The 72,089-nt window shown below is 44.2% G+C and overlaps 4 protein-coding genes and 2 pseudogenes across 4 annotated transcripts; 2 read left to right on the forward strand and 4 right to left on the reverse strand.

Moving 5' to 3' along the window:
- The first annotated feature begins 2,365 nt into the window (after positions 1-2,365).
- Positions 2,366-2,499, forward strand: LOC123126810 (uncharacterized; annotated as a pseudogene).
- Positions 2,500-22,406: 19,907 nt separating this feature from the next.
- LOC123125910 (chemocyanin-like) lies at positions 22,407-22,863 on the reverse strand. The gene is made up of 2 exons (XM_044546350.1): positions 22,675-22,863; positions 22,407-22,568 (listed from the first exon to the last, which is right to left on the reverse strand). Exons 1-2 carry the CDS (start codon positions 22,861-22,863, stop codon positions 22,407-22,409), a joined length of 351 nt encoding a protein of 116 aa, XP_044402285.1.
- An 8,926-nt stretch (positions 22,864-31,789) lies between these two features.
- On the forward strand, positions 31,790-31,923 carry LOC123126812 (uncharacterized; annotated as a pseudogene).
- Positions 31,924-32,537: 614 nt separating this feature from the next.
- On the reverse strand, positions 32,538-33,688 carry LOC123125911 (SNAP25 homologous protein SNAP33-like). Its single transcript, XM_044546351.1, has one exon. It carries the CDS (start codon positions 33,680-33,682, stop codon positions 33,008-33,010), a length of 675 nt encoding a protein of 224 aa, XP_044402286.1. The 5' UTR covers positions 33,683-33,688; the 3' UTR covers positions 32,538-33,007.
- A 3,184-nt stretch (positions 33,689-36,872) lies between these two features.
- LOC123125912 (SKP1-like protein 1) lies at positions 36,873-37,607 on the reverse strand. Its single transcript, XM_044546353.1, has one exon. It carries the CDS (start codon positions 37,500-37,502, stop codon positions 36,975-36,977), a length of 528 nt encoding a protein of 175 aa, XP_044402288.1. The 5' UTR covers positions 37,503-37,607; the 3' UTR covers positions 36,873-36,974.
- A 2,725-nt stretch (positions 37,608-40,332) lies between these two features.
- LOC123125913 (basic blue protein-like) lies at positions 40,333-41,069 on the reverse strand. Its single transcript, XM_044546354.1, has 2 exons — positions 40,904-41,069; positions 40,333-40,561 (listed from the first exon to the last, which is right to left on the reverse strand). Exons 1-2 carry the CDS (start codon positions 41,067-41,069, stop codon positions 40,362-40,364), a joined length of 366 nt encoding a protein of 121 aa, XP_044402289.1. The 3' UTR covers positions 40,333-40,361.
- Positions 41,070-72,089: the final 31,020 nt, after the last annotated feature.

Consider the following 72,089-nt stretch of genomic DNA (forward strand, 5'->3'; position numbering starts at 1 on the left):
GGCTAGGGTCCATACTTTTGCTAGTGCAGTCTCTCAACAATGCTAATATAATTTGATCATATAACCATCCCTCAATGTGTGATGAAGAATCACTCCAAAGTTCTTATCTAGCGAGGAACATAAGAAGAATTTGTTTGTAGGGTACGAAACCACCTCAAAGCTATTCTTTCCGGTCAATCTATCCTAGAGTTCGTACTAAAATAACACCAAGCTATTCTTTCCGATCGATCTAACCAAGAGTTCGTACTAAAATAACACCATATGATACACATCAACCAACTCTAATGTCACCTAGATACTCCAATGTCACCGCGAGTATCCATGAGTTGATTATACGATATCCATCAAACAATTTCAGATTCATAATACACAATCCAACACAAAGAACCTCAAAGAGTACCCCAAGATTTCTACCGGAGAAACAAAGACGAGAACGTGCATCAACGCCTATGCATAGATTACCCCAATGTCACCTCGGGAATCTGCAAGTTGAGTGCAAAAACACATATCAAGTGAATCAATATGATACCCCGTTGCCACCACGGATATTCACAGCAAGACATACATAAAGTGTTCTGAAATCCATAAAAGTATTAAATCCGATAAGAATGAGATCTCAAAGGGAGAACTCAATTCACAACAAGATAGAGAGGGGAAAACACCATATGATCCAACTATATTAACAAAGCCCGCGATACATCAAGATCATGACATCTCAAGAACACGAGAGAGAGATTAAAAACATAGCTACTGGTACAAACCCTCGGCCCCGAGGGTAGACTACTCCTTCCTCATCATGGAGACCATAGGGATGATGAAGATGGCCCCTGGTGATGATTTCCCCCTCCGGCAGGGTGCCGAAACGGACTCCCAATTGGTTTTTCGTGGCTACAGAAGCTTGTGGCGGCGGAACTTCTGATCTAGGATTATTTCTGATGGTTTCTCTATTTAATGGATTTTTCAGCGTTGGAATCACGCAAAGATAGGCCTCAAGGTGGGCACAATCCACCTTGGCACGCCCAGGTGTCTTGTGCTCAGCTCCTTCACCTTTGGTCCTCCTACGAAGCTTCTAGTGCCTCTTTTGTTCAAAAAAAATCGTCAAAAAGTTTCGTTGCATTTGGAGAACTTTTATTTCTGCACAAAAAACAACACCACGGTAGTTCTGCTGAAAAGAGCGTCAGTCCGGTTAGTTCCATGCAAACCATACCAAAACTATATAAAATTGTTGTAAACATGGCATGAATACTTCATAAATCATAGATATGTTGGAGACATATCGGGAGGGCTGCCACCCCATCGCGCCATGCCGGAAGAGCTGCTAGGATGAATACCGAGCACGCTCTTCACCGTCTATGTACCGCATGAAACTGGGGTCAAAGCCACTGGACCGCCGGAGAAACTCCACCTTGGACATGGGTAACTCCACGCTGTCCAGCCGTGGATGACCTGGGCCTCACTGGCCACCGCCCCGGCACCCGCCACCGTGTAGCGAGGCGACCACCGCGGCTCGGCCATGACCGAAGGCCACCACCGCATGCACCCAGCCTGATCTGCCACGTCCTCCACGGCGTCCTCTCCACGCCACCGCCACCGGTCTGCCACCAGATGACCACGCTGCCGCCCAAGGCCACCGCCCGGAGCAAGCCGCTGCGCCGCCAAGATCCAGATCACGTCCGCGCCTCCTCGAGCGAGGAGATCCCACCCCACCTCCCCCACCGCGAGTCAGGGAGGGGATCCCCCGCCACCACCGTCGGCCATTGGGTTTAGCCCTGTGGCATCCTCCGACAACGACGGAGGGAGAGGAGGACGGAGATAACGCCCGACGGCTAGGGTTTGGGGAGGCCCCAAGTCGCCATGTGTGGGAGCGACACGGGGTGAAAATGTCATATACATGTAACCTAAGATTCCACGAGTGGGCACGATCTGAACCCAGCGGCATCTGCACCCACTTTTCAAAAAATATGCATTTTAAGTACGTTTTAAAATCTAAAAAAATCAAAAGAAAATTCCATGCATACATGTTCACAAATGTGTGTGCGCGGTGCAAAGTTTTGTGAAAAAAATGTATTTTTGTTTTGTCTCTGCAAAAAAAGACAAATTTTAGTGCTTCTAAATAGTGTTTCACGACACAATATTTTGTCTTTTTTGCAGAGGCAAAAAAAAGTTATTTTTCCGTGAAACTTTATGCACACACATTGAACATGAATACGTACCCATACCGTCTTTTGCGGTTTTTTTCTAGCATTTAGAAATGTGTTTTTCAAAGTGGGTTCATATGTACCCAGGTTCATCCATGCACTTTTCAAGATTTCACTCTAAATTTACATCGTGAGATTTTTATCCATCAATGTTTCTTGCCAAAACGCAGCTGCGTGGCGAGCACAGAGCGAACTATTCTTTCGCCTTTTACTAAAGAATACCGTGTCTGTCTCAAAAAAAATGTTTCTTGCCAAACAAAAAACTTGACTCTTTTTGAATTTTGTTACTTTTTTTTTGAATTTTACTGTTTGTCCGGGATCACTGGAGCTCAGGATCACATACTGCACGTCCGAAGTGTGTGCAGTGTTCCCATATCCCTATGTAGGAGAATCATCGGTTTTTGCTGTACAATGTGCAAGATAGATTGCCGAATGTGAACAATAATTTTGGAATGTGGTGTTTTAGTTGTCCTCGGATCTTTGACGATATTTTGCGTCAATGTATATTTGAAGTAGTACTGTTTGTAGTGCTTATATACAAGTGCGCCTAGTGCCACCACCACCATCACACATCGTCCCAGTAAAAATGGAGGATTGCGTCCCAGCCTCTGTGTGTGAGCCTCTAGTTACATTCTTACAGATCGAAGAACTTAACTTCACAATCGAGGCGTACGTCTAAATCATCTAAAAAAATCTGAACAGATCAGAACTTTCCATACTGGCGCAGGTTATTTTGTAATGTAGAATCAATCACGAACAATCTCTAAAGATCAAATCTAAATTAATTAACCTTACCTTAAATCACTCAATCACATTAATTAGAAAATTAATAATTGATTTTCAAAAAAATCGCTCAATCACATTAACCTTACCTTAAATCACGGATGGTAATCAATCTCCAAACAAAGGAAACAATACATCGGGGGAGCAGTAAATAAACTCCCTTTCTTATGACATGTATATGATCTTCCCTTCCCTCTCCGTTGTCGAGCGTTCTTGATTCTCGAGGCCGATGCTTGGGCTGCGTCCCTGGGTCGCGATGGTGCCGGAGGACAAGGACGGCGAGGCCGGGTGCCGCGGCACCGCGTTGGCCGCAGCCGGTGAAGGGGGCGAAGAAGGGCGGCTTCCCTGGCCGTGGCCGTGGCCCTGGGAGTTGGTGTGGTGGAAGCGGCACTTGAAGGACCCGATGTGGGTGGCCGGCGCGCAGACGCACTTGGAAACGGGCCCATGACCCACGCCGGACGGTGCCGACACCGACCCGGGCCACCTCCTCCGCGTATTCTTGGAGCCGTGGCTGGCCGATTTACATGAAATTAATTCCCTCAGTTGTGGTGGCAAATATAATACACATAATCCATATTTTTATGCACTAGTGTGTGTGAAATAGATGGATTATGGTCCCGTACCCAATAAGATGGATATGTGTGTGTGTGTGTTAGAGAGAGAGAGGGAGAGGGGGAGAGAGAGTGAGGAAGAGGGAGGGAGAGTGTGTGTGTGTGAGGATTTGATGGTAAAAAAGGTCGCCAATGTCTCTTGATATGTATGAGAATATTAATATTGAACTCTTAAAGTTGTTTGCTCACAAAATCCCTATTCATAGGAAGTGGGTTAGACTTAAATGTGATTGCCATGTGATTCATGATGCTCTCTTTACGTTTCAATTCTTATCTTTCATGCGAGCATCATTGAAATCATCATGCCTAGCTAATAGGCATTAAAGAAAAGCGCTTGTTGGGAGACAGCCCAACACTTTTAGCTACTGTTTTTGTGTGTTCACATGATTATTATACTGTATTAATCATGTTTTATTGCTTTTGTTTCAATAAAGTGACAAGTAAAGCCTTTGGGATAGTGTGGATGATAGTTGACTTGATTCTATCCAAAAACAAAACCTTTTGAGCTCAGTCCAGGAATTTTGAAAATTCTCTGGAATGTGCTTTTGATCAGAAATTTTTACAGGTGATAGATATACAAATTCCCTACGTTTTCCTAATTTTTCAGAATTTTTGGAGTAGCACAAGTAAGGTTGGAGTACAGATTACTACAGACTGTTCTGTTTTTGATAGATTCTGTTTTCAATGCATAGTTTGCTTGTTTTATAGTTTCTATGGCTTATATTGCTCAATATAAATTTTAGAAATGAATGGGTACAGTAGGCATTATGTGATAAAAATTATGAATTTTGTCTTTTACAGTACCAAAGTGAATGGTTCGCTCTTTATCATACTAACCTATCTCATGAAGTTCCGTTAAGTTTTGTGTGATTGAAGTTTTCAAGTTTTGGGTGAGACATCGATATGAGGAGAATAAGGAGCGACAAAACCCTAAGCTTGGGGATGCCCAAGGCACCCCAAGTTAATATCCAAGGAAGATCCAAGCAACTAAGCTTGGGGATGCCCCAGAAGGCACCCCCTCTTTCGTCTCCAACATTACAGTAACTTCACTTGGAGCTATATTTTGATTCGTCACATGCTATAAGTTCTGCTTGGTGCATCATTTTATTTTAGTAGGATTTTCTTGCTGTTATTTAGAATAATGTTTTGCATCTTTTATTTCAATAAAAGTGGCAGTGATAGCCTTTACTATGCTTCTTTTGCAAGTCTACATGTTGCTGTTTGAAAACAGAAAGTTTATCGTTGTTGCAAAAATTCTCTTGAAAAGTCAGAATGTGATAAAATGTTGAATTTTTTTTGCATAATAAGATATGATAAATTTTCTACAGTATGGTAAATTTTCAGAATTTCTGGAGTTAAGTAAGTATTTATATTCTTGCATTCTTTATAGACTGTACTGTTTTGACAGGTTGCTGTTATGTTTGCATTATTTACGTATATTTTCTTGTTTAATGATTCTATTTGAGGAAAGGAGTATTAAATATGCAGAGGCATTTAGTATGCAATGTTGAATAATAATTTTAGTGATATAGAGAATGCTAAGGTTATGCATTGATTTATACTAACTTATCTCACGAGTTCTTTTTGAGTTTTGTGTGGATGAAGTTTTTAAGATTTAGGGAAACCGTGATATAAAAGGAATTAAGGAGACACAAAAGTCAAGCTTGGGGATGCCCATGGTATTCCGAGATAATATTTCAAGAAGTCTCAATCATCTAAGCTTGGGGATGCCCCGCTAGGCATTCCACCTTTCTTCATCAACAATTATCGGTTAGTCTCGGTTGAGCCTAAGTTTTTGCTTCTTCACATGATATGTGCTATTCTTGGAATGCCATTTTATTTTGTTTTGCTTGTTGTTTTAATAAAATACTTAAATCAGAAAGTTTTTAAATAAGAGAGAGTCCACAATTAGCTACCTATTTACATAACTACTCGCTTGATCTTCGCTTATATCTTTTCAGAGTAGCTTGTCATTTACTCTTGTGCTTCACTTATATCCTATGAGTAAATTGTTGAATGAATTAAATATCATGAAGTTGAAATTATATCATGCCTAGTAGTAACTTCACATTGGGTTTGGAAAGTGAAATCTCTAGTCCCATCATTATCAAGATTCATATTGCAAAACAAAGATTTAATAGGAGACACATCAATAATTTTTAGATCTTCATCTTTATTCTCATAAAAACTAGAAGAACACGCCTTCACAAAACAATCTTTTTTAGCACGCATCCTAGCGGTTCTTTCTTTGCACTCATCAATGGAAATTCTCATGGCTTTGAGAGACTCATTGATATCATGCTTAGGTGGAATAGATCTAAGCATCAAAGAATCAACATCAAGATAAATTCTATCCACGTTCCTAGCCAATTCATCAACTTTAAGCATTTTTTCTTCAAGCACGGTATTGAAATTCTTTTGTGAATTCATAAACTCTTTAACACTAGTCTCAAAATTAGAGGGCAACTTATTAAAATTCGCATAAGAATTGTTGTAGGAATTACCATAATTATTAGAGGAATTATTAGGGAACGGCCTAGGATTAAAGTTTCCTCTATACGCGTTGTTACCAAAATTGTTCCTACCAAAAAAATTCACATCCATAGATTCATTATTATTCTCAATCAAAGTAGACAAAGGCATATCATTAGGATCAGAAGCAACACTCTTATTAGCAAACAATTTCATAAGTTCATCCATCTTTTCACTCAAAACATTAATTTCTTCAATCACATGAACCTTTTTACTAGTAGATCTTTCAGTGTGCCATTGAGAATAATTAACCATAATATTATCTAGGAGTTTAGTAGCTTCTCCTAAAGTGATTTCCATAAAAGTGCCTCCCGCGGCCGAATCTAAAAGATTTCTAGAATGAAAATTCAATCCGGCGTAAATTTTTTGTATAATCATCCACAAATTCAAACCATGAGTAGGGCAATTACGTATCATTAATTTCATTCTCTCCCAAGCTTTTGCAACATGTTCATGATCAAGTTGCTTAAAGTTCATAATATCGTTTCTAAGAGAGATGATCTTAGTGGGAGGACAATACTTAGAGATAAAAGCATCTTTGCACTTATTCCAAGAATCAATACTATTTTTAGGCAAAGACGAAAACCAAGTTTTAGCACGATCTCTAAGAGAAAAGGGAAATAGCTTCAATTTGACAATATCATTGTCCACATCTTTCTTCTTTTGCATATCGCACAAATCAACAAAGCTATTTAGATGGGCAGCGGCAGCTTCACTAGGAAGGCCGGCGAATTGATCTTTCATGACAAGATTCAACAAAGCAACATTAATTTCACAAGATTCAGCTTCGGTAAGATGAGCAAGTGGAGTGCTAGGAAAATCATTGTCGTTGGTATTGGTAAAGTCACACAATTTAGTATTGTCTTGAGCCATCGTGACAAGCAAGCAATCCAACACACGAGCAAACAAGAAGCAAGCAAAAAAGAGGCGAACGGAAAGAGAGGGCAAATAAAACGGCAAGGGTGAAGTGGGGGAGAGGAAAACGAGAGGAAAATGGCAAATAATGTAATGCGAGGGATAAGAGTTTGTGATGGGTACTTGGTATGTCTTGACTTGTGCATAGACTCCCCGGCAACGGTGCCAGAAATCCTTCTTGCCACCTCTTGAGCACTGCGTTGGTTTTCCCTTGAAGAGGAAAGGGTGATGCAGCAAAGTAGCGTAAGTATTTCCCTCAGTTTTTGAGAACCAAGGTATCAATCCAGTAGGAGACCACGCTCAAGTCCCTCGCACCTACACAAACAAATAAGAACCTTGCAACCAACGCGATAAAGGGGTTGTCAATCCCTTCACGGCCACTTGCAAAAGTGAGATCTGATAGAGATAATAAGATAATATTTTTGGTATTTTTATGATAAAGACAAAGAGTAAAGATTGCAAAATAAACGGTAATGAAAATAGCTTGTTGACGAAAGATTAATATGATGGAAAATAGACCCGGGGGCCATAGGTTTCACTAGTGGCTTCTCTCAAGATAGCGTAAGTATTACGGTGGGTGAACAAATTACTGTCGAGCAATTGATAGAATTGAGCATAGTTATGAGAATATCTAGGTATGATCATGTATATAGGCATCACGTCCGTGACAAGTAGACCGACTCCTGCCTGCATCTACTACTATTACTCCACACATCGACCGCTATCCAGCATGCATCTAGAGTATTAAGTTCATAAGAACAGAGTAACGCTTTAAGCAAGATGACAAGATGTAGAGGGATAAACTCATGCAATATGATATAAACCCCATCTTTTTATCCTCGATGGCAACAATACAATACGTGTCGTTTCCCCTACTGTCACTGGGATCGAGCACCGCAAGATTGAACCCAAAGCTAAGCACTTCTCCCATTGCAAGAAAGATCAATCTAGTAGGCCAAACCAAACTGATAATTCGAAGAGACTTGCAATTATAACCAATCATACATAAAAGAATTCAGAGAAGATTCAAATATTGTTCATAGATAATCTTGATCATAAACCCACAATTCATCGGATCTCAACAAACACACCACAAAAAGAGTTACATCGAACAGATCTCCAAGAAGATCGAGGAGAACTTTGTATTGAGATTTAAAGAGAGAGAATAAGCCATCTAGCTAATAATTATGGACCCGAAGGTCTGAGGTAAACTACTCACACATCATCGGAGAGGCTATGGTGTTGATGTAGAAGCCCTTCGTGATCAATGCCCCCTCCGGCGGAGCGCCGGAAAAGGCCCAATATGGGATCTCACGGGTACAGAAGGTTGCGGCGGTGGAAATAGGGTTTTGGCTCCTCTGCTGATGGTTTGGGGGTACGAAGGTATATATAGGAGGAAGAAGTAGGTCGGTGGAGCCACGAGGGGCCCACGAGGGTGGAGGGCGCGTCCAGGGGGTAGGCGCGCCCTCCTGCCTCGTGGCCTCTTCGTTGGTTGCTTGACATCCACTCCAAGTCCTCTGGATCACGTTTGTTCCGAAAATCACGTTCCCGAAGGTTTCATTTCGTTTGGACTCCTTTTGATATTCTTTTCCTTTGAAACACTGAAATAGGCAAAAAACAGCAATTTGGGCTGGGCCTCCGGTTAATAGGTTAGTCCCAAAAATAATATTAAAGTGTGTAATAAAGCCCATTAAATATCCAAAACAGAATATATACTAGCATGGAACAATCAAAAATTATAGATACGTTGGAGACCATCAAGCATCCCCAAGCTTAATTCCTGCTCGTCCTCGAGTAGGTAAATGATAAAAACAGATTTTTTGATGTGGAATGCTACCTAGCATATTTCTCAATGTAATTTTCTTTATTGTGGCATGAATGTTCAGATCCGAAAGATTCAAGATAAAAGTTTAATATTGACATAAAAATAATAATACTTCAAGCATACTAATCAAGCAATTATGTCTTCTCAAAATAACATAGCCAAAGAAAGCTCATCCCTACAAAAGCATATAGTTTGGCCATGCTTCATTTTCGTCACACAAGATGCTCTCATCTTGCACAACCCCGATGACAAGCCAAGCAATTGTTTCATACTTTAGTAATCTCAAACTTTTTCAACTTTCACGCAATAAATGAGTGTGAGCCATGGATATAGCACTATGGGTGGAATAGAATATAATGATGGGGGTTGTGTGGAGAAGACAAAAAAGGAGAAAGTCTCACATTGACGCGGCTAATCAACGGGCTAGGGAGATGCCCATCAATTGATGTCAATGCAAGGAGTAGGGATTGCCATGCAACGGATGCACTAGAGCTATAAATGTATGAAAGCTCAACAAAAGAAACTAAGTGGGTGTGCATCCAACTTGCTTGCTCACGAAGACCTAGGGCATTTGAGGAAGCCCATTGTTGGAATATACAAGCCAAGTTCTATAATGAAAAATTCCCACTAGTATATGAAAGTGACAAAACAAGAGACTCTCTATCATAAAGATCATGGTGCTACTTTGAAGCACAAGTGTGGAAAAAGGATAGTAACATTGTCCCTTTTTATTTCTTCTTTTTTCTTTTTTTCTTTTTTTGGGCCTTCCCTTTTTTTTGGCCTTTCTCTTTTTTTTGGGACAATGCTCTATTAATGATGATCATCACACTTCTATTTATTTACAACTCAATGATTACAACTCGATACTAGAACAAAATATGACTCTATATGAATGCCTCCGGCGGTGTACCGGGATGGGCAATGAATCAAGAGTGACATGTATGAAATAATATGCATGGTGGCTTTGCCACAAATACAATGTCAACTACATGATCATGCAAGGCAATATGACAATGATGAAGCATGTCATAATAAACGGGACGGTGGAAAGTTGCATGGCAATATATCTCGGAATGGCTATGGAAATGCCATAATAGGTAGTTATGGTGGCTGTTTTGAGGAATATATAAGGAGGTTTATGTGTGATAGAGCGTATCGTATCACGGGGTTCGGATGCACCGGCGAAGTTTTCACCAACTCTCAAGGTGAGAAAGGGCAATGCACGGTACCGAAGAGGCTAGCAATGATGGAAGGTTGAGAGTGCGTATAATCCATGGACTCAACATTAGTCATAAAGAACTCACATACTTATTGCAAAAATCTACAAGTCATCAAAAACGAAGCACTACGCGCATGCTCCTAGGGGGAAAGATTGGTAGGAAAAGACCATCGCTCGTCCCCGACCGCCACTCATAAGGATGACAATCAAAGAACACCTCATGTTTCAAATTTGTTACACAACGTTTACCATACGTGCATGCTATGGGACTTGCAAACTTCAACACAAGTATTTCTCAATTTCACAATTACTCAACTAGCACAACTTTAATATTACTATCTCCATATCTCAAAACAATCATCAAGTATCAAACTTCTCTTAGTATTCAACGCACTCAATATGGACGTTTTTATTATATCCATCTTGGATGCCTATCATATTAGGACTAATTTCATAATTAAAGCAAATTACCATGATGTTCTAAAGGACTCTCAAAATAATATAAGTGAAGCATGAGAGATTAATAATTTCTATAAAATAAAACCACCACAGTGCTCTAAAAGATATAAGTGAAGCACATAGAGTATTCTAATAAATTCTGAATCATGTGTGTCTCTCTCAAAAGGTGTGTACAGCAAGGATGATTGTGGTGAACTAAAAATCAAAGACTCAAATCATACAAGACGCTCCAAGCAACACACATATCATGTGGTGAATAAAAATATAGCTTCAAGTAAAGTTACCGACAGACGAAGACAAAAGACGGGATGCCTTCAGGGGCATCCCCAAGCTTAGGCTTTTGGTTGTCCTTGAATTTTACCTTGGGGTGCCTTGGGAATCCCCATGCTTAGGCTCTTGCCAACCCTTGTTCCATAATCCATCAAATCTTTACCCAAAACTTGAAAACTTCACAACACAAAACTTAACAGAAAAATCTCGTGAGCTCCGTTAGCGAAAGAAAGCAAAACACCACTTCAAGGTACTGTAATGAACTCATTCTTTATTTATATTGGTGTTAAACTACTGTATTCCAACTTCTCTATGGTTTATAAACTCTTTTACTAGCCATAGATTCATCAAAATAAGCAAACAACACACGAAAAACAGAATCTGTCAAAAACAGAACAGTCTGTAGTAATCTGTAACTAACGCAAACTTCTGGAACTCCAAAAATTCTACCAAAATAGGACGACCTAGATAATTTTTTTATTGATCTACTGCAATTGTAATCAGTATTTTATCACGTTCTGGTGATTTTTAACAATTGTTTTCATGAACAGAAAGTTTCTGGAATTTTCAGCAAGATCAAATAACTATCATGCAAGAAGATCCGATAGGTTTAACTTGGCACGAACACTAATTAAAACACAAAACCACATCTAACCAGAAGCTAGATGGATTAATTATTACTAAACAGAACGAAAAAGCAAGAAAATAAAATAAAATTGGGTTGCCTCCCAACAAGCGCTATCGTTTAACGCCCCTAGCTAGGCATAAAAGCGAGGATAGATCTAGGTATTGCCATCTTTGGCTGGCAATCCATAAGTGGCTCTCATAATAGATTCACAAGGTAATTTAATCTTCTTTCTAGGGAAGTGTTCCATGCCTTTCCTTAACGTAAATTGGAATCTAATATTCCCTTCCTTCATATCAATAATTGCACCAATCGTTCTAAGGAAAGGTCTACCAAGAATAATAGGACATGAAGGATTGCAATCTATATCAAGAAAAATAAAATCAATGGGCACATAATTCCTATTTGCAACAATAAGAACATCATTAATTCTTCCCATAGGTTTCTTAGTGGAATCCGCAAGATGCAAATTTAAAGAACAATCATCAATTTCACGGAAACCTAGCAAATCACACAAACTTTTTGTGATCGTGGAAACACTAGCACCCAAATCACACAAAGCATAGCATTCATGATCCTTAATTTTAATTTTAATAGTAGGTTCCCACTCATCATAAAGTTTTCTAGGGATAGAAACTTCCAATTCAAACTTTTCTTCATAAGATTGCATCAAAGCATCAACGATATGTTTAGTAAAGGCTTTATTTTGACTATAAGCATGACGAGAATTTAGCACGGATTGCAACAAGGAAATACAATCTATCAAAGATCAATTATCATAATTAAATTCCTTGAAATCCAAAATAGTGGGTTCATTGCTATCTAAAGTTTTAACCTCTTCAATCCCACTTTTAACAATTTTTGCATCAAGATCTAAAAACTTCGAATTTTTGGGACACCTTCTAACTAAAGTTGACTCATCTCCAGTCCCATCATTATCAAGATTCATATTGCAAAACAAAGATTTAATAGGAGACACATCAATAACTTTTAGATCTTCATATTTATTCTCATAAAAACTAGAAGAACACGCCTTCACAAAACAATCTTTTTTAGCACGCATCCTAGCGGTTCTTTCTTTGCACTCATCAATGGAAATTCTCATGGCTTTGAGAGAGTCATTGATATTATGCTTCGGTGGAATAGATATAAGCTTCAAAGAATCAACATCAAGAGAAATTCTATCCACGTTCCTAGCCAATTCATCAACTTTAAGCAATTTTTCTTCAAGCAAAGTATTTAAATTCTTTTGTGAATTCATAAAATCTTTAACACAAGTCTCAAAATCAGAGGGCAACTTATTAAAATTCCCATAAGAATTGTTGTAGGAATTACCATAATTATTAGAGGAATTATTAAGGAACGGCCTAGGATTAAAGTTTCCTCTATACGCGTTGTTACCAAAATTGTTCCTACCAACAAAATTCACATCCATAGATTCATTATTATTCTCAATCAAAGTAGACAAAGGCATATCATTAGGATCAGAAGCAACACTCTTATTAGCAAACAATTTCATAAGTTCATCCATCTTTCCACTCAAAACATTAATTTCTTCAATCACATGAACCTTTTTACTAGTAGATCTTTCAGTGTGCCATTGAGAATAATTAACCATAATATTATCTAGGAGTTTAGTAGCTTCTCCTAAAGTGATTTCCATAAAAGTGCCTCCCGCGGCCGAATCTAAAAGATTTCTAGAATGAAAATTCAATCCGGCATAATTTTTTTGTATAATCATCCACAAATTCAAACCATGAGTAGGGCAATTACGTATCATTAATTTCATTCTCTTCCAAGCTTGTGCAACATGTTCATGATCAAGTTGCTTAAAGTTCATAATATCGTTTCTAAGAGAGATGATCTTAGCGGGAGGACAATACTTAGAGATAAAAGCACCTTTGCACTTATTCCAAGAATCAATACTATTTTTAGGCAAAGACGAAAACCAAGTTTTAGCACGATCTCTAAGAGAAAAGGGAAATAGCTTCAATTTGACAATATCATTGTCCACATCTTGCTTATTTTGCATATCGCACAAATCAACAAAGCTATTTAGATGGGTAGCGGCATCTTCACTAGGAAGGCCAGCGAATTGATCTTTCATGACAAGATTCAACAAAGAAACATTAATTTCACAAGATTCAGCTTCGGTAAGAGGAGCAATCAGAGTGCTAAGAACATCATTGTTGTTAGTATTGGTAAAGTCACACAATTTAGTATTGTCTTGAGCCATCGTGACAAGCAAGCAATCCAACACACGAGCAAAAAAAAAACAAGCGAAAAAGAGGCGAACGGAAAGAGAGGGCGAATAAAATGGCAAATAATGTAATGCGAGGGATAAGAGTTTGTGATGGGTACTTGGTATGTCTTGACTTGTGCGTAGACTCCCCGGCAACGGTGCCAGAAATCCTTCTTGCTACCTCTTGAGCACTGCGTTGGTTTTCCCTTGAAGAGGAAATGGTGATGCAGCAAAGTAGCGTAAGTATTTCCCTCAGTTTTTCAGAACCAAGGTATCAATCCAGTAGGAGACCACGCTCAAGTCCCTCGCACCTACACAAACAAATAAGAACCTTGCAACCAACGCGATAAAGGGGTTGTCAATACCTTCACGGCCACTTGCAAAAGTGAGATCTGATAGAGATAATAAGATAATATTTTTGGTATTTTTATGATAAAGACAAAAAGTAAAGATTGCAAAATAAACGGTAATGAAAATAGCTTGTTGACGGAAGATTAATATGATGGAAAATAGACCCCGGGGCCATAGGTTTCACTAGTGGCTTCTCTCAAGATAGCATAAGTATTACGGTGGGTGAACAAATTACTGTCGAGCAATTGATAGAATTGAGCATAGTTATGAGAATATCTAGGTATGATCATGTATATAGGCACCACGTCCGTGACAAGTAGACCGACTCCTGCCTTCATCTACTACTATTACTCCACACATCGACCGCTATCCAGCATGCATCTAGAGTATTAAGTTCATAAGAATGGAGTAACGCTTTGAGCAAGATGACATGATGTAGAGGGATAAACTCATGCAATATGATATAAAACCCATATTTTTATCCTCGATGGCAACAATAAAATACATGTCGTTTCCCCTACTGTCACTGGGATCGAGCACCGCAAGATTGAACCCAAAGCTAAGCACTTCTCCCATTGCAAGAAAGATCAATCTAGTAGGCCAAACCAAACTGATAATTCGAAGAGAGTTGCAAAGATAACCAATCATACATAAAAGAATTTAGAGAAGATTCAAATATTGTTCATAGATAATCTTGATCATAAACCCACAATTCATCGCATCTCGACAAACACACCGCAAAAAGAGTTACATCAAATAGATCTCCAAGAAGATCGAGGAGAACTTTGTATTGAGATCCAAAGAGAGAGAAGAAGCCATCTAGGTAATAACTATGGACCCGAAGGTCTGAGGTAAACTACTCACACATCATCGGAGAGGCTATGGTGTTGATGTAGAAGCCGTCTGTGATCAATGCCCCCTCCGGCGGAGCGCCGGAAAAGGCCCCAAGATGGGATCTCACGGGTACAGAAGGTTGCGGCGGTGGAGGGCGCGCCCAGGGGGTAGGCGCCCCCTGCCTCGTGGCAACCTCGTTGGTTGCTTGACGTCCACTCCAAGTCCTCTGGATCACGTTTGTTCCAAAAATCGCGTTCCCGAAGGTTCCATTCCGTTTGGACTCCGTTTGATATTCTTTTCCTTCGAAACACTGATATAGGAAAAAAACAGCAATTTGGGCTGGGCCTCCGATTAATAGGTTGTCCCAAAATTAATATAAAAGTGTATAATAAAGCCCATTAAACATCCAAAACAGAATATATACTAGCATGGAACAATAAAAAATTATAGATACGTTGGAGACGTATCACATCCCGAGATAATATTTCAAGAAGTCTCAATCATCTAAGCTTGGGGATGCCCCGCTAGGCATCCCACCTTTCTTCATCTACAATTATCGGTTAGTCTCGGTTGAGCCTAAGTTTTTGCTTCTTCACATGATGTGTGCTATTCTTGGAATGCCATTTTATTTTGTTTTGCTTGCTGTTTTAATAAAATACTTAAATCAGAAAGTTTTTAAATAAGAGAGAGTCCACAATTAGCTACCTATTTACATAACTACTCTCTTGATCTTCACTTATATCTTTTCGGAGTAGCTTGTCATTTACTCTTGTGCTTCACTTATATCCTATGAGTAAATTGTTGAATGAATTGAATATCATGAAGTAGAAATTATATCATGCCTAGTAGTAGCTTCACATTGGGTTTGGAAAGTGAAATCTTTTGAAGCTTGGCAATCACAATATTGGTCATACAAGCAATTTATGAATGATTAGTATAAGGAAGAGAACTTTCACATGCAAATATATTATCTTGGTCATCTTCTATGATTGTGAATACCCATTAATTATTATAAAACTTGAGCAAATTAGCTGAAGTTGGACAAGGAAGACAACGTAATGAGTTATGTTTGTGTATATTTGCATAGAAGTTATATTTTCATAGATCCTCCAACATGTGGTGTTTGCCTAGGATCTTTTGCTAGCCAAAAATTCGTACTAAGTAGAGATACTACTTGTGCATCCGAAAACCCTTAAACCCAGTTTCTTGCCATGAGTGTCCACCATACCTACCTATGGATTGAATAAGATCCCTCAAGTAAGTTGTCATCGGTGCATAAGGCAATAAAAATTGCTCCTAAATATGTTTGATTTTTATTGTAAGGGAAAATTGAGCGTTGTACGAACTTGTGATGGCAAAGTAATAAAAGCGATGGACTGCATAATCAAGGTTGCTATCATAAGGGGCAATATAACGTGACGTTCCTTTGCATTAAGAGCTTGGGCATCCAAATAAAAAGCGCATGAAAACCTCCGCTTCCCTCTACGAAGGGCCTATCTTTTACTTTTCAGTATTTACTTTTATGCAAAGAGCCAATAGTATGCATTCTCATTTCAATCTCAATTACTCTCTAGTTGGCAAGCATCATGTGGTGGGGAAATATCTAGGCACATATGACCAATCAAATATATTTGATCATGATTTATTATTGTTGACAATTATCTCTATGATAAATGAGTTGGGAGGCAAAATATTAAGCCCCTATCTTTCTCTGTGTTCGATGGATGCCATTTGTTCTAAGAATATGCTTTGAGTAGTAGCAATAATGGAATACTATATGATGATTGACTATGTGGAACTCTTACTTAGACTCTGTTGAATAATTTGAATTGCAATTGTTTGGTGACTAAGAATAAAGGTTGTTCAGTTTCAAGAGAATTCATTGTTTGAACCTTAACATGTGAATTGGTTGCTACTTTGTCATGATGAGTTTTATGAGAAATAATTGCTGTTATGATGCTAGGAAAAGTGATTTAAATTATCATTGATCAAACTTATGCACTTTGCTAGCATTCACACTTCATAAATTATTTCTTTTATCATTTACCTACTCGAGGACGAGTAGGAATTAAGCTTGGGGATGTTGGTACGTCTCCAACGTATCTACAATTTATGAAGTATTCATGCTGCTATATTATCATTCTTGGATGTTTTACAATCATTTTATAGCAATTTTTTTCATTTTTGGCACTAAACTATTGACATAGTGCCCAGTGCCAGTTGCTGTTTGTTGCTTGTTTCTTACATCGCAGAAAATCAATACCAAACGGAGTCCAAACGCAGCGAAACTTTTTGGAAATTTTTTCTAGACCACAAGACACCCGGTGGGCCAAAGAAGTACTAGAGGGGAGCTCCGAGGAGAGCTCTACCCACCAGGGCGCGCCTGGGGGTCCTGGCGCGCCCAGGTGGGTTGTGCCCACCTCGGTGGCCTCCCGCACCGCCTCTTCGCTCTATAACTTCCCATATATTCCAAAAACCCTCGGGGTAACCCTAGATCAGAAGTTCCACTGCCGCAAGCCTCTGTAGCTATGAAAAACCAATCTAGACCCCGTTTCGGCACTCCGCCGGAGGGGGAGATCATCACCAGTGGCCATCTTCATCATCCCGGCGGCCACCATGATGAGGAGGGAGTAGTCCACCCTCGGGGCTGAGAGTTTGTACCAGTAGCTATGTGTTTAATCTATCTCTCGTGTTCTTGAGATGTCACGATCTTGATGTATCGCGGGCTTTGTTAACATAGTCGGATCATATGGTGTTTTTCCCTCTCTATCTTGTTATGAATTGAGTTTTCCCTTTGAGATTTCGTTTTATTGGATTGAATACTTTTATGGATTTGAGAGCACTTGATGGATGTCTTGCTATGAATACCCGTGGTGACAATGGGTATCATATTGATTTACTTGATATGTGTTTTGGCACTCAACTCGCGGATTCCCGAGGTGACCTTGGGGTAATCTATGCATATGGGTTGATGCATGTTCTCGTCTTTTGTTTCTCCGGTAGAAATCTTGGGGCACTCTTTGAGGTTCTTTGTGCTGGATTGAGTATTATGAATCTGAATTTGCTTTGGTGTTATTTTAGTACGAACTCTTGATAGATCAATCAAAAAGAATAACTTAGTGTTATTTTAGTACGAACTCTTGATAGATCGATCAGAAAAATAACTTGGTGTTATTTTAGTACGAACTCTTGGATAGATCGATAGGAAAGAATAGCCACAAATAATTTCTTCTTATGTTCTCCGCTAGATAGGAACTTTGGAGTGATACTTCATCCAACATTGAGGGATGGTTATATGATCCAATTATATTAGCATCGTTGAGAGATTGCACTAGCAAAAGTACGAACCCTAGGCCTTGTTTTCAAGCATTGCAATACCGTTTGTGCTCACTTTTGTTACTTGCTACCTTGCTGTTCTTTATTGTCACTATCACAAAAATCAATATCTACTATCATTACTACACTTGTATCACCATCTCTTCGCCGAACTAGTGCACCTATACAAATTTCTATTGTATTTGGTGTGTTGGGGACACAAGAGACTTTTTATTTGGTTGCAGGGTTGTTTGATAGAGACCATCTTCATCCTACACCTCCCATGAATTGATAAACCTTAGGTCATCCACTTGAGGGAAAATTGCTACTGACAAGAATAAAGTTGCATAGTAGACATCAGCGATGTATATTTGTGTTGGATGACACTCATCATATAACAGTCACAACCTAGAGTGATACACAATAGCTCTAATTCGTCAATGTAATATAGGCATGTATTCCGTATATAGTCATACATGCTTATAATAAGAAATTGCATGACATCTTTTGTCCTGCCCTCCCATGGCAGTGGGGTCCTTAAGGAAACTAAGAGATATTATGGCCTCCTTGCAATAGAGAACCGGAACAAAGCATTAACACATGGTGAATACATGAACTCCTTGAATTACAGTCATTCCAGAGAGTGTCCCAATTATTGTCACTTTGGGGTCTAAGGATCAGAACAATAACAAGTGCATATAACTAGCAGATAGGATCAGGAACTCAAATATATTCATGAAAACATAGAGCGTTCTGATCTGAAATCATGGTACTCGGGTCCTAGAGACAAGCATTGAGCATATCAAAGTCATAGCAACATCAATCTCGGAACATAGTGGAACTAGTGATCAATCCCTAACAAATTGACTCGATTACATGACAAATCTCATCCAACTCCATCACCGTCCAGCAATCCTACGAAGCTATTACTCACTCTAGTGGTGAGCATCATGGAATTGTTGATGATGACGACAACGATGAATCCCCCCCTTCGGAGCCCTGAACAAACTCCAGAAGAGGAGGTGTCAGCAACTCCGTCTCGCAAAACATGATGAAACTTTCTCTCTGATTTTTCTCTCCGTGAGACGATATTTATGGAGTTGGAATTAGGGCAAACGGAGGCTCGTGGGGCCCATGAGCTCACATGGCGCTCTCTGGGAGGGATTGGGTGGGCATGCCCCCTGAGCTCATGGTTCCTGAGTGGCCCCCTCCAGTAGGTCTCTTGGCCAATATTTTTCATATTTTTTAGAAATAATCTCCGTGAAATTTTAGCCCAATCTAAGAGCTTTTATTTCCGCACAAAAATAACACCATGACGATTCTCCAAAAAAACGTCAATCCAGGTTAGTTTCATTAAAATCATGCAAATTAGAGTCCAAAACAAGAGTAAAAGTGTTTGGAAAGTAAATATGTTTGGGATGTATCAACTCCCCAAGCTTTTCTCATTGCTTCTCCTCAAGGAATTTAGTTGACAAACTGAAAGTGATAAAGAAAAACTTCTACAAACTCTTTTGTTCTTGATGTTGTATATATGCTTAACTAGTGTTCAAGTTTTCAACAAAGATTATGAACTAACCACATGAATGATAACAGTTAGGTCTCATTTTTACTCATGACAATAGCACAACCAAATAATGAGCAATAATAAGATATCTCAGATGCCAACAATTTGTCAAAATAATTATGATATACTATATCACTAAGCACCCTAGGATTGGAGGCCTCACAATCAATTGAGGTTTCCAATTGGAATTTGGTCAACCAATTTTGACCGGGTCAACAATTTCTCAAAATTCTCTCCTTCAATTTTTTGTATAATACGCTATGCTTCCTAATTTTTAAAACTTCACAGTTAATTGAAACTTCAATTTAGAATTGGGTCACTCGATTTTGAACAGGTGAACAATTTCTCAAGGAGCTCTCCCATTTAATTATTTTAATTCTCTATTTTTCCCAATTCTAAAGCTCTTTCATTCAATTGAGGTATTCAATTTTGGATTTGTTTATGATTTTGATCGGGCTAATGATTTTTCAAATTAATCAGCAGCAACCGGCCTATAAAAACATATCAACCCCGCACAGACTCCCTTCACCAAGAAAAAAGCGCCACCGCGTGATACTATAGCACCAATATAGTACATGCAACCACCGGTGCAAAAATAAATCCCGCATAAATATGTGTTAATTAGCGGATATCGTAGAATCACACCACAAAAGGCCCACCAAATAACCACATTACAAATAAACATAAAACACACTAATAACCCACAAGCATAGGGGATCGTTTGTAGCCTTCTATGATAAATAAGAGTGTCGAACCCAATGAGGAGCTAAAGGTAGAACAAATATTCCCTCAAGTTCTATCGACCACCGATACAACTCTACGCACACTTGACGTTTGCTTTACCTAGAACAAGTATGAAACTATTTTGCAAGAATAAAACTACGAGTACTTTGAGAGAATAAAACTAAGAATAACTTGGCGTCTTGTGGGCTGTGTGGGCCTCCGTTTGCGGTGATTCTAACTCCCAAACATAACATATATTCCAAAATAATTCTCCATGAAATTTTATTGCATTTGGACTTCGTTTGATATGGATATTCTGCGATACAAAAACATGCAAAAAACAGGAACCGGCACTAGGCACTGGATCAATAGGTTAGTCCAATAAATCGTATAACAAGTTGCCAAAAGTGTATAAAAGTTGTATAATATTGGCATGAAACAATGAAAAATCATAGATACGACGGAGACGTATCAGACACTTCACCATCTCCCCCATCGACCAAACTAAATATTCCCTCGGTGTCAAAATATAAGGGGTATTATTATATGGAAAGTCAAATTTCTTTAACTTTGAACAAGTTTAGAGCCAAAAATATCGACATCCCCAATATTAAACAAAAATGTACGAAAATTCATTTCTTGATGAATCTAATAACACCTATTTGATATTATGAATTTTGATTTATTTCTCTACAAATTTGATCAAACTTAAAGAAGGTTGTCTTTTCAAAATAATAATACGCCATATATTTTGAAATTCAGTGAGTAAAGAAATATAAGAATCCCAACAACATCAACGGCGTAGCAAAGCGCGCCCAACCCTTTAGTATAAGGAGATAATCCCTCTGTTACTTAATATAAGGTGCATTTGTTTTTTGATTAAATTTAATAATGTAAGGAGCATTTCTGCTAATTCATCAATAATTCCGTTTTATCCCTCTAGAAAAAGGAAAGTATCTCTCCCGATTGAGTGTATCTCTTACTTTTCTAGCCCAAATGATTTAGTTACCACTAATCAATGATTTAGCCAAGGTTAATTTTTTCCCTAACTTGTGTATAATTATGTGTCTTGGTCACCATGCCAAAAATTATACACCTTACATAAAGGAATGGAGGGAGTAAATTATTAGAGGTTGACTAGAGATGCTCTTAGTATTTGTTAACAAGATGGCATATTGGGTAGTTTCAAAGGAACTCCAAGGGCAGAGGGGTATGGTGGGTGAAGTGGAGGAGGTGAAGCAACCATTTCTCTGCTCCAGTAAAATGAACTAGATGCTACTCCAGCTCCAATCCACTAAGGAATTGAAGTTGAGGTGTTTGAAATAACTCTACTCAAATCATGGAGTGAAGCAGTCCAAAACCTACCCTCAATCCGACAAGAACCAACTAGGAGCATATCCTATATGTGAAGGCCGACCGTATTACCGGATTGATGGATCTAGTTTGTTAAATTGACTCGACGACTAGGGCTCCAGGGCACTAGTCCTTAAGGGCGCGTGCACGAAGACTTCTCAGGTGTAATCGACGAGGTCAGGACGGCTCCGATAAGCGGCACGTGAGCGGCTCATTCTGGCGGTAGTGGTCGTTTGATGGTCCAAGAACCTCTATGTAATTTTTATTATGTTTGGGGTGCTTTGTACATTTGGTGAAATATTTTAAAAAAACACTACGAATGCATATGACTGTGCTAGACCTTCATAATCGTTTGCCCTTAATGTTCAAAGTATGGTCGGTAGAATGGTAGAAACTTATGTCTACTCGTATATTTCCAGTAGCTAGTCCAAATAGATGTTGGTTTATCAAGATTCCATGAAAACATGATGCAGACACTACACTAGGATTAATTTATTTCTTCTGTCACCAATTCATCATGAGCTAGCACACCATAAAGACTTGGTAAAAAGGTACAAATACAAAGACACGCATATGCGCGAGATCTATTAAGCAGTGACAGCGATCTTCATGCCTTGCTGGCAGTGACCCGGAAGGCTGCAGATGAAGAACGCTTTGCCTCCGCGGGAGAGCTGGATGTGGTCATTGCCAGAGGTGTAGGTCCTCGACGGGCCCGAGACCCTGCATGAGTTGTAGTCGCCTTCTCCCACCTGCACAACATTGTGCATACTCGGGTTGTACTTGAACATTGCGTGCATTAGTTAACACAAGAATACAGATAAGAACACAGTATAGACATCAAGAACAACTAATCACTTGATCTTTAGAGTTCTCACCAAGCATGTCGCCGGACTGGATGTGCTTGCCACTCTCCCATCCGGACACGCCGAAGCTCCATCCCTTGTTGTCACCAACGGTCCACTCCTTGCCATGGACGACGGTGGTTGCACAGCAAATGGCCAGAAGCAGCACCAAAAGGGTGGGTACCATGGTTGCCCGTGCCATTGAGGGTGTTGCTCTTGACTTCTTGTTGATACCGAAGATAACAAGAACAGAAAAGTGAAATAGTGGTCGATTCCTCAAGTGATGGCTTGCATTCGGTCTCCTTCTCGTATGATATATATAGGCGGTCAGCTAAAATCATTGTTTTAATGTGCTCAAATAATGAGAATCTTGCCTTAAATAAGACAAATCAACATTTGTGATATGCAACATTAGTTAGTATATGCAGCCAAATCCTCCAACTTACATAATCTGATCTTGGATTAATGGAAATGAACGAGGATGCATTTATTTCCTAATTTCATGATTTAGTAAGTATTTCTTTTTCCTGGATGCATTAGTTGTATATCAGATATTTATATATACTAGTATTAGATGATATAATTGTAATAATAAAATTTTAAAATACAAAATTATTTTTCATAAGGAGAAGTCCCTAATCTTGACTTTTCAACCATAGCTGCTAAAGTGATTGGAGGCCATGATTTGCGATTGTTTAGTCTCAAATAATTTGAAATTCATAGGAATATTTTCAATAAATGGAGTTCAAATGAATTTCAGAAGTTGGAAAATTGAATGCATTAGGTTCATATAAGAATTTTAGGCTAGGTTAATTTGGAACAATTGAAAAAGAAAAGAGCCGCGATTGGTTAACAAAGCAGTAAACCCGACGAGATTCAGAAGGATCTAATTGAGAGGAAAATTTGTGAGACTTACTAAGAACTTGTAGCCACTTGGGACGGAGACGATGACCTCAAGGGAGCCCTCTGTGAAAACTCCGCAACTACTCCTGATTGACGAAATTAGCCCTAAACTAACCATCCTGGCACAAACTGGAATGACCTACTGATAACCCTCAAGTATAGGGGATGGCAATAGTCTTCAAGGCTAGTATTTCACCCAAATTTATTGATTCGACACAAGGGGAGCCAAAGAATATTTATGAGCCTTAGCAATTGAGTTGTCAATTCAACCACACCTGGGAAATTATATTTCTGCAACAAAGTGTTTAGTAACATGGTAGTTTGATAGTTTTGATATTAGCAGTAACAGTAGCAATAGTTACAGGAACCGTAAAAATAGCAGTTTGTGATGATTGTAACAACAACAGCAATAGTAACTTAGCAAAGACCAATATGAGAAAAGTGTAGGAATTGGGTTAGCGATGTATATTTGTGTTGGATGAAAGTCATCATATAGCAGTCACAACCTAGAGTGATACACAATAGCTCCAATTCATCAATGTAATATAGGCATGTATTCCGTATATAGTCATACATGCTTATAATAAGAAATTGCATGACATCTTTTGTCCTGCCCTCCCGTGGCAGCGGGGTCCTTAAGGAAACTAAGAGATATTAAGGCCTCCTTGCAATAAAGAACCGGAACAAAGCATTAACACATGGTGAATACATGAACTCCTCGAATTACAGTCATTCCAGAGAGTGTCCCAATTATTGTCACTTTGGGGTCTAAGGATCAGAACAATAACAAGTGCATATAACTACCAGATAGGATCAGGAACTCAAATATATTCATGAAAACATAGATGGTTCACATCTGAAATCATGGTACTCGGGTCCTAGTGACAAGCATTAAGCATATCAAAGTCATAACAACATCAATCTCGGAACATAGTAGAACTAAGGATGAAGCCCTAACAAATGGACTGTATTAATGACAAATCTCATCCAACTTCATCACTGTCCAGCAAGCCTACGAAGCAATTACTCACTCCCAATGGTGAGCATCATGGACTTGTTGATGATGATGACAACAACGACAAACCCCCCCCCTCTTCGGAGCCTTGAACAAACTCCAGATCAGCCCTCCGGATGAAGAAAATGAGGTGTCGGCGGCTCCATCTCGCAAAACATGATGAAAATTTCTCTCTGATTTTTCTCTGTGCAAGACGATATTTATGGAGTTGGAATTGGGGCAAACGGAGGCTCGTGGGGCCCATGAGGTCACAGGGCGCTCCCTGGGGGGATTGGGTGGGTGCCCCCCCTAAGCTTATGGTTCCAAACTGGCCCCCTCCAGTAGGTCTCTTCACCAATATTTTTCATATTTTTCAGAAATATTCTCCGTAAAATTTCAGCCCAATCTGAGAGCTTTTATTTCCACACAAAAATAACACCATGACAATTCTTCTGAAAAAGCATCAATCCAGGTTAGTTTCGTTCAAATCATGCAAATTACAGTCCAAAACAAGAGTAAAAGTGTTTGGAAAAGTAGATACGTTTGGGATGTATCAACTCCCCAAGCTTATCTCATTGCTTGTCCTCAAGCAATTCAGTTGACAAACTGAAAGTGATAAAGAAAAACTTGTACAAACTCTTTTGTTCTCGGTGTTGTATATTTCACTACAGCAGGATGCTGCTAACGCGACACTATGATCAGAGACCCTTTCACGAAATTGTGTGCGATGCATTAATTGCAAACGGGGATGTAAAATAACGGTCAAAAAGGTGCAAAACGTTTGCGATGGCGGAGCCATCAAACACGGTTCAGATTTTAGTTGCGTGTGCGATGGAGGGTCACAGTTAATATCAATGTGTGTGCGATATATGGGCAGAACAACATAAACAGGCAGCCATATCAATGTGTGTGCGATATATGGCATACAGTTCGCTCCGATGAACGGTTTGCTATTCGGTAGTGCAACAGAAACGGGTAGCCAGATCAAAGTGTGTGTGATATATGGCATACGGTTCACTCGGACGAAATGTTTTCGGTTAGGGAACACAACAGAAACGGTTCAACTTAACAAGATGTGTGTGATACGTGGCAAACAGCCGACTCGGATGAACGGAGCACGCTGCGGCCGCCTCAATGGCGAGCAAAACCTCGAAAGGACGCGAGCAGAGCGCGCCACGGCCGCCTCAACGACGAGCAACCACGTGGTCATCCTTCTGCCATCAATAAATTTTGACCTTGTTTCTCGTCACATTGCAGATTACAATGCAATAAGTAATTGCAAATCTGTTCACACCTATCAAACTAATATGTGTTCACACTTAGCACCGGGCTATAAAAACTACCCACTTGAAAATTACTTCACAGTTCCTCTCCTCATCACCCACAAAACTGGTATTTCCTGTCAAGTCGTTCCGCCATGACCGGTAGGAGGAGTTTAGGGTGGACATATAACCAGGCAGCAAAGAACCGTTCTTACCTACGCATCAAAACCACAACAATTTTTCGTCAAGTGTGTTGTTTTAACCTTCAACAAGGACCAGCCGTAGTCAAACTCGATTGAACTAAAGTTGGAGAAACAGACACCCGCTAGCCACCTGTGTGCGAAGCATGTCGGTAGAACCAGTCTCATGAACACGGTCATGTAATGTCGGTCCAGGCCGCTTCATCCAACAATGTCGCTGAATCAAAGTAAGACATTGGTGGTAAGCAGTATGACTATTATCGCCCACAACTCATTGTGTTCTACTCATGCATATAACATCTACGCATAGACCTGGCTCTGATACCACTGTTGGGGAACGCAGTATTTCAAAAAAATTACCTACGATCACGCAAGATCTATCTAGGAGATGCATAGCAACGAGACGGGAGAGTGTGTCCATGTACCCTCGTAGACCGAAAGCAGAAGCATTTAGTAACGCGGTTGATGTAGTCGAACGTCTTCACGATCCAACCGATCCAAGTACCGAACGTACGACACCTCCGTGTTCAGCACACATTTAGCTCCATGACGTCCCTCGAGCTCTTGATCCAGTTGAGGACGAGGGAGAGTTTCATCAGCATGACGGTCATGATGAAGTTACCAGCGCAAGGCTTCGCCTAAGCACTACGGCGATATGACCGAGGTGTGTAACTGTGGAGGGGGGCACCGCACACGGCTAAGACAAATCTTGGAGTGCCTTTGGGGTGCCCCCTGCCCATGTATATAAAGGAGGGAGGGAGAGAGGCCAGCCCTCCTAGGGGTGCGCCAAGTGTAGGGAGTCCTAGTAGGATTCCCTTTCCTTTTCGGAGTGGGAAAGAAGGAAAGGAGGGAGAGGGAGAAGGAAAGGGGGGCCATTCCCCCACCCCTTGTCCAATTCGGTTTGGGCAGGGGGGAGGCGCCTGCCACCTCGTGACCCTTCTTCCCTCTCTCCACTAAAGCCCAATAAGGCCCATTAACTTCCCCGGTGAATTCCCGTAACTCTCCGGTACTTCGAAAAATACCCGAATCACTCGGAACCATTCCGATGTCCGAATATATCCTTCCAATATATGAATCTTTACCTCTCGACCATTTCGAGACTCCTCGTCATGTCCGTGATCTCATCCGGGACTCCGAACAAACTTCGGTCATCAAATCACATAACTCATAATACAAATCGTCATCGAACGTTAAGCGTGCGGACCCTACGGGTTTGAGAACTATGTAGACATGACCGAGACACATCTCCGGTCAATAACCAATAGCGGAACCTGGATGCTCATATTGGCTCCTACATATTCTCCGAAGATTTTTATCGATCAAACCGCATAACAACATACGTCATTCCATTTGTCACCGGTATGTTACTTGCCCGAGATTCGATTGTGGGTTCCTTATACCTAGTTCAATCTCATTACCGACAAGTCTCTTTATTCGTTCCGTAATGCATCATCCCGCAACTAACTCATTAGTCACATTGCTTGCAAGGCTTATCATGATGTGCATTACCGAGAGGGCCTAGAGATACCTCTCCGATTCTCAGAGTGACAAATCCTAATCTCGATCTAGGCCAACCCAACAAACACCTTCGGAGACACCTGTAGAGCATCTTTATAATCACCCAGTTACGTTGTGACATTTGATAGCACACAAGGTGTTCCTCCGGTATTCGGGAGTTGCATAATCTCATAGTCAGAGGAATATGTATAAGTCATGAAGAAAGCAATAGCAATAAAACTAAACGATCAACATGCTAAGCTAACGGATGGGTCTTGTCCATCACATCATTCTCCTAATGATGTGATCCCGTTCATCAAATGACAACACATGTCTATGGTCAGGAAACTTAACCATCTTTGATTAACGAGTTAGTCAAGTAGAGGCATACTAGGGACACTTTGTTTTGTCTATGTATTCACACATGTATCAATTTTCCGGTTAATACAATTCTAGCATGAGTAATAAAAATTTATCATGATATAAGGAAATATAAATAACATCTTTATTATTGCCTCTAGGGCATATTTTCTTCAGCAACATCATTTGGGAGGGATACCTTTTTACCTCTACTTTTCCTTCTTTTCTTCTTCTTCACCACATTATGTGTGGGTTCATTTAATTTTTCCGAGCTTCTTATTGATGAGATTAGTTGAATAGTGAGCTCCTTTTCATCACCTATTTCATCATGAGAGACAATAGGAGGGAAAGTAGAAATCTTTACCCTGTCATTAGTATTCCTTTTATATTCTATTGGTTTCCCCATCTTTCTATAGTTGACAATATAAACATTCTCATTGCAATTTACCATGCAAAATATATGTATTTCTTTCAAATTAGTTTCAGCATGGTCTGTGAATATGAATGCTTCAAACCAACCATTTTTATGTGACAATTCTTCACACCCCAAAAATAAACAAAGTCCATTATAAAGTTCAAGGGTGATCAGTTATTGCAATATTTGGACACGATTCGATCATGAAAAAGCATGCATTGGAAATTAAGGTGACCAACTTTATTGCAAAGCTCACAAGTAATAGGATAAAGACAACATGATTTTGTAGCAAATTTATCTATCACTTTGAGGAAAAATTTGGTTCTATCATGTTTGTGCTTCTTACAAAATCTATCATCCCTATAAGGCATGTCTTCACAAAGTCTTTCCACTCCACAAAAATTGACATGCTTGTAAGAAACATTTTTGTCATGACTAGTGCAATCATCATTAGCATTTTGGATATTCATAGAGTTCATACTAACAACTTTGCAATCATGCTCATCATTCAAGGATTTTATGCCAAACATTTCATTGAATTCTTCCTCTATCAATTGAGCACAATTTTCGGATCCATCATTTTCAAGAAAGACATTATAAAGATGAACAATATGAGACCACCTCAATTCCATTTTTTTGTAGTTTTCTTTTATAAACCAAACTAGTGATAAAACAAGAAACTAAAAGATTCAGTTGCAAGATCTAAAAATATACCTTCAAGCACTCACCTCCCCGGCAACGGCGCCAAAAAAGAGCTTTATGTCTACTCACAACTTGTTCTTGTAGACTCGTGTTGGGCCTCCAAACGCAGAGTTTTGTAGGACAGTAGCAAATTTCCCTGAAGTGGATGACCTAAGGTTTATGAATCCGTGGGAGGCGTATGATGAAGATGGTCTCTCAAACAACCCTGCAACCAAATAATAAAAAGTCTCTTGTGTCCCCAACACACCAAATACAATGGTAAATTTTATAGGTGCACTAGTTCGGCGAAGAGATGGTGATACAAGTGTAGTAATGATACTAGATATTGATTTTTGTAATAGGAACAATAAAAAACAGCAAGGTAGCAAGTAACAAAAGTGAGCACAAACGGTATTGCAATGCTTGGAAATGAGGCCTAGGGTCCGTACTTTTGCTAGTGCAGTCTCTCAACAATGCTAATATAATTGGATCATATAACCATCCCTCAACGTGTGATGAAGAATCACTCCAAAGTTCTTATCTAGCGAGGAACATAAGAAGAATTTGTTTGTAGGGTACGAAACCACCTCAAAGCTATTCTTTCCGATCAATCTATCCTAGAGTTCGTACTAAAATAACACCAAGCTATTCTTTACGATCGATCTAACCAAGAGTTCGTACTAAAATAACACCATATGATACACATCAACCAACTCTAATGTCACCTAGATACTCCAATGTCACCGCGAGTATCCATGAGTTGATTATACGATATCCATCAAAAAATTCAGATTCATAGTACTCAATCCAACACAAAGAACCTCAAAGAGTGCCCCAAGTTTTCTACCGGAGAAACAAAGACGAGAACGTGCATCAACACCTATGCATAGATTACCCCAATGTCACCTCGGGAATCTGCAAGTTGAGTGCAAAAACACATATCAAGTGAATCAATATGATACCCCGTTGTCACCACGGGTATTCACAGCAAGACATACATAAAGTGTTCTGAAATCCATAAAAGTATTAAATCCGATAAGAATGAAATCTCAAAGGGAGAACTCAATTCACAACAAGATAGAGAGGGGAAAACACCATATGATCCAACTATATTAACAAAGCCCGCGATACATCAAGATCGTGACATCTCAAGAACACGAGAGAGAGAGAGAGAGAGATATTAAACACATAGCTACTGGTACAAACCCTCGGCCCCGAGGGTAGACTACTCCTTCCTCATCATGAAGACCATAGGGATGATGAAGATGGCCTCCGGTGATGATTTCCCCCTCCGGCAGGGTGCCGAGACGGACTCCCGATTGGTTTTTCGTGGCTACAGAGGCTTGCGGCGGCGGAACTTCTGATCTAGGAATATTTCTGATGGTTTCTCTATTTAATGGCTTTTTCAGCGTTCGAATCACGCGAAGATAGGCCTCAAGGTGGGCACAACCCACCTGGGCGCGCCTGGGCCTCCTGGCGCGCCCAGGTGTCTTGTGCTCACCTCCTTCACCTTCTGGTCCTCCCACGAAGCTTCTAGTGCCTCTTTTGTTCCAAAAAAACGTCAAAAAGTTTCGTTGCATTTGGAGAACTTTTATTCTACACAAAAAACAACACCACAGTAGTTCTGCTGAAAAGAGCGTCAGTCCGGTTAGTTCCATGCAAACCATACCAAAACCATATAAAATTGTTGTAAACATGGCATGAATACTTCATAAATCATAGATATGTTGGAGACATATCGGGAGGGCTGCCACCCCATCGCGCCATGCCGGAAGAGCTGCTAGGATGAATACCGAGCACGCTCTTCATTGTCTATGTACCGCACGGAACTGGGGTCAAAGCCACTGGACCGCCGGAGAAACTCCGCCTTGGACATGGGTAACTCCACGCTGTGCAGCCGAGGACGACCTGGGCCTCACTGGCCACCGCCCCGGCACCCGCTACCGTGTAGCGAGGCAACCACCCCGGCTAGGCCATGACCGGAGGCCACCACCGCATGCACCTAGCCTGATCTGCCACGTCCTCCATGGCGTCCTCTCCACGCCACCGCCACCGGTCTGCCACCAGATGACCACGCCGTCGCCCAAGGCCACCGCCCGGAGCAAGCCGCTGCACCGCCAAGATCCAGATCACGTCCGCGCCTCCTCGAGCGAGGAGATCCCGCCCCACCTCCCCCACCACGAGTCAGGGAGCGGATCCCTCGCCACCGCTGTCGGCCATTGGGCTTAGCCCTGTGGCGTCCTCCGACAGCGACGGAGGGAGAGGAGGACGAAGATGACACCCGGCGGCTAGGGTTTGGGGAGGCCCCAAGTCACCCTGTGTGGGAGCGACACGGGGTGAAAATGTCATACACATGTAACCTAAGATTCCACGAGTGGGCACGATCTGAACCCAGCGCCATCAGCACCCACTTTTCAAAAAAAATGCATTTTAAGTACATCTTAAAATCAAAAGAGAATTCCATGCATACATGTTCACAAATGTGTGTGCGCGGTGCAAAGTTTTGTGAAAAAAAATGTATTTTTGTTTTGTCTCTGCAAAAAAGACAAATTTCAGTGCTTCTAAATAGCGTTTCACGACATAATATTTTGTCTTTTTTGCACAGGCCAAAAAAAGTTATTTTTCCGTGAAACTTTATGCACGCACATAGAACATGAATACGTACCCATGCCGTCTTTTTCGGTTTTTTCTAGCATTTAGAAATGTATTTTTCAAAGTAGGTTCATATGTACCCGGGTTCACCCATGCACTTTTCAAGATTTCACTCTAAAGTTACATCTTGAGATTTTTATCCATCAATGTTTCTTGCCAAAACGCAGCTGTGTGGCGAGCACAGAGCGAACTATTCTTTCGCCTTTTACTAAAGAATACCGTGCTGTCTCAAAAAAAATGTTTCTTGCCAAACAAAAAACTTGACTCTTTTTGAATTTTGTTACTTTTTTTTTTGAATTTTACTGTTCGTCCGGGATCACTGGAGCTCAGGATCACATACTGCACGTCCGAAGTGTGTGCAGTGTTCCCATATCCCTATGTAGGAGAATCATCGGTTTTTGCTGTACAATGTGCAAGATAGATTGCCGAATGTGAACAATAATTTTGGAATGTGGTGTTTTAGTTGTCCTCGGATCTTTGACGATATTTTGCATCAATGTATATTTGAAGTAGTACTGTTTGTAGTGCTTATATACAAGTGCGCCTAGTGCCACCACCACCATCACACATCGTCCCAGTAAAAATGGAGGATTGCGTCCCAGCCTCTGTGTGTGAGCCTCTAGTTACAGTCTTACAGATCGAAGAACTTAAACTTCACAATCGAGGCGTAAGTCTAAATCATCTCAAAAAAAAAAATTTCGAGGCGTCCAAGTCATCTCAAAAAAAACATCGAGGCGTCTGATAGACTGGTGCCAGATCCATTTTAATACCCTGCTTTCAAGGTTGCAATCAAAATCCACAGATGAAAACCACCACAGGCCTATAGCTCCGAACTGTGACACTGAACAACATGCAACATTCATCGAACACCAGTATCAGAATCACCCGAACTTAAAAAACAGCACCAACTTGTCATCATCCCTTGATCCATCCAGGATTCAACGCGCACACACACACGCACGCCACTAGCCATCGCATGGAGGCATGAACACACAAACAGAGCGTAACCATAACAGAGAACTACTACTAGTACTAAGTAATACCAACATAACTCAAGAAGTTGAACATAACCATTGCATGGATTCAGGCACAACCAAACAGAGCACGCACTCTGCACCCCGCATCCGTCAGGGTCAGGCCGACGCCGCCGGGGCCTGGAAGAGACGCACGTGGGGCGTCGTAGGAATGCGCGCCGTTCCAAACCTTGACGATCTGGACGGGGACGACGCTGGAGGAGTCGTCGAACATGTAGGCGATCCGGAGCTCGCGCGGAGTTAATTGCACAGAAGTACCACAATTCGGGCATCACATACAGATTGGTACCACGATTGCTAATTTTTGCGTGTCAGTACCAACATTGCTCTAGATTTTTGCAAATAGGTCTAAACTGCGTATAAACACGTATTGACGGTGTATCTGACTAGCGGGGCCCGCCCGTCAGGTGCCGACGTGGCATGTTTTAGCAGAAAACCCCCGCCCTCGCCCTCGCCCTCGCTCTCGGCCTCCTCGGCGCTCGCCGCCGCATCCCTCGTGCTGCTCGCACCCGCCGCCCTCGCCCTCGCCCTCGGCCTCCTCGGCGCTCGCCGCCGCATCCCTCGTGCTGCTCGCGCCCGCCGCGTGATCTGCTGGCCCTGCTGGTGCACCTGGAGCAGGGTCTTTGACGCGGTGTCCCGCATCTCCTCGGCGACCCGGAGGCAGCCGTCGACCCGGCGCGTGGTCTCCTCGGCCTTGTAGGCCGCGTAGCCCTCCAGCTCCTGCACCGACTGCGCCTCCACGCCCCCCGAGTCCCGGAAGTCGTTCCTGTACCGGCCCCTGACCGCCGCCGCGGACGACGAGGACGCGAACCCGGACGGCCCGGGGCCCGCGGCGGCGGCGGCGGCGTATAGGGCGCCCCGCTGGTCGGCCTCGACGGCGGGGGTCGGGACGGAGGAGGCCCGCGCGGGCGGCCTCTGCTGGAGCATGCCGCCGTCGTCGTCGGAGTCGGAGTCGAAGGGGTTCCGGGCGGCGGGCTTCTTCTTCCCGTTTGACCCGAAGAAGGACGAGCTCGTGGCGCTCATGGCGGAAGTTGCACGAGGGATGCGGCGGCGAGCGCCGAGGAGGCCGAGGGCGAGGGCGAGGGCGAGGGCGGGGGTTTTCTGCAAAAAACATGCCACGTCGGCACCTGACGGGCGGGCCCCGCTAGTCAGATATACCGTCAATACGTGTTTATACGCAGTTTAGACCTATTTGCAAAAATCTAGAGCAATGTTGGTACTGACACGCAAAAATTAACAATCGTGGTACCAATCTGCATGTGATGCCCGAATTGTGGTATTTCTGTGCAATTAACTCGCTCCCGCAGGATCTCTCGAGGGTGCCCGAGCTCAAGGACGACGCGGACCGTGGAGAGGTCGGGCGCCGTGAAGCAGGCCGGGTCGACCTCGCGCAGGAACCCGAAGCGCCGGCAGTTGTCCTCGATGTCCTCGGCGGTCCGCTGCTCCACCGGGTAGTCGTGCAGGGCGACGTGGGCCATGCAGTCGTCCATCTCGGGGACGGGGACGTTGGGGACGCTCTCGGTGTCCCGCAGGAGCTTCACCGTGACGCCGTCGACCTCGAACGGCTGCCTGCGCATCGCCGCCTCCCGCTCGGCGGGCGTGCCGAAGCGGAGCGTGGCGTCGCCGTACCCGCAGCTCGGGAAGACCTCAAAGGTCTGCGGCAGGTCGGGGGCCAGTGCGCGGAAGACGCGGCGGATGAAGGGCACCGGGTCCTCCCGGCACGGGGCCGGGGTGATGTACGCGTACGCGAAGCGCTTCGCGTAGAGCACCTCCCCCGGGCTGCGGCGCAGCGTAACGTACGCGAGGTCCGGACGGGACCGGGGCGTCTGCGACGGCGGGACGGCCAGGCGGACGGCGGTGGCGGCCGGCAAGACATCGTACCCCTTGAAGATGCCGTAGAAGGCCGGACGGTCGGTGGGAATCCGCAACGCCGTCGCCCCCTCCGGGAGCAAGGGGACGGTGGTGCGGGCAGGCATCTCGACTTCTCGAGGCAGTGGAGCGAATGGAACGGGAGGAGCGTTGCGAGGAAGAGTGTGGTGTCCGATTTTAAGGTGCTCGGGGCTTCCACCACAGACCACTAGAGGAGGGAGAGGTTGGTGCTGGTGCAGTAATGGCAGCGTGAACCGGCGAGTTGGAAGGAAGGTGGCGTGCCTTGCGGGTTTTGGCGCGTGGGAAGTCAGGGTTGGCGTGATGCCATGCACATCGCACGCACCTTGACGCTCGAGTTCATGGTCAGGTTAAATCCAAGGCAGGCAGAGGCAGGGTTGGCGTGACAGGACATGGCCTATATGCAGCATTCGAATAAATTAAGGGGCTTGTTAAACTTTTTTTAAACACAATACAGACCAAGCGCTCATATACACGCGCATACCCCTATGAACGCACATACGCACGCCATATTTCTATGAGCATCTTCGAAAGGATGAGCTGGCATATCATCTTAAAATTTGCGAAGTCACCGTAGGCACCTCGTCATCAACGGAAACGTCTACTCCCACTGAATGCGCATCGCCGGAAATTCTGAAATAAATCCAGAAATAAATGCGAGCACCTGGACTTGAACCCTAATGGCTGGTGTTACCACAGTCCCTCTAACCATCAGAAATTGGTTCGCTCGTTAAATCTCGGTTGACTAAGATTAGCAAAGTCTTGATAATCTTCTACACCATTGGATCCTTGCTTAACGATTCATGCACTTTGAGGTGGTCTGGTTGCCGTTGTGTTTGTTCGCCCAGAACAGGTGTATGTCCGTCGGACCTTTTTTCTTGTCGAGTTACGTCAACCATAAATACATAATTCTTAACTTAAAAAAAATACATAGTTCTTTTTTCTTTTTTCTGCTCAATGTACCAGTCTCTTTTTTTTGCAAGAAGATGTACCTATTATATGTCCGTCGAACCTTTTTTCTTGTTGGGTTAGGGCATCTCCAAAGCTGATCTGCAAATGTCTTTGGTATATGTCCGTTTTTATGTCTGGACGTGGTCTACATACATGATGTGGAAGGGAACCATTCAATGCTAATCACAAAGTATCCGTTTAGAAGGAGAATAAGTAGGCCGGGACCGTGCATATGATGAGATATTTGTATTTTGGTGTCCGATTAGGAGAAAAAAGAGAAGAGAGTGACCATCACGTGTGGTTAGGAGGAGAGAGAATAGAGGACCATGCCCGTGATTGCTACGGCAAAGTCCCCAGGTTTGTCTCAAGGATACCGAAATCTGTACCTCCGAATAGCAAAGCAGACATATACAGATCCTCATTGGATGGCAAAAGTGGTTTGGACACTGTTGTCCAGACATATAGTAAAGATTTAAGGGTCCACTTTGAAGATGCCCTTACATCTTTTGTTTTCTTGTGTTCGAGGAATATATAGATAGAACATGGTGAGCCCTTTTTTTCTTTTGTTCACGCGAAGACAGTGTGTTCTGTTTAGTTCCGTCGTCAGTAAACAAACACTTAAATGATAGCATGATGACCTTTTCTTAATGTGTATGGACATAATTGTAAATCAATGAATTCTTAGCCAACTAAGCACTAATTGTTCCTTTTTTATCAATACTTAAATTTACTCCTTTTTTCCCTATGATTATCCATCGAGGGGATCCAATGTGAAGGGCTACTGATGGGAAACAAGCATGTATCTAGAAAATCGAACTAAACCAACATGTCCACCACCAATCACTCCTCCAAATCACCTTCAACCACTCTCTCGTTGCCATGAAAAAAAAATTGCCATTGAATGGACTGTATAATTGCGTTTCCTTGTCTTTTCCGAACCAAACAAGGAATAGTATATACTTGTTGTGACATAAAACTATCCAAGACTGGTTTTCCTAAAAATCCTCCACAAACTGGTTTTCTAAAATCTCAAATATAATCATTCATATCCAAACAACCCCTAAAGACAAAGAAAGCGCACAAAAACTTCACTCCAGCTCCTGGGCATAGTGTCAACTAAAACGCGTGCCGGCACCGCACGACGAACAAATGATGCTGCTGCGTGTTAACGATCCAACGGTCATTAAATTTGACTTGAAGCCAAATGAAAATCATGTCGACATATCTTTAGCAAATATGTAGATATAAAATCAAAAACAATAAGGCTATTTCAAGATAGCCAAAAATATCTCAAATCACACGCATAAATCAGAAGCTAAGGATGATGTTACCAATCAAAACATCCACTTGACAAATAAAAATTCAGTTTCACAAGTACCACGATAGGTTTCTTCTTGCATAATATGAAGTCTAAAAAAAAGACAAATAGTAAGCAGTAATTCAACGAAACAGTGTCTAGCTAGGTGCTACTCTTTTTCTACTCAAAAGCCCACTGGTTCTCCCTGCGGATCTCAGCCTCCTCCTCGGGTGTGAAGTCATTCTTGATGTTGAAAGTCTTACGGATCTCCTCCGGAGTCTTCCCCTTGATCATATCTGCAACAGTCTGGCAAGTAAGGTCGAGCAATCCCTTGATGTTGAGGTAGTTTGCAGCCAGGATGAGGTCGAAGAGGGTGTTCTGGTCGACCTTGATGAACTCAGCGTCAAAGCTCTTGAGGTCCTCGGCGGAGGCGGCGACTGCAGTAGAGGTGGAGGAGCTGGCGTCGACGGCGGCGCCAGAGTTGGCCGGTTTGGGGCTGGCCTGGACATGCTTCTTGCAATACTCAATGACCTTGGAGAGGATCTTGGAGTCGACGTTGGGAAGCGGGATGCCATTGTCGGCGCAGTCGTCCTCGATCATGTGGCGGATGGTCTGCGACTCCATGGCGACCGCCTCCTCGACCTGAAATTCCTCACCGTCCGAGCTCTTGAGCGTGATCATCTTCTTCTCGCCTTCCTCGGCCGCCATCGATCGGACGATTGGGAGGCCAAACGAAACCCTAGCAACAAGACGCGGCGGCGGAAGAGCTAACGAAAGACACAGGAGCTTCTTTGCGTACGTGTTGGGCCAGGGTGGGGAACCGGGGATATTTATTGGGGCCGGGAGACGTGCCTAGGGTGGACTCGGGGTCGTGCTCGTTTCGTATTCATCTTCGCCAGGAGGAGACGACTCGAGTAGGGACCGACCACCTCTAGTAGTTTCCGTTTCCATCTTCGCTAGGGCGAGTAGATCGCGGAGTCAGCCCGTCGGACGGAGCTGCGTGGTCACGGCCAAGTGCCGCCGCGCGTCATATCTGGAGCCATCGCGGATGCCCGCTCCGTCGCCGGGTGTGGAGGAGCACAGGCAGTCCGCGGCAGCCGCACGAGGAGGACCACGGGAGTGTCTGCGGTGTCCGTGCATGGACGTTCGCTCGGCTAGACGCTTGAATCCCTCGTCGGCCGTGAGTGCCTCTTCTCGCTCCCGTCTCTCAGGTCAATTTAGTGTTGCTGGCTTGCTTGCTGCTGCTTTAATCAATCAATTTTTGGTCAACCAATTAATTTTGATTTGTGTCTTCTTCAGGGTACATTATTACAGATTTTCCCATGGCTTCAGAGAACTAAATTTTCCATCTCACCAGAATTTCGCCATTTCAACTAAATTTGCCATGTTTCTATTTAGTTTTGCTGCTGCTGCAATCAGTCGGCCAATCAATCATTTTTTATCTGCTATGCTTGTGTCTTCTTCACGGTACATACATTTCCTAATTTGGCATGTTTTCAAAGAACTAAATTTACCTTCTCACCTAAATTTGCCTTGTCAACTAGATTCAACATGTGTTTTGGAGAACTAGATCCTTCGAAAAAAACTCTTAAATTATCCATGTAATTATTACAGGTTCCCAAAGTTGTCATGTTTCACGACAAAATGTGAAAAAAAAACAGAATGATGTGCGGAGATCATTATAATCATGTTTTACTACCCATGGCAAACTTAGAAGTATTTCTAAATTTTCACATGGCAAATTCATAACATTTTTTGTCTCCCACACATGGAAAATTTACATCTTTTTGCCACACTCCCATGGCAACCTTTAGGATTTTTTTTCTCACTTAACCATGGCAAATTTACTTTATGGGTCATGGCAAATTTGCTTTCTGAAACATTGCAAATTTACTTTATGGACCATGGCAAATATTTTAACTTCATAGTTACCATTGTAGTAGACAAATGATTGCCCTCATGTTTCGTAAAAAAATTCTGTCGGGATTATTAAGCAATTCTATGTATTTGACGTATCATCCACTCATGATGATTTGTCACGGGAACTTAGGTTTTGACCATGCCAAATTTATTTTTGTTACAATGGAAAATTTTATATTTTGGACCATGAAAAATTTATTTTTTGTAGCATGGCTTTTTACTTGGTGGACCATGGTTAATAATTTGCCATGGCAAAAAAAGTTGTGCATAGCAAAAAATGGAACATGTTATATATGTTACCATGGCAAAAAAGTGTGGAACATGGAAAATTTGTTTCACAAACCATGGAAAGTTTCTTTTTTATCACGACAAAAATTTATTTTGGCCATGGAAATTTATTTTTGTTACCATGATTTTTTTATATATATTTGGACCACAGCAAATTTACTTTTTGTACTATGGCTTTGTACTTGGTGGACCATGGTGAATACATTTTAGAACATGGCCATATATCTTTTTGAAACATGGGAAATTTGTTTCACACATCATGGCAAATTTCTTTTTATTATCATGGAAAATTTGACCATCGTAATTTTACTGTATGTAGCATCACAGTCTTAGTATTTAGACCATGTCAATTATATTAATTAGACTAGATAACAGCGGCAAATTACCCATCGAAAACTTTTTCATGTTTTAGCCATGGGCAAACTTAAGTTTTATACAACATTCCAAGATTGTTCTAATGGAAAATGACATTTTTCCATTGTCAATGGCAAATTTATTGTTATTTAGATCATGCATTTCTTTATTTTAGACTGCCATGGCAATCTCTTTTTTCTTTTGAAATTAGCACATAAAATTTTATTGTGCAAAATCTATAAGTTTTGTCTCATAAAAAAAACGGCGAGGCTCCGGCGATGCTCTCACGGCCGCCGTCGAGCTCCTCCAGTTCTCTGGCAATGCTTCGGCCTTCCGCCTACTCCGGCGACACTTCGGTGGCCGCTACCCAGCTCCTCCGCCTGCTCCGTCGATACTCCGGCTGTCCGCCTACTCCGGTGACAGTCCAGTGGTCGCCGCCGAGCTCCCCAGCCTGCTCCGTCCATGCTCCGGCCGTCCGCTGCCGAGCTCCTCCGCCTGTTCTGGCATTGACCGGTTTATAGTTTTAATATACGGGGACTTGCCAAACGGCTCAAAAACTGCAGATTTAATGTATGTAGGGGATAATATATGGGGACCTATAATATTTTGTAGGCATCAGCCGTTTTACGGGATCTATATGGTGCGTTTTACGGGATCTATACTGTAAATTCAGAGGTTTGACCGCTTATAGCGTATCCTCTAGAGATGCTCTAACTTGGATAGACGGTCATATTTTGCTACTACGGGAAAGACCTCGTGTATTCCTTTAGGAGTATGCTTTGGAAGAACCGAATAATTAATGGTGGAAACGTGAAGTCGTATACTAAGCTTTTCCAAATAGAAGTTGGTTTAACATTGTGCCATTAAAATATGATGAAGAGACACCGCTGAGACAAACTTATTTCTTCTATCACCGGTTCACCATAAGAGCATGCAGCATAAAAGACACGCATATACGTGATACCTAATGGGCGCATGTACTATCATGAGAGGGATCATGTCTATCTATTCGACAGTGACGGCCATCTTCATGCCTTGCTCGCAATGACGCATAACGCTGCAGAGGAAGAAGGCTTTGCCGCCGGCGAGTTGGATGTGGTCGTTGCCAGAGTCGTGGAACTTCGACGGGCCGACGACCAAGCACGAGTTGTAGTCGCGTTCTTCCACTTGGACCAGGTTGTGCATCGCTGATTCGTACTTGAACACTACATGCATGAGTTAAATATATTAAATTAGAGATCAGAAAATATATCTATATACTTCCTCTGTTTTTATTTACTCCGCGTATTAACTTTGGTCAAAGTCAAATTTTATAATTTTTGACAAAGTTTATAGACAAAAATATTAACATATACAATAACAAATCAACATCATTAAATTCATTATCAAATGTACTTTCACATCATATAGATTTGTAATGATAAATATTTATATTTTTTTCTATAAACTTGATCAAACTTTTAGAAAGTTTGACTTTAGTCAACTCTAATATGCAGAGTAAATAAAAACGGAGGAGTCCAATACATCTTGCTATTTAGAGTTCTCACCGAGCACGTCACCAGACTTGAAGCGCTTTCCGTTCTCCCAGCCGGAGATACCAATGGTCCACCCCTTGTCGTCGACGATCCACTCCTTGCCATGGACGAGGGTGGTTGTGCAGCAAACAGCCAGAAGCAGCACCAGAAGGGTGGCTACGATGGTTCCCTGTGCCATCGAGGATGTTGCTTGACTTCTTGACACTACAGAAGATCACAAGAACAGCAAATTGGAACACTAGTCGATTCCTCAAATGATGGCTTGGGTTCGATTCCTCAAGTGATGGCTTACTATCACATTTGTCAATTTATCTCATTTAAAGGGAGATTTTCAATTATTTGAGCAAAATAATGTGCTCAAATAAGTGAAAATCTTCTTTTAAATGAGACAAATCAACAAATGTGATAGTATATGAAACATTAATCGGTAAACTACCAAATCCTCCAACATGTATACTCGGATATAGTATTAATTAAAATGATTGTGGATGCATTTATTTTCCTTCTTTCAAGATTTGGCGATATTTTTTCCTAATGCATTAGTTGTACTTACTCCTATATAAGATATTCAGACGGCTGACATTTAGCAAAATCTTAGTCACCTGCATTATCATTGGATATTTATGCATCTAGATTCAGAAGTTATCCAGGCGGGCTGCCTTTTGTTGTCCCCGTGCTTATTGTTGGATCCACGGGAGCGAGCCAGGTTATGCGCTTTTCTTTCTTTCTGTTCACTGGACTGTGTGACTGGTCACACGCTTTTTTACCGCGTCTCAGCTTTTGTTATTTCAGCGCGACGTTTTTCGTGTCATGGCCCGTTTCTATTTTCCTTTTTAGTCCAAATACGACTAATGTATGATCCATGTTTTTCTTTTCTTTTCTTTATTTTTTTGTAGTTATACTTTTTTTGCAGGGTGAAAGGGAGTTTTATTCCTAAATTATAGGGTTACAATCCCGAGCCAACTGTTCCACACAACACGCAGGACTCGAATTCAACCATACCGCAGTATAACACTCGGTATGGCTATAAAGTGCCAAGAGATGTGCTACCCTATTATGCTCTCTACCAATTTTACGAGGAACAAACTCCCTAACATCCAAGTTAGCTTTAATCTCAGCGTCAAGATGACCGTAGGCTGATTTGGATAGTGTGTCACCGGTAAGAGTTACCAATGCATTTGAAGAATCCGATTGGACCATCACCGGCTTATATGAATGTTGGATGGCCAAAGCCATGCCTTGCATGATTGCATGCATTTCTGCTTCAAGGGTGTCATTATAATGAAAGATGTACCAGTAGTAGAAAAAGGGTCAAATGTGAAGCATATTAGTGCCGGTTTGATTTTGAGCCGGCACTAATGTGTCCATCAGTGCCGGTTGATGAGGACATAGAACTGGGGTAGGGTAATAGGCCTGACCTATACCTCCTACCTAAGGTCCTTGTCCTAGAAGCAAAGAGGTTCAAGAGTAAATAGAGGGGACCCAACAAAGGTGTCGAGTGTAATCCACTCGACCTACCATTCACTCGGAGACCCCCCTTTGTTTATGTCACTCGACCACTAAACCACTCCTAAAGCCACTCCGCGCAGCAACGGTCGGGCATTTACTCTTAGACTTAATAGTCATTTATATTACTTTACTACAGACGTTACCTGTAACGCTCCTGCTTTATGAACATTGAACTCCTTGTAACGTGGGCTGGCCGGGGTCCTGGCGCACTCTATATAAGCCACCCCCCTCCACTGGCACAAGGGTTCGCACCCCCTGTAACACACACGCATATAATCCAGTCGACCGCCTCCGGGCTCCGAGACGTAGGGCTGTTACTTCCTCCGAGAAGGGCCTGAACTCGTAAAACTCGTGCATACAACTTCTCCATAGCTAGGACCTTGCCTTTACATCCCAACCCCCCATCTACTGTCAGACTTAGAACCACGACAGTTGGTGCCCATCGTGGGGCAGGTGTTTTAGCGACTTGTTGGAGAAGTTGCAATTTTTCCGATCCCCATCAGCATGGTTTCAGGCGGAGGATTAACCGAGGGCCGCGAGATCCGTCTCGGCGCGCTCGTGTTCGTCGCAGACGACTCCGCTTGGCTCCAAGAGGCTCCACTCGACGTCGAGGCGCTCCCCGTCCGCGGGGCAACGCACTTTCGCGCGTGCGTCCGCGGCGTCCTCCTGCGGCAGCCGTCGACCCAGTATCGGTCGGCTCATGTGGCGTCTTCACTCCCTGCAGCCCGCCGGCACAAGCGTTCCGGTCGGTCGAGGCTCCAGCGGTGGGTGAGGCACGCGGTGGCTTGCCAGTCGGCCACCCCTCAAGTCGCGGCAATCGAGCCCGACGAAACTCTCTACGGCCTGTTCGACTGGCTCCGTTGAGACCGCATCCGAGTGCGACAGCAGTGACCCTACGACGGAAGTCCTAATGGTCAACGGACCGCGCAGTCCTCCTGGCTTCCCCCGCGTCGACGGTGGTGATGGCGGAAGCGATCCGTCGCGTGCCCACGAGGAGTACCGCCCCGAGCCCCTCTCTTCGCAGCAGAGGGAAGAGCTTCGCCGCCATAACATGGATGCACTTCACACTCCTATCGTTGGAGAAACCCCCGAGGCCCGGGCCTTGGAGGAGGTGCGCCTGGCCAACTTGGCTGAGCGCACTCGACTGGAGAATCTCCAGCACGCACTCGACGAGTGTGCTTGGCAGCGAGTTCCTGAATCCAGTCGACGTCAACTCTTTCCGCCTCCAACCCAGGTATATCGAACTGCGATCCAGAATCTCACAGCTGCTCCCCGAATAGCTGGTAGGGGTTTGATGCAGATCCAGGCTTTGCTCCGGGTGGCGGGGGAGCAGAACACAGTTGTGTCACAGTCTCGGAATAGGATTCATAGTAGGTCTGTGATGGCAGATACAGTTCAGTCGGCTCACAGCCCGAGATCGCCTCCAAGGCGTGAGGGACGTGGAGATCGACAGGATCAGTACAGGAACCGTGAGCAGTACGATCGTCGTCGAGTACCCACGCCTCCCCCAAGGAGTGGGTCATACGCGCCTTGGCAACACGATGACAGACGCCCTCACAGTGGTGGGCGAAGGATTCCAGTCGACCCCCGGGAGCCGGGTTTTGACGCGAGATCCATTCTCGTTCAAGGTCTGGTTGACAGGAACAGAGCACACAGAGATGGCCATGATAGAGATTACCCGACCGGCAGCAGGGTGCATGTTTCAGGTCCCGAGTGTTTCAGCAGAGCCATCAGAGCAGCAATGATTCCTCCCAACTTCAGGTTGGCGACTGGAGTCAGCAAGTTCACTGGTGAATCCAAGCCTGACACTTGGCTTGAGGACTACCGAGTGGCTGTGCAGATTGGTGGTGGTAATGATGAAGTGGCCATGAAGCACCTTCCTCTGATGTTAGAGGGCTCGGCCAGAGCGTGGTTGAATCAGCTAGCACCTGGCAGTATTTATAGCTGGGAAGAGCTTGCCCGAGTATTTGTCAGAACATTTGAAGGTACATGCAAACGGCCAGCAGGGCTGACAGAGCTACAGTCTTGTGTGCAGAAGTCGAATGAAACTTTGAGAGATTATATCCAGAGATGGATCACGTTGCACCACACGGTGGAGAATGTGTCTGATCACCAAGCAGTTTGTGCCTTCAAGGAAGGCGTCAAGTATCGGGAATTGAATCTGAAGTTCGGTCGGACCGGAGATATGTCTCTGAGTCGAATGATGCAAATTGCCACCAAGTATGCTAATGGTGAAGAGGAGGATCGGCTCCGGAGTGGCAAGCACAAAACAGTCGCCCACGAAACCGGGGGAGGGAACTCCAGTCGGAAGCAGAAGCGCAAAGCCGAGCCAGCTGCTCCCGGAGAAGCCTTAGCCGTGACTCAAGGAAAGTTCAAGGGGAACCCAAAGGGCCATGGAACCCCAAGAAGGTAAAAGATCAAGATGGAAATGATGTATTGGATTTACCGTGCCACATTCACACCAAAAAAGATGAGGAGGGTAATCTCATTTACCCGAAGCATACCACTCGACAATGTCGTCTCCTAATCCAGCAATTCCGAGAGAAACAACCCAAAGAGAAGGAGAAAGAATCGGACATGGTTGAGGATAAGGAAGAGGACGATGATGGTTACCCCCACGTCAATTCAACTCTGATGATTTTTGCTGATGTTGAGAGCAAAAGTCGACTGAAAGTCATCAACAGAGAAGTGAACATGGTCGCCCTAGCGACGCCCAGTTATTTGAAGTGGTCTTAGACTGCCATTACATTCGACCAGTCTGATCACCCAACACACATCGCCACCCCTGGGAGGCAAGCGTTGGTGGTCGACCCAGTTGTCGAAGGCACTCGGTTGACTAAGGTTCTGATGGATGGTGGCAGCGGCCTGAATATACTGTATGTAGAGACCTTGAAAGGAATTGGCATTCTGATGTCTAGACTCAGTGAAAGCCATATGATTTTCCATGGAGTTATTCCTGGCAAGAAGGCTGAATCACTCGGCTAGATCGCCCTTGATGTGGTTTTCGGTGATTCCAAGAATTACCGCAAAGAAAAGTTGACGTTTGAAGTTGTCGATTTCCAGATTGCTTATCACGCTATCCTGGGCAGGCCGGCTTATGCACGTTTTATGGCCCGACCATGCTACGTGTACCTCAAATTGAAGATGCCTAGTCCCAAAGGAGTGATCACTATCACTGGCAATCGGAAGAAGGCGGAAGAGTGCTTTCAGAAGGGCTCAAAGATCGCCGATGCACAAATGGCAATAGTGGAATTGCAAGAGTATCAAAAGAACGCAGATCTGAGTGATTTGTTGCGAGCAAAGAAGCCTGCCACGGATTCAACATTTCAGTCTTCTGGTGAAACGAAGCCGATTCATATTCACCCGACCGATCCCAATGAAGGAAATATGCCCTAGAGGCAATAATAAAGTTATTATTTATTTCCTTATATCATGATAAATGTTTATTATTCAAGCTAGAATTGTATTAACCGGAAACATAATACATGTGTGAATACATAGACAAACAGAGTGTCGCTAGTATGCCTCTACTTGACTAGCTCGTTAATCAAAGATGGTTATGTTTCCTAGGCATAGACATGAGTTGTCATTTGATTAACGAGATCACCTCATTAGGAGAATGACGTGATTGACTTGACCCATTCCGTTAGCTTAGCACCCGATCGTTTAGTATGTTGCTATTGCTTTCTTCATGACTTATACATGTTCCTCTGACTATGAGATTATGCAACTCCCGTTTACCGGAGGAACACTTTGTGTGCTACCAAACGTCACAACGTAAATGGGTGATTATAAAGGTGCTCTACAGGTGTCTCCAAAGGTACTTGTTGGGTTGGCGTATTTCGAGATTAGGATTTGTCACTCCGATTGTCGGAGAGGTATCTCTGGGCCCACTCGGTAATGCACATCACTATAAGCCTTGCAAGCATTGTGACTAATGAGTTAGTTGCGAGATGATGTGTTACGGAATGAGTAAAGAGACTTGCCGGTAACGAGATTGAACTAGGTATCGAGATACCGACGATCAAATCTCGGGCAAGTAACATACCGGTGAAAAAGGGAACAACGTATGTTGTTATGCGGTCTGACCGATAAAGATCTTCGTAGAATATGTGGGAGCCAATATGGGCATCCAGGTCCCGCTATTGGTTATTGACCGGAGACGTGTCTCGGTCATGTCTACATAGTTCTCGAACCCGTAGGGTCCGCACGCTTAACGTTACGATGACAGTTTTATTGAGTTTTGATGTACCGAAGGAGTTCAGAGTCCCGGATGAGATCGGGGATATGACGAGGAGTCTCGAAATGGTCGAGACGTAAATATCGATATATTGGACGACTATATTCGGACTTCGGAAAGGTTCCGAGTGATTCGGGTATTTTTCGGAGTACCGGAGAGTTACGGGAATACGTATTGGGCCTTATTGGGCCATACGGGAAAGAAGGAAAAGGGCCTCAAGGGTGGCCGCAGCCCTCCCCTTGGTCTGGTCCGAATTGGACTAGGGAAGGGGGGCGCCCCCTTCCTTCCTTCTCTTTTTCCCTTCCTCTTTTCCTATTCCATATGGGAGGTGGAATCCTACTAGGACTAGGGACTCCTAGTAGGACTCCACACTTGGTGCGCCCCCTCCTAGGGCCGGCCTCCTCCTCCCTTGCTCCTTTATATACGGGGGCAGGGGGGCACCCCAGAGACACAACAATTGATCCTTCAGATCTCTTAGCCGTGTGCGGTGCCCCCCTCCACCATATTACACCTCGATAATACCGTTGCAGAGCTTAGGCGAAGCCCTGCGTCGGTGGAACATCATCATCGTCACCACGCCGTCGTGTTGACGGAACTCTTCCTCAACACTCGGCTGGATTGGAGTTCGAGGGACGTCATCGAGCTGAACGTGTGTAGAACTCAGAGGTGCCGTACGTTCGGTACTTGATCGGTCGGATCGTGAAGACCTACGACTACATCAACCGCGTTGTGATAACGCTTCCGCTGTCGGTCTACGAGGGTACGTGGACAACACTCTCCCCTCTCGTTGCTATGCATCACCATGATCTTGCGTGTGCGTAGGAATTTTTTGAAATTACTACGTTCCCCAACAGTGGCATCCGAGCCTGGTTTTATGCGTTGATGCTATGCACGAGTAGAACACAAGTGAGTTGTGGGCGATATAAGTCATACTGCTTACCAGCATGTCATACTTTAGTTCAGCGGTATTATGAGATGAAGCGGCCCGGACCGACATTACGCGTACGCTTACGCGAGACTGGTTTCACCGTTCGGAGCACTCGTTGCTTAAAGGTGACTGGCGGGTGTCTGTCTCTCTCACTTTAGTTGAACCGAGTGTGGCTATGCCCGGTCCTTGCGAAGGTTAAAACAGCACCAACTTGACAAACTATCATTGTGGTTTTGATGCGTAGGTAAGAACGGTTCTTGCTAAGCCCGTAGCAGCCACGTAAAACTTGCAACAACAAAGTAGAGGACGTCTAACTTGTTTTTGCAGGGCATGTTGTGATGTGATATGGTCAAGACATGATGTGATATAATGTGTTCTATGAGATGATCATGTTTTGTAACCGAGTTATCGGCAACTGGCAGGAGCCATATGGTTGTCACTTTATTGTATGAGATGCAATCGCCATGTAATAGTTTTACTTTATCACTAAGCGGTAGCGATAGTCCTAAAAGCAATAAGTTGGCGAGACGACAACGATGCTACGATGGAGATCAAGGTGTCGCGCCGGTGACGATGCTGATCATGACGGTGCTTCGGAGATGGAGATCACAAGCACAGTGCTTCGGAGATGGAGATCACAAGCACAAGATGATGATGGCCATATCATATCACTTATATTGATTGCATGTGATGTTAATCCTTTATGCATCTTATCTTGCTTTGATTGACGGTAGCATTATAAGATGATCTCTCACTAAAATTTCAAGATAAAAGTGTTCTCCCTGAGTATGCACCGTTGCAAAAGTTCTTCGTGCTGAGACACCACGTGTTAATTGGGTGTGATAGGCTCTACGTTCAAATACAACGGGTGCAAAACAGTTGCACACGCGGAATACTCAGGTTAAACTTGACGAGCCTAGCATATACAGATATGGCCTCGGAACACAGAGACCGAAAAGTCGAGCGTGAATCATATAGTAGATATGATCAACATAGTGATGTTCACCATTGAAACTACTCCATCTCACGTGTTAATCGGACATGGTTTAGTTGCTTTGGATCACGTTATCACTTAGATGATTAGAGGGATGTCTATCTAAGTAGGAGTTCTTAAGTAATATGATTAATTGAACTTAAATTTATCATGAACTTAGTCCTGATATTTTTTTTGCAAATTATGTTGTAGATCAATAGCTCGCGTTGTTGCTTCCCTGTGTTTATTTTTGATATGTTCCTAGAGAAAAATTATGTTGAAAGATGTTAGTAGCAAAGATGCGGATTGGATCCGTGATCTGAGGATTATCCTCATTGCTGCACAGAAAAATTATGTCCTTGATGCACCGCTAGGTGACAGACCTATGGCAGGAGCAGATGCAGACGTTATGAACGTTTGGCTAGCTCAATATGATGACTACTTGATAGTTTAGTGCACCATGCTTAACGGCTTAGAATCGGGACTTCAAAGACGTTTTGAACGTCATGGACCATATGAGATGTTCCAGGAGTTGAAGTTAATATTTCAAGCAAATACCCGAGTTGAGAGATATGAAGTCTCCAACAAGTTCTATAGCTAAAAGATGAAGGAGAATCGCTCAACTAGTGAGCATGTGCTCAGATTGTCTGGGTACTACAATCTCTTGAATCAAGTGGGAGTTAATCTTCCAGATAAAATAGTGATTGACAGAATTCTCTAGTCACCATCACCAAGTTAGTAGAACTTCGTGATGAACTATAGTATGCAAGGGATGACGAAAGTAATTCCCGAGCTCTTCGTGATGCTGAAATCGACGAAGGTAGAAATCAAGAAAAACATCAAGTGTTGATGGTTGGCGAGACCACTAGTTTCAAGAAAAGGGCAAAGGGAAGAAGGGGAACTTCAAGAAGAACGGCAAGCAAGTTGCTGCTCAAGTGAAGAAGCCTAAGTCTGGTCCTAAGCCTGAGACTAAGTGCTTCTACTGCAAAGGGACTGGTCACTGGAAGCGGAACTACCCCAACTATTTGGTGGATAAGAAGGATGGCAAAGTGAACAAAGGTATATTGATATACAGATTATTGATGTGTACTTTACTAGTGTTTATAGCAACCCCTCGGTAATTGATACTGGTTCAGTTGCTAAGAGTAGTAACTCGAAACGGGAGTTGCAGAATAAACAGAGACTAGTAAAAGTGAACAAAGGTATATTTGATATACAGATTATTGATGTGTACTTTACTAATGTTTATAGCAACCCCTCGGTAATTGATACTGATTCAGTTGCTAAAGAGTAGTAACTCGAAAACGGGAGTCGCAGAATAAACAGAGACTAGTAAAAGGCGAGGTGACGATGTGTGTTGGAAGTAGTTCCAAGATTGATATGATCATCATCACACACCCCCTATACTTTCGGGATTAGTGTTGAAACTAAATAAGTGTTATTTGGTGTTTGCGTTGAGCAGGAATATGATTTGATCATGTTTATTGCAATACGGTTATTCATTTAAGTTAGAGAACAATTGTTGTTCTGTTTACATGAATAAAACCTTCTATGGTCATACACACCAACGAAAATGGTTTGTTGGATCTCGATCGTAGTGATACACATATTCATAATATTGAAGCCAAAAGATGCAAAGTTAATAATGATAGTGCAACTTATTTGTGGCACTGCCGTTTAGGTCATATTGGTGTAAAGCGCATGAAGAAACTCCATACTGATGGGATTTTGGAATCACTTGATGCTTGCGAACCGTGCCTCATGGGCAAGATGACTAAAACGCCGTTCTCCGGAACTATGGAGAGAGCAACAGATTTGTTGGAAATCATACATACAGATGTATGTGGTCCGATGAATATTGAGGCTCGTAGCAGGTATCATTATTTTCTGACCTTCACAGATGATTTGAGCAGATATGGGTATATCTACTTAATGAAACATAAGTCTGAAACATTTGAAAAGTTCAAAGAATTTCAGAGTGAAGTGGAAAATCATCGTGACAAGAAAATAAAGCTTCTATGATCTGATCGTAGAGAAGAGTATTTGAGTTACGAGTTTGGCCTTCAGTTAAAACAATAGGAAATAGTTTCACTACTCACGCCACCTGGAACACCACGGTGTAATGGTGTGTCCGAACGTCATAATCGTACTTTATTAGATATGGTGCGATATATGATGTATCTTACCGATCTACCACTATCGTTTTGGGGTTATGCATTAGAGACAGCTGCATTCACGTTAAATAGGCTACCATCTAAATCCGTTGAGACGACATCTTATGAACTGTGGTTTGGCAAGAAACCAAAGTTGTCATTTCTTAAAGTTTGGGGTTGCGATGCACATGTGAAAAAGTTTCATCCTGATAAGCTCAAACCCAAATCGGAGAAATGTGTCTTCATAGGATACCCAAAGGAGACAGTTGGGTACACCTTCTATCACAGATCCGAAGGCAAGACATTCGTTGCTAGGAATGGATCCTTTCTAGAGAAGGAGTTTCTCTCGAAAGAAGTGAGTGGGAGGAAAGTAGAACTTGATGAGGTAACTGTACCTGCTCCCTTATTGGAAAGTAGTTCATCACAGAAATCTGTTCCTGTGACTTCTACACCAATTAGTGAGGAAGTTAATGATGATGATCATGTAACTTCAGATCAAGTTACTACCAAACCTCGTAGGTAAACCAGAGTAAGATCCGCACCAGAGTGGTACGGTAATCCTGTTCTGGAGGTTATGTTACTAGACCATGACGAACCTACGAACTATGAAGAAGCGATGGTGAGCCCAGATTCCGCAAAATGGCTTGAGGCCATGAAATCTGAGATGAGATCCATGTATGAGAACAAAGTGTGGACTTTGGTTGACTTGCCCAATGATCGGCAAGCAATTGAGAATAAATGGATCTTCAAGAGGAAGACGGACGCTGATAGTAGTGTTACTATCTACAAAGCTAGAATTGTCGGAAAAAGGTTTTTGACAAAGTTCAAGGTGTTGACTACGATGAGAGTTTCTCACTCGTATCTATGCTTAAGTCTGTCTGAATCATGTTAGCAATTGCCACATTTTATGAAATATGGCAAATGGATAAACAAAACTGCATTCCTTAATGGATTTATTAAAGAAGAGTTGTATATGATTCAACCAAAAGGTTTTGTCAATCCTAAAGGTGCTAACAAAATATGCAAGCTCCAGCGATCCATCTATGGACTGGTGCAAGCATCTCGGAGTTGGAATATACACTTTGATAAGTTGATCAAAGGATATAGTTTTATACAGACTTGCGATGAAGCCTGTATTTACAAGAAAGTGAGTGGGAGCACTACAGCATTTATGATAAGTATATGTGAATGACATATTGTTGATCGGAAATAATGTAGAATTATTCTGCAAAGCATAAAGGAGTGTTTGAAAGGAGTTTTTCAAAGAAAGACCTCGGTGAAGCTGCTTACATATTGAGCATCAAGATCTATAGAGATAGATCAAGACGCTTGATAAGTTTTTTCAATGAGTACATACCTTAACAAGATTTTGAAATAGTTCAAAATAGAACAGTCAAAGAAAAGAGTTTCTTGCCTGTGTTACAAGGTGTGAAATTGAGTAAAGACTCAAAGCCCGACCACGGCAAAAGATAGAAAGAGAATGAAAGTCATACCCTATGCCTTGGCCATAGGTTCTATAAAGTATGCCATGCTGTGTACCAGATCTATTGTATACCCTACACTGATTTTGGAAAGGGAGTACAATAGTGATCTAGGAGTAGATCACTGGACAGCGGTCAAAATTATCCTTACTGAAATAAGGATATGTTTCTCGATTATGGAAGTGACAAAAGGCTCGTCGTAAAAGGTTACGTCGATGCAAGTTTTGACACTAATCTAGATGACTCTAAGTCTCGGTCTAGATACATATTGAAAGTGGGAGCAATTAGCTAGAGTAGCTCCATGCAGAGCATTGTAGACATAGAAATTTGCAAAATACTTACGGATCTGAATGTGACAGACCCGTTGACTAAAATTATCTCACAAGCAAAACATGATCACACCTTAGTACTCTTTGGGTGTTAATCACATAGCGATGTGAACTAGATTACTGACTCTAGTAAACCCTTTGGGTGATGGTCACATGACGATGTGAAACATGGGTGTTAATCACATGGTGATGTGAACTATTCATGTTAAATCACATGGCGATGTGAACTAGATTATTGACTCTAGTGCAAGTGGGAGACTGAAGGAAATATGCCCTGGAGGCAATAATAAAGTTATTATTTATTTCCTTATATCATGATAAATGTTTATTATTCATGCTAGAATTGTATTAACCGGAAACATAATACATGTGTGAATACATAGACAAACAGAGTGTCGCTAGTATGCCTCTACTTGACTAGCTCGTTAATCAAAGATGGTTATGTTTCCTAGCCATAGACATGAGTTGTCATTTGATTAACGAGATCACCTCATTAGGAGAATGACGTTATTGACTTGACCCATTCCGTTAGCTTAGCACCCGATCGTTTAGTATGTTGCTATTGATTTCTTCATGACTTATACATGTTCCTCTGACTATGAGATTATGCAACTCCCGTTTACCGGAGGAACACTTTGTGTGCTACCAAACGTCACAACGTAAATGGGTGATTATAAAGGTGCTCTACAGGTGTCTCCAAAGGTACTTGTTGGGTTGGCGTATTTCGAGATTAGGATTTGTCACTCCGATTGTCGGAGAGGTATCTCTGGGCCCACTCGGTAATGCACATCACTATAAGCCTTGCAAGCATTGTGACTAATGAGTTAGTTGCGAGATGATGTGTTATGGAACGAGTAAAGAGACTTGCCGGTAACGAGATTGAACTAGGTATCGAGATACCGACGATCAAATCTCGGGCAAGTAACATACCGGTGACAAAGGGAACAACGTATGTTGTTATGCGGTCTGACCGATAAAGATCATCATAGAATATGTGGGAGCCAATATGGGCATCCAGGTCCCGCTATTGGTTATTGACCGGAGACGTGTCTCGGTCATGTCTACATAGTTCTCGAACCCGTAGGGTCCGCACGCTTAACGTTACGATGACAGTTTTATTGAGTTTTGATGTACCGAAGGAGTTCGGAGTCCCGGATGAGATCGGGGATATGACGAGGAGTCTCGAAATGGTCGAGACGTAAATATCGATATATTGGACGACTATATTCGGACTTCGGAAAGTTTCCGAGTGATTCGGGTATTTTTCGGAGTACCGGAGAGTTACGGGAATACGTATTGGGCCTTATTGGACCATACGGGAAAGAAGGAAAAGGGCCTCAAGGGTGGCCGCACCCCTCCCCTTGGTCTGGTCCGAATTGGACTAGGGAAGGGGGGGCGCCCCCTTCCTTCCTTCTCTTTTTCCCTTCCTCTTTTCCTATTCCATATGGGAGGTGGAATCCTACTAGGACTAGGGACTCCTAGCAGGACTCCACACTTGGTGCGCCCCCTCCTAGTGCCGGCCTCCTCCTCCCTTGCTCCTTTATATACGGGGGCAGGGGCACCCCAGAGACACAACAATTGATCCTTGAGATCTCTTAGCCGTGTGCGGTGCCCCCCTCCACCATATTACACCTCGATAATACCGTTGCGGAGCTTAGGCGAAGCCCTGTGTCGGTGGAACATCATCATCGTCACCACGCCGTCTTGGTGACGAAACTCTCCCTCAACACTCGGCTGGATCGGAGTTCGAGGGACGTCATCGAGCTGAACGTGTGTAGAACTCGGAGGTGCCGTACGTTCGGTACTTGATCGGTCGGATCGTGAAGACGTATGACTACATCAACCGCGTTGTGATAACGCTTCCGTTGTCGGTCTACGAGGGTACGTGGACAACACTCTCCCCTCTCGTTGCTATGCATCACCATGATCTTGCATGTGCGTAGGAAATTTTTGAAATTACTACGTTCCCCAACACCCAATGCTGCTCCGACTCACATTTCGACAACGCTCGACTCCAAATAGGAAGAAGCGCTCATCCAGTTCCTCCGTGAGAACTGGGACATCTTTGCATGGAAACCTTCTAACATGCCGGGTGTTCCCAGGGGGCTGGCTGAGCACCGTTTGCGAGTCGGCCCAAAAGTGAAACCAGTCAAAGAACATCTTCGACGGTCCACCGTACAGAAGAGAAAAGCGATCGGTGAAGAAGTAGCTCGGCTCCTAGCAGCTGAGTTTATTCGAGAGATTTACCACTCCGAGTGGCTAGCCAATGTTGTCATGGTCCCCAAGAAGGACGACTCACTTCGCATGTGCATTAACTTCAAGCATATCAATCGGGCCTGCCCGAAAGATCACTTTCCTCTACCCCGCATCGATCAAATAGTCGACTCGACTGCAGGGTGTGAGCGCTTGTCCTTTTTGGACGCTTATTCCGGGTATCATCAGATCCGACTGTATGGACCCGATGAGATAAAAACTTCTTTCATCGCTCCATTTGGGTGCTTCTGTTATGTCACCATGCCATTCGGCCTGAAGAATGCTGGATCCACATTCATGAGGATGATTCAGAAGTGTTTACTCACTCAAATCAGTCGGAATGTGGAAGCATACATGGATGACATTGTAATCAAGTCACGTAAAGGTTCCGACCTGCTAGCTGACCTTGCTAAAACTTTTGCCAACCTCAGAAGGTATGATATCAAGCTTAATCCATCAAAGTGCACATTCGGAGTTCCGGGCGGAAAATTACTCGGTTTTCTTGTTTCTAAACGAGGGATCGACGCTAACCCAGAGAAAGTTGGTGCCATTCTCCGAATGAAACGCCCTGTGCGTGTGCACGATGTTCAGAAGCTTACAGGTTGTTTGGCCGCCTTAAGTCGATTCATTTCTCGCCTCGGTGAAAAGGCATTGCCTCTTTACCGACTGATGAAGAAGTCTGATAAGTTCGAGTGGACTCCTGAAGCTGATGCAGCATTTGCAGAGCTCAAAGCCCTGCTTTCCACCCAGTCGGTGCTTGCTGCCCCAATCAGCAAAGAGCCTTTACTGCTTTACATTGCAGCCACTGGACAAGTCGTTAGTACAGTACTTACGGTCGAGCGGGAAGAAGAAGGAAAAGCCTATAAAGTTCAGTGCCCAGTATATTATGTTTCTGAAGTTTTGACTCCATCAAAGCAAAGATATCCACATTATCAGAAGCTTGTTTATGGGATTTATATGACCACGAAGAAGGTTGCACATTATTTCTCTGACCACTCCATTACAGTCGTCAGCGACGCTCCATTATCAGAGATTCTGAACAACAGAGATGCAACTGGTCGAGTGGCAAAGTGGGCGATTGAACTTCTTCCCTTGGATATCAAGTTTGAGGCAAAGAAAGCTATCAAGTCCCAAGCAATAGCAGATTTCCTCGCCGAGTGGATCGAACAGCAACTGCCAACTCAAGTCCACTCGGAGCACTGGACCATGTTCTTTGATGGTTCCAAGATGCTGAATGGTTCCGGTGCTGGGGTGGTACTGGTATCTCCCTGAGGAGACAAGCTTAGATATGTTCTCCAGATTCACTTTAATTCCTCCAATAACGAAGCAGAATACGAAGCACTCTTATATGGGTTACGTATGGCCATCTCACTCGGCGTCCATCGCCTCATGGTCTACGGAGACTCAGATTTGGTAGTCAATCAAGTGATGAAGGAGTGGGACGTCAGAAGCCCAGCTATGACTGGTTAGTGCAATGTGGTGAGGAAGTTGGAAAAGAAATTTGAGGGGCTAGAGCTCCATCATATACCCCGACTGAAAAATCAAGCAGCCAATGATTTAGCAAAGATAGGTTCCAAGAGGGAAGCCATTCCAAGCAACGTGTTTTTGGAACACATTCATACACCTTCAGTTCAAGAAGATCCTTTCACTGAAGAGCCCCCGCAGCCTAAGAGCGCCACAGATCCGACTGAAGTCGAAGTCCCAGCCGTGGTCGACCTGATCATGGAGGTTTTGGTCATCACTCCCGATTGGACAGTACCATACATTGCGTATATCCTTAGGAAAGAACTCCCAGAGGACGAAGAAGAGGCTCGACAGATCGTCCGTCGATCCAAAGCCTTTACTGTGATAAAAGGACAACTGTTTAGGGAAAGTGTAACTGGAGTCAGCCAGAAATGCATCACACCGGAAGAAGGTCGAGTGATCCTCAACGACATCCACTCGGGGACCTGTGGTCATCATGCGTCCTCTCGGACCATTGTGGCCAAAGCATGCCGAGCCGGATTTTATTGGCCACGAGCAAATGAAATGGCGAAAGATATAGTCAACAAATGTGAAGGCTGCCAGTTTTTCTCCAATATGTCCCACAAGCCTGCGTCAGCCCTGAAGACTATTCCACTCGTCTGGCCCTTTGCCGTTTGGGGGTTGGATATTGTTGGACCCCTGAAGACTGGTTGGAGCGGCTTCACTCATGTGCTTGTAGCAGTCGACAAGTTTACCAAGTGGATTGAAGCCAAGCCTATCAAGAATCTTGAAGCCAGTACTGCCATCAGCTTCATCAGAGAATTGACATTCAGATATGGAGTTCCGCACAGCATCATCACTAACAACGGGTCGAACTTCGATTCTGATGAGTTCAGAGCCTTCTGTGCTTCCCAAGGCACGCGAGTCGACTATGCTTCAGTCGCCCACCCCCAGTCGAATGGACAAGCAGAAAGAGCAAATGGCTTGATTCTCAGAGGACTGAAACCCCGACTGATGCATGATCTCAAACACGCAGTAGGCGCCTGGGTCGATGAACTTCCGTCAGTTCTTTGGGGATTGAGGACAACTCCCAATCGGTCGACTGGCCGAACTCCATTCTTCTTGGTTTATGGAGCTGAAGTTGTTCTACCGAGTGACTTGCTTCACAATGCACCGCGAGTCGAGCTCTTCTCTGAAGATGAAGCAGAACAGGCCCAGCAGGACGCAGTCGATCTCCTAGAGGAGGAAAGAGACTTGCGTCGATTCCATGCCAGAAACGTGAGGGGCCGAGCTTTTCAAGAGGGAGACTTGGTTCTTCGAGTTGATCAGCAGAAACCACACAAGCTCGCCCCTGCTTGGGAAGGTCCCTTCATTGTCACCAGAGTTCTCCACAATGGAGCATACCATCTTTACAATGTCAAGCATCAGAAAGACGAGCCACGGGCTTGGAACGCGGAGCTGCTCCGCCCCTTTTATACTTAAGTACTCATTTGGATGAGATGTAATAAGAAGTACCTTTGTAGTTTGTTTATCAGAGACAAGAGCTTTACAGTCTTCCTAAATGGTTGTTTTTACTTTTGTTTACGTCTGAAATCCCCCAGTGGGTGACTTTGCCGCGAATCCGTTTCGCCTAAGTTTGAAAAATCCTACCGAGTGGTGAGCAAGCCTCTCACTCGGGGACTTAGCCGCGAATCCGTTTCGCCTAAGTTTGTAAAATCCTACCGAGTGGAGAGCAACCCTCCCACTCACGGGCTTACCTGCAGTCCAGTACTCGCCTAAGTTTGAAAAATCCCACCGAGTGATGAGCAAGCCTCTCACTCGGGGGCTTAGCTGCAGTCCAGTACTCGCCTAAGTTTGTAAAATCCTACCGAGTGCGGAGCAACCCTCCCACTCGGGGGCTTAGCTACAGTCTAGTACTCGCCTAAGTTTGAAAAATCCCACCGAGTGATGAGCAAGCCTCTCACTCGGGGGCTTAGCTGCGGTCCAGTACTCGCCTAAGTTTGAAAAATCCTACCGAGTGGTGAGCAACCCTCCCACTCGGGGGCTTAGCTGCAGTCTAGAACTCGCCAAAGTTCGAAAAATCCTAGAGTGGAGAGAAACCCTCCCACTCGGAGGGCTTAGCTGCAGTCCAGTACTCGCCTAAGTTTGGAAAATCCTACCGAGTGGTGAGCAAGCCTCTCACTCGGGGACTTAGCCGCGAATCCATTTCGCCTAAGTTTGAAAAATCCCACCGAGTGATGAGCAACCCTCTCACTCGGGGGCTTAGCTGTAGTCCAGTACTCGCCTAAGTTTGAAAAATCCCACCGAGTGATGAGCAAGCCTCTCACTCGGGGGCTTAGCTGCGGTCCAGTACTCGCCTAAGTTTGAAAAATCCTACCGAGTGGAGAGCAACCCTCCCACTCAGAGGGCTTAGCTGCAGTCCAGTACTCGCCTAAGTTTGAAAAATCCTACCGAGTGGTGAGCAAGCCTCTCACTCGGGGACTTAGCCGCGAATCCGTTTTGCCTAAGTTTGAAAAATCCCACCGAGTGATGAGCAAGCTTCTCACTCGGGGGCTTAGCTGCAGTCCAGTACTCACCTAAGTTTGAAAAATCCCACCGAGTGATGAGCAAGCCTCTCACTCGGGGGCTTAGTTGCGGTCCGGTACTCGCCTAAGTTTGAAAAATCCTACCGAGTGGTGAGCAACCCTCCCACTCGGGGGCTTAGCTGCAGTCCAGAACTCGACTAAGTTTGAAAAATCCTACCGAGTGGAGAGCAACCCTCCCACTTGGAGGGCTTAGCTGCAGTCCAGAACTCGCCTAAGTTTGAAAAATCCTACCGAGTGGAGAGCAACCCTCCCACTCGAAGGGCTTAGCTGCAGTCCAGTACTCGCCTAAGTTTGAAAAATCCTACCGAGTGGTGAGCAACCCTCCCACTCGGGGGCTTAGCTGCAGTCCAGTACTCGCCTAAGTTTGAAAAATCCTGCTGAGTGGTGAGCAACCCTCCCACTCGGGGGCTTAGCTGCAGTCCAGTACTCGCCTAAGTTTGTAAAATCCTACCGAGTGGTGAGCAACCCTCCCACTCGGGGGCTTAGCTGCAGTCCAATACTCGCGTAAGTTTGTAAAATCCTACTGAGTGGTGAGCAACCCTCCCACTCGGGGGCTTAGCTGCAGTCCAGTACTCGCCTAAGTTTGTAAAATCCTACCGAGTGGTGAGCAACCCTCCCACTCGGGGGCTTAGCTGCAGTCCAGTACTCGCCTAAGTTTGTAAAATCCTACCGAGTGGTGAGCAACCCTCCCACTCGGGGGCTTAGCTGCAATCCAGTACTCGCCTAAGTTTGTAAAACCCTACCGAGTGGTGAGCAACCCTCCCACTCGGGGGCTTAGCTACAGTCTAGTACTCGCCTAAGTTCGAAGTCCATCCCTATCCGCAAGGACGACGAGGTGCAGGTCAACTGCAACCTTCTCCTTCGGAGCTGCGCCACAAGTACAATGTGCGCTCCATCCCTATCCACAAGGACGACGAGGTACAGGTCGACTGTAACCATCTCCTTCGGAGCTGCGCCACAAGTACAACGTACGCTCCATCCTCGTCCGCAAGGACGACGAGGTACAGGTCGACTGGGATCTCCTCCTCAGAGCTGCATCTCAAGTACAAAGATTATTCCGAGTGAAGAGCCAAATCCACTCGAAGGCAAACACAAGCATATTCAGAGATAAACCAAGTTCAGATAAATCCTAAAGTTCCGGACGACGGATCAAAAGTATTCGAGCACCAAGCCCGAAGAAGTTTAACGATTACACAATCACTCGGCATTCCGAGGCAAATAAAAGTGGAGCATAATGTTTTTCGATCACGCGTCAGGAGAAGGACTGGCTAGGTCGCAGAAACTGTCAAGGTCTATGCTGACTGCAATGCGAGTGGCAGCGTCAAGAAAAGTGTCCATGAAGGATTGGAAGGTGTGCCTCTTTGTGTTAGCAACATTGAGCTCCGCCAGCTTGTCTTCTTTGACGTCTTTGCAGTGCACTCGGACCAAGGACAACGCGACATCAGCGCCACACCGAGCAGATGACTTCTTCCACTCTTGCACTCGGTCAGGTATTTGATTCAGTCGAGCCATCAGAGACTCGAGATCTTGAGACAGTTCCGCCTGAGGCCAGAGTTCAGCATCAACCCGAGTCATCGCTGCCTTCAGGCGAGCAAGATAAGCAACCGCGCTGTCCATGCGAGATTCCAACCGCAGCACATTCATCGCAACATCATCCTTGACTGGACAATTTATGGGATCGAGACCCGTCTCGACCCGCCCAGTTTCCGCTTCAAAGTCTTGGCAAAGCTCTGCACAGTCAAGTAAATGATGAGTCGACGATATAATGAAGCTGGACAGTCGACCGTAATAAGTCAGTCAATCATCAGTACCTTCAAGTTTTAGGACCAGCTTTGCAGCAAGCTGGCCCAGATAAGACTCCAACTCGCCCTTCTTGGCCTTGAGACTCCCAAGCTCGTCAGTCAGCTTGTCCTTGTCTTTCTTCAGTCGCTCGACCTCCCGATTGGCGTCAGAGACAATAGCCTTCAGTTTGGAGTTCTCCTCTTCGAACTTACCGACTGAAGCAAGCTTCTTGTCAGCAAGCGCCGTTTTCTCTCGCGCTTCCTTCTGTGCAGCAGCAAGATCCAGATCCTTCTTCTCCAAAGCCTGCTTCATTTTCTCTAAAGAAATAACATTCTTCAGACGGGCTTGGAGTTGACGGTTTTCACTACATACATCTGGTCGAGTGGAGTCACTCGGTTCAAAAAATGGAAAGGAGAAGGGCCGGCAGTGAGAAAGACAGTTGTCGATTGGTTACCTCCCATGGCAGCTACTTCATCACGAGCAGTCTTGAGATTCTTCTGGGCCAATTCCAGATCAAGGTTGAGGCTGATTTGCTGCTTGTTCATTGCGGAAAGCTGAGCCCCAAGATCACAAGATTTCTGCAGTTTAAGCCATATCAATTGACCAGGATAAAAAGACATCATAGTGATAGCTACTCTAAGACTACCGTCGAATCAAACATTCAACGGCAGTCTCGGGGACTACACCCAGTGGGTGCACTTGGCGTGCCCCCACTGGTTTGAATAAACACTCGACATAGTCTGCCTAGTGCGAGAGTAAAAAAACAGTTCTCAGACCATAGTCGACTGCCCGCAGTCAACCATGGTCTCGGGGACTACACCCAGTGGGTGCACTTCGCGTGCCCCCACTAGTTCTGGTGTCATTCGACTTGGCCAGTCCAGACCGAGTGACAAAATTCAGATTCTCAGACCACAGTCGACAGGCCGCAGTCAACTATGGTCTCGGGGACTACACCCAGTGGGTGCACTAAGAGTGCCCCCGCTAGTTCAAAAATTCAATCCAAGACGACTCAAATTGACTCGTGCAACTTCAAAACAGTCACACCCCAGTGGGTGATCGGACGAGAAATATGATCAATCGGAAATCAACTAACCTGGTCATTGGTCTGCAGAGCAGCTCTGGCGTTGAAGGCCACCTGACTTGCCTCATGCACCACTTTCATCTGCCCCATCACAAGGTTCAACTGAAGAAGAGCTTCCTTGGCGGCAGACGATGGGTCATCCGGGGTTTGATACGCAGTAAAAAGCGATGATGGCAGAGCAGTCGGAGCAACCGCTGGGTCTGATGCGTGGGGTTGTATTGGTACAGCAGAAATCTGAGCAGCTGATCCTGATGGGCAATTAGTCGACAGCGGGATAGCGAAAGTGACGTTGGTACGTGCCGGATCTGACGATCGCTCGACGGCCGTCCCAGGCATATCAGTCGACTGAGGAACCTGGGCCTCTGGCGCTTTCCCGCTCAGTTCCTTGTCCCTCCTCCTCCTTCCCCTCAGTGGCACTTCTTCTTCATCATCCGGGAGCACAACAACGTCCCGTGGCGCTGCAACAAACAGAGAAAGTCAAGGAGATAGCTGACAAACAATCCAGTCGTCCAAATAAACTTGAGTCGGGCAAACTTACTGGCTTTGGAGGTAGCTGCGTCATCGGTTTCCTCATTGTCTGGGGTCTTGTTGATATCCATATCAGTCGCAGCCGAGGCCGGGCTGCAAAGGTTCATCATCCACTCGGTCAGTACAAGAGAATCGGTCAGAACAACAAAATACGGAGAGAACATTTACCCAGAAGCAACAGGAACGTCCATCTTGATCCTAGGCAAGGTCTTCCGAGCCTTTGAAGGATTGATCTTGGGCTGCTTGGTGACCTTCTCAACCAATTCTGGAGTCAAAGACCGAGCGCGCTTTTGAGATGGAGCGCTCGAGGCCACAGCCTTGCCGCGCCTGCCCGCGGGATCATGGTGCTGCTTGGATCGACGTTCAGAACGAGGTGGTGAGTCGGCTACCACCTCGTCGTCCAACTCATCGCTCTCATCTTCATCATCGTCGGCTGGTGACTCCCACTCGCCGGTCTCCTCCGCGCTGTCCTCGCCTTCATGGTACTGCTCCAGCGCTTGTTAGACATTGGACATTGAGTACATCTCTGTATAAATCTACAAAACAAGTAGCCGAGTGGAAATCAGTCGGATCAACAAACAGTTAGAAAACACATCCAAATTCAATCAGTTGTAATGGCCAAACCTTGTCTGGCTGGTTGCTGTCGCTGAAAGGTTTGACTCTCCTGGCGCCCCTGGGGTTGTCCTTGTTCCCGGTGATGCCGCTCAGCCACTCGGCCACCGTTTTGGCCATCACCTCCTCCGGATGAACCCGAGCGGTATCACCAGCCCCGGAGTACATCCACATGGAGTGGTCACGAGCTTGGAGTGGTTGAATGCGCCAACTGAGAAACACCTCCAGCAGATCCATGCCGGTGACACCTTGGTTGATCAGTTGAACTACCCTCTCGACCAACATGCCCGTCTCCACCTTCTCCGTGGCGGTCACTTTCAACGAAGATGGAGTCTGAACACGATCAAAAGAGAAAGGGGGAAGTCCAGTCGAGTGGCCTGGGGTCGGGATATCCTGGCAATAGAACCAGGTCGACTACCAGCCCCTGACCGACTCAGGGAGAGTCATCGGAGGGAAGGAACTCCTCTTCCTCTTCTGAATACCCAGACCCCCACACATCTGGATAACATGGGTTGTCTCGTCGTTCGAGTTCGCTTTCTTCATTGTTTGGGAGCGGATAGTGAAAATGTGCTTGAAAAGACCCCAGTGCGGTCGACACCCCAGGAAATTCTCGCACATGGACACGAATGCGGCAAGATATGTGATGGTGTTGGGAGTAAAATGATGGAGTTGAGCCCCGAAGAAATTCAAGAAACCTCGAAAGAAGGGGTGTGGAGGAAGCGAGAAGCCGCGGTCGACATGGGTAGCGAGCAGAACACACTCACCCAGTCGCGGCTGTGGCTCCATTTCCCCCTCCGGCAGCCGCGCAGACTCGTGGATGATCAGCCCTAGCTCGGCCATATCGTCCAGGTCTTCCTGCTGAAGTGAGGATCGGATCCAATCTCCCTGGATCCAACCCGACGGCAGCCCCGAGCGCGATGAAGATCCCCAATTCGTCTTCTTGCTTTTCGCTGCCCCCGTCGCCTTCTTCGCGCGTTCCAGCGCCGCCGTTCTCTCCTTCCCCATGGCGGCGGAGCGGCGGCATCGAGGGTGGAGAAGCCGAACGACGTAAAGGAGCAAGAGGAAGAAGAGGGAGAATGGGCACGCACAGTGCGGACGCCTCGGCCTCGCCGCTTTTAAGGGCCTACTTCCGAGTGGCTGACACGTGGGTCCGGGCGATCTTGTCAAATCCCTTAACAGTCGCACACGGGATACGTGGCGAAAAAGGTGGCGCGGAAATCTAAACGCCCTGCTTATCCACTCCGCTTACCACGGCGCGCTTCGCCTGGCGCGCTTCCACCAAAATTTCGAATCCCGCAAAATCCGGGATCCTCTACAACTGATCACGCCAAAGATTCCATGTCAAAGATAACACTCGACGGATGACGTTATAAAACCAGTCGGTCATTTCTAAATCGATCAAGGCGGCTGAAACGAAGCCGAAGTTCCAACAACTGGCATCCATTTGGAGAGGAAAGCAAGAGCCAGAGCAAAGTCAACTTCAACCTTCTTTTCACTCGGACCTCAATCCATTCGGGGGCTAATGATGAGGACATAGACCTTGTGTAGGGTGATAGGCCTGACCTATACCTCCTACCTAAGGTCCTTGTCCTAGAAGCAAAGAGGTTCAAGAGTAAACAGAGGGGACCCAACAAAGGTGTCGAGTGTAATCCACTCGACCTACCATTCTCTCGGAGACCCCCCTTTGTTTATGTCACTCGACCACTAAACCACTCGACATGCAGAAGACCTAAAGCCACTCCGCGCAGCAACGGTTGGGCATTTACTCTTAGACTTAATAGTCATTTATATTACTTTACTACAGACGTTACCTGTAACGTTCCTGCTTTATGAACATTGAACTCCTTGTAACGTGGGCTGGCCGGGGTCCTGGCGCACTCTATACAAGCCACCCCCCTCCACTGGCACAAGGGTTCGCACCCCCTGTAACACACACGCATATAATCCAGTCGACCGCCTCCGGGCTCCGAGACGTAGGGCTGTTACTTCCTCCGAGAAGGGCCCAAACTCGTAAAACTCATGCGTACAGCTTCTCCATAGCTAGGACCTTGACTTTACATCCCTACCCCCCATTCTACTGTCAGACTTCGAACCACGACACCGGTTCCAACGGCTAGCCGGCCGCTCTCATTAGTACCGGTTCGTGGCGAACCTTTAGCACCGGTTCGTGACACGAACCGGTACTAAAGTGAGTGGTGGCAGGATGTCGTCAGTCCGGGGCCCCTCCAGCACCTTTAGTACCGGTTTGTGTCGTGAACCGGTACTAAAGGTCGCCCTACATAAACCCTTCGTCCACCCGAGCTCGCTCTGTTCTTCCCCTTTCCCCTCTCCTCTCTGTTCTTCCCCTCTTCCTCTCGAGCTCATCACACATTTTGCCCAAAATTTGTCAAGATTTGAAGGCCCCCATCCATTCAAATGATCACAAAGGTTAGCAACTTTGTCCTTTCATCTCTCATTGCTAGATTAGCTCTTGCAATGCTTTGTATAGTGATTAATTTGTGATTTTAGTAATTTGGGAGGAATTATATGTGCTAGTATTTGATTTATATGCAATTTGAGGTCAAAATAACACTTAGTTTGCATATGTAGGTGTGGTTTACTTAGTGCCTTCTAAATCTCCGTAGTAACCACCGTCGATCGCCCGCACCGTCCCGTCGCCGGCACCACCTAGCTTGTGGTGAGCCTCTTGTTCATGAATGTTTTACATTACCAAATTGATGTTTGTGTGATTTGGATATATAGTTACTCGTATAATTATCTTACCCGTACGTTGTTTGTTATACATAGTGCCATGGTTTTGATATCCGTCCCCGTTGGCCCTCATCCTTGTTATGATTCGGATGTGGTATATTCTCTTTTAAAACTAGTTGTTGCATTTCGTGTTTATGACAAATTATGCCCATCAAGTTGACATAGATATTTTTATCTAGGAGGTATGTGAACCAGAAATTCCAACCGACCCTATTGTCGAGAGGTTAAATTTAGTTGAAAGCGAAAATGAGTATTTGAAAGAAAAATTGAAAAGAATTGAGGGGGAGAAGATGGAATTGGAGTTGCATGTTACCGATGTCGTCGATGATCACAAGATCAAGATGGAGAAAATGCGCTTGAAGATTAGAAAGATTAGAAAATATGCCATTGATAGTGAGGCTTGGTATCATTATGTTGTTGGATCAATTGTTACCTTAGTTGCGATCTTGATCGCATTTGTTGTTGCATTTAAATGCTTTAGCTAGAGAGTTATTTGTTTGTTGCATTTAAGTGTTGTATGAACTATATATATGTATGAACTTGTATTAATTTGGTCTTTTCGGTGTTGTGTAATGAAGATGAGCCGACAATGGATGTATGATGACCGATGCTCTCCCGAGTTCATTAATGGTGTGCATACTTTTCTGCTTGCGGCTGAGGCAAACAAGCGGGCGGATGGTATTATGCCTTGTCCATGTGCTGTCTGTAAGAATGATCACAATTACTCTACGTCAAGAACCATTCACGTCCACCTGTTTAAGTCCGGTTTCATGCCCCACTATAATGTTTGGACCAAGCACGGAGAAAGAGGGGTTATGATGGAAGACAATGAAGAAGAAGAGGACGACGACAGCTATCCTGGCCATGGGTTCCCTGAATACGATGATACAACAATGGGGGAAGAAGCTGAGCCGGCAATGCGGGAAGAAGCTGAAGAAGAGGCATCAGATGAGCCCGCTGATGATCTAGGTCGGGCCATTACCGATGCAAAGAGAAACTGCGCAAGTGATTTGGAGAAGAAGAAGTTGCAACGCATGTTAGAGGATCACAAGAAATTGTTGTACCCGAATTGCGAAGTTGACAAGAAAAAGTTAGGCACCACACTGGAATTACTGCAATGGAAGGCAGAAAATGGTGTGTCTGACAAGGGATTTGGAAAGTTGCTAGTAATGATAAAGAATATGCTTCCAAAGGATGACGAATTGCCCGAGAGTACATATGAAGCAAAGAAGGATGTCTGCCCTCGAGGGTTAGAGGTGCAGAAGATACATGCATGCCCTAATGACTGCATCCTCTACCGCGGTGAGTACGAGGATTTGAACGCTTGCCCGGTATGCGGTGCATTGCGCTATAAGATCAGCCGCGATGACCCTGGTGATGTCGAGGGCGAGCACCCCAGGAAAAAGATTCCTGCCAAGGTGATGTGGTATGCTCCTATAATACCACAATTGAAACATTTGTTCCAAAACAAAGAGCATGCCAAGGCGATGCGATGGCATAGAGAAGACCGTAAGAAAGACGGAAAGTTGAGAGTACCCGCTGACGGGTCACAGTGGAGAAAAATCAAGAGAAAGTACGGGAAGGAGTTTGGAGATGACGCAAGGAACGTATGGTTTGGTCTAAGCGCAGATGGCATTAATCCTTTTGGGGAGCAGAGCAGCAACCATAGCACCTGGCCTATGACTCTATGTTTGTATAACCTTCCTCCTTGGTTGTGCATGAAGCGGAAGTTCATTATGATGTCGGTGCTCATCCAAGGCCCTAAGCAACCCGGCAACGACATTGATGTGTACCTAAGGCCATTAGTTGAAGAACTCTTACAGCTGTGGAATGGAACAGGTGTACGTGCGTGGGATGAGCACATGGGGGAAGAATTTGACCTAAAGGCATTGCTGTTCGTGACCATCAATGATTGGCCTGCTCTCAGTAACCTTCCAGGACAGACAAACAAGGGATACCGTGCATGCACGCACTGTTTGGACGATACCGACAGTATATATTTGAACAGTTGTAGGAAGAATGTGTACCTGGGACATCATCGATTTCTTCCGAGCAGGCATGCCGTAAGAAAGAAAGGCAAGCATTTCAAAGGTGAGGTGGATCACCGAACGAAGCCTCGCCACCGTACTGGTGCTAATGTACATGATATGGTCAAGGATTTGAAGGTAGTCTTTGGAAAGGGTCCTGGCGGACAACCTGTTCTGAATGACGCTGACGGGCGTGCACCCATGTGGAAGAAGAAATCTATAGGTCCTGCCCTATTGGAAAGACCTAGAGGTCCGCTCCGCAATCGACGTGATGCACGTGATGAAGAATCTTTGTGTGACCCTGCTTGGCTTATTGGGCCTGTATGGGAAGACAAAAGATACACCTGAGGCACGGGAGGACCAGCAACGTATGCACGGAAAAGACGGCATACATCAGGGTCATGCCAGCTACGCTCTTACCAAAGAAGAGAAGGAAATCTTCTTTGAATGCCTGCTCAGTATTAAGGTACCGTCTGGCTTCTCGTCGAATATAAATGGAATAATAAACATGGCAGAGAAAAAGTTCCAGAACCTAAAGTCTCATGACTGCCACGTGATTATGACGCAACTGCGTCCGGTTGCATTGATGGGGCTTCTACCGGATAACGTTCGATTAGCCATTGTGAAGCTATGTGCATTCCTCAATGCAATCTCTCAGAAGGTAATCGATCCAGAAATCATACCAAGGTTAGAGAATGATTTGGTGCAATGTCTTGTCAGTTTCGAGTTGGTGTTCCCACCATCCTTCTTCAACATCATGACGCACGTCCTAGTTCACATATGCGAAGAGATTAACATTTTGGGTCCTGTATTTCTACACAATATGTTCCCCTTTGAGAGGTTCATGGGAGTCTTAAAGAAATATGTTCATAACCATGCTAGGCCAGAAGGAAGCATCTCCAAGGGCCATGAAAATGAAGAGGTCATTGAGTTTTGTATTGACTTTATTCCTGACCTTAAGCCGATTGATGTTCCTGAATCGCGGCATAAGGGCAGACTGGATGGAAAAGGCACACTAGGAGGGAATCAAATAATATGTATGGACGGACATTCTCTCACTGAAGCACACTACACAGTTCTACAGAATTCCACCTTGGTGGCTCCGTATATGGATGAACACAGAATTTTCTACGCTCCAAACACCCGGAGCGGTCTGATGACTGGATTACACGTGAACAAACCAGGAGTTTTGCCGGCTGGTTGCAGACACGTACCATGCATGACGCCTCTATTGAAGATGACCTGTACTCGATGTCCTAGTTACCATCTTCGAATATAATGACTTTGAAAGGGTACGAGATAAATGGTAATACATTTTACATGATCGCCCAAGATAAGAAGAGCACCAACCAAAACAGTGGTGTCCGCTTTGATGCAACAACTAAGACAGGAAAGGAAATGTATTATGGTTACATAGAGGACATATGGGAACTTGACTATGGACGTGGTTTGAAGGTCCCTTTGTTTCGGTGCAAATGGGTCAATATGACACGAGGCGGGGTAACGGAAGACCCGCAGTACGGAATGACAACAGTGGATCTCAACAATCTTGCGTATGCAGACGAACCATTCGTCCTAGCCAATGATGTGGCACAGGTTTTCTATGTGAAGGACATGTCTACCAAGCCGAGAAAAAGAAAAGATAAGGAAGCAAATGCATCATACGATGAGCCAAAGCGCCACATAGTTCTTTCTGGGAAGAGAAACATCGTGGGAGTGGATGACAAGACAGACATGTCAGAAGATTATGAAAAGTTTGATGAAATTGCTCCATTCACAGTGAATATTGACTCGAGCATCCGGTTAAATGATGAAGATTTTCCATGGCTACAGCGCAAAGGGACACACGCAAAGAAAAAGTTTCAGACCCAAAGATCTGGGATGTGATCGGCTTCACTATCATCACTTTCTTCTGTGTTTCACACCCAGGAGGGAATCTCTGTTATAGTTAGGGTAGTTATGTGTTTTGGCATTTGAAACGCGAAGAAATTTTATGTGCAAACAAATTCTTTCATGCATTTACTGATTTTTTCAGCTAAATGACCCTGAAATTGAAAAGCATTTCAAATGAACTCAGAAAAGGTTGAAAGTTGGCATGGTATCATAAGTTCACCCACATAGCATGTGCAGAAAAGTAGAGAGGGTTACCGCAAAAACTTGATGCACTTCGTGTACAAAATGGACAATCTCTTTCGAAGTATCAGGGTTTCGGACGAAAACTCATCTGTTACAAAGGCATTTCATTTTTTAAATAACCTAAGCATTAACAAATTGGATATAATGATAAAACACACTAATATTAAACATAAGAAAAATAATCATTGAAAAATCTATTTTCAAAGTTAAGTTATTCACAAACTAGTGATTCACACAAATTTCAAATAATTCAAAATTTAAACTATTCAAATTTGAAAACTACCGGCACTAACAGAAAGTTTGTAATTTTTTGTACCTAAAGCAAAAATATTCACAAAGAAACTCTAAATACAGCAAAAAAACGACTCAAAAATAAATAAATCAAAAATAAATAAAGCAAAAAAGTAAGAAAACAAAAAAGCCCACCTATAGGGCCAGAGCGGCCTGCATACGACTAGAAACCCAACCTGTAGTTGGGCCAAGATGCAGGCCCGCAAGCCCAGTAGGCCCACAGGCAGAGTAGGAGAGGTAGGCCCAGAAGGCCTGCTTTTGAGAGGAGCTCAATGCAGTGCCCGCGCCGGGGCTTATAAACTGGTCTTGGCGCTCCTCAACTAGCGAGGTGGGACTAAACTTCTGCGCCCCTCGCCTGGCAGCGCACTCCCTTTAGTACCGGGTCATGGCTCCAACCGGTACTAAAGGGGAGGTCTTTAGTACCGGTTGGTGCCACCACCCGGTACTAAAGGGGGGCGCTTCCCGCCGCTTGGCCTAGCCAAAACAGACCTTTAGTACCGGTTGGTGGCTTCAATGGGTACTAAAGGGGTGTTCTATATAAGAAAACACTTCAAAAAAATTCAGTTTCTCATCTCTCCCCTCTGCTTCTTTCTCCTCTGCCCCGTCGCCGCCGCCCCTCATCGCCGTCGCCGTCCGTCGCCGCCCCGGCCGTCCCCGTCGCCGCGCCCCACCCCGTCGTCCCCGCCCGTCCGTCCCCGTCCCCGTCGTCGCCGCGCCGTCCCCATCCCCGTCGTCACTGCCCGTCTCCGTCCCCGTCGCCGCCCCCCGTCGCCGCGCCTCGCCGGTGAGCTCCTGCCCCGGCCGCCATGTCCACACACACACATTGTTTTTTAGTTTTTTAGTTATAAATTTTAGTTATAGAAATTTTTCTGTTTTTTAGTTATAGAAATATTAGAAATGTTAGTTATATAGAAATGTTATAAATTTTTTCTGTTCTTTAGTTATAGAAATATTTATAGAAATGTTAGCAATTTTCTGTTTTTAAGTTATAGAAATATTAGAAATGTTATAGAAATGTTAGTTATATATATAGAAGAGTTAGAAATTTTAGAATTAGTTTTAGCTAGATGAATTAGATTAATGTCAAATTGTTAGAATTTGCATATAGCATTTTAGGTATCACAATCCAATCATTTAAAAAATGTTACTTTTTGCGGGCATATAGTATTTGTTCTCGACGATGCCCGGCCCGCATCCTCGTCGTCGACCCGTTCGCGACGACGTTCGGCTAACCCATGTCCGAGACTGGGCTCCGCCAGGCTGGCACTGGGAGGTGCTACCTGGAGGGGCGCGCCGCTTGGTGAGGAACCCAACCTCGGGTCCCGTCGTCGACCCTGATCTCCTTTGGTGGCGTACGCGTGGGCCACATTCGGTGCAGAGGGAGCCGGCCCCGCCGGAGGTGGTGCGTCGCCGTGTCAGGGAGGAAGACGAGCATGTCCATTGCTACATGGCTGCTATGGACGTCAAGTTCTCCAATACCTGGCAGGTTCTTTGGGAAGATGACCGGAGATATGATCCTGTGATGGTTCCTTCTCTTTGGGTGTCCACCGCCCGTGCCCCAGGAACCGCGAGTGGCCTAGATTCTTCTGTAGTATTCGATCTTTATTAGCTACCTAGCCAGTGATGTATTCGAGATTATATATATTATTCGAGACGATGTACTCGAGATTATATATCATTCGAGACGATGCATATTATGTACTATATGATTCAGTTTTTCCTTATTGATTGCATCCATGCATTGTAATTTGACTACTAAATTGTTTTATATTTCTTCTGTATTAGTTAAGTAAAAGCTATGGCGGACAATACCGACAGAGAGAGAGAAGAGGAATTGTTCGAGATCATACGCAGCCCTCGCAGGCTAGATGATCTGAATGAAGCAGATGACGGCTCCCAATATCTGAACAATACCGGGGAGGGTGATGATAATATATTCGATCTCGACGACCGAGCTGATGAAGTCATGAACTATGATTAGGATTATGATGACGCAGACAATGTTTATGATGACACAGACAATGTTGATCTTGAAATAACAAAGACTACCGGCGAGGTATATTTATATAAGCAGG

Source organism: Triticum aestivum, chromosome 5D (assembly GCF_018294505.1).
Source record: "Triticum aestivum cultivar Chinese Spring chromosome 5D, IWGSC CS RefSeq v2.1, whole genome shotgun sequence".
Lineage (NCBI taxonomy): Eukaryota > Viridiplantae > Streptophyta > Magnoliopsida > Poales > Poaceae > Triticum > Triticum aestivum.

What these genes read in the sequence shown, in the direction of transcription:
- LOC123125912 (XM_044546353.1), bottom strand. Translation starts at nt 37,502, where the DNA reads ATGGCGGCCGAGGAAGGCGAGAAGAAGATGATCACGCTCAAGAGCTCG.
- LOC123125910 (XM_044546350.1), bottom strand. Translation starts at nt 22,863, where the DNA reads ATGGCACGGGCAACCATGGTACCCACCCTTTTGGTGCTGCTTCTGGCC. An exon ending in GTGAGAACTCTAAAGATCAA is followed by an intron (nt 22,569 to 22,674) that starts GTGATTAGTTGT and finishes AATGTTGTGCAG; the next exon opens with GTGGGAGAAGGCGACTACAA.
- LOC123125913 (XM_044546354.1), bottom strand. Translation starts at nt 41,069, where the DNA reads ATGGCACAGGGAACCATCGTAGCCACCCTTCTGGTGCTGCTTCTGGCT. An exon ending in CAAGTCTGGTGACGTGCTCG is followed by an intron (nt 40,562 to 40,903) that starts GTGAGAACTCTA and finishes TCATGCATGTAG; the next exon opens with TGTTCAAGTACGAATCAGCG.
- LOC123125911 (XM_044546351.1), bottom strand. Translation starts at nt 33,682, where the DNA reads ATGAGCGCCACGAGCTCGTCCTTCTTCGGGTCAAACGGGAAGAAGAAG.